Source organism: Vitis riparia, chromosome 8 (assembly GCF_004353265.1).
Source record: "Vitis riparia cultivar Riparia Gloire de Montpellier isolate 1030 chromosome 8, EGFV_Vit.rip_1.0, whole genome shotgun sequence".
Taxonomy (NCBI): domain Eukaryota; kingdom Viridiplantae; phylum Streptophyta; class Magnoliopsida; order Vitales; family Vitaceae; genus Vitis; species Vitis riparia.
In genome coordinates this window covers 13268729-13340817 of record NC_048438.1, presented here as the reverse complement: position 1 = coordinate 13340817, position 72089 = coordinate 13268729, and the positions used below count along the sequence as shown (strand labels likewise).

The window sequence follows — 72089 nt, the reverse complement described above, 5'->3', positions numbered from 1 at the left end:
TCATAAAACTCTATCAGGAGAGAAGTTTGTTCATGATGAGGCATCCTAACAACTCCAGAAACTATACATTCATATCATATCATGCTACAAAAATACTCCAGAAGAGTAGTTAGTATCTTACCTAACATTTAAAAATCAATAAGACCTGTTGTCAATAGGGTCCATTAATTATAGCATTTGGACTGGATAGATTATCCCAACATGTAACAAAGAATTCCCACCTACATCCTGAAAAATCACACGTGCTGAAGATAACAAACCTTCCATTTCACTCAAATAAACGTCAATACCTTGGTTTTGTTAATTATGATTGTTCCCTTACTCTAGTTGGTATCCAAGCACCATATGAGTAAGATTACATCCACCTAACACTTTCTGAACAGAATTTGTGGCACCAAATCCACATTTGATACTCATTAAAGCATCACCCAGCACACAATGCAATCACAACAATGTGACTAATACCATCATAGAGAGACCCAGTGTATTCAGCATAAGGCAGCCTCACAATGTTTACTCAGCTCCTCTACATAAACTCCCCAAAATGGCATGTGATAAGTAATAGCCACATGCTAGTCAGCACACCATCCTGCAATTCCATCCCCACAGCACAAGCTATAGAAGCAGTAGATGCATAATCACAACTCACTTCAGGACTCCTACTCACTGCAGCAGAAGTTGATAGAACTTCCAATAATACCAAGACATGGAGACCAAAAGTTGATTATAAAAATTTTTGAAATCCATGTCAACTCAAAGAATGGTCAACAGTCACACGTCATCTCAGCATTGCACGTTCTGGAAAAAAAGAATGCAACACAAAACTACAGTCAGTTCCTTCACATTAGTAGTGCTCCTAGACTGCCAGCAAAAGTACGAAACATCCCGCATCACTTATCAAAATCTCCAACATGAATTTCTAAGAAACATGACATCGTCAGAATAAACCACCCAGTTTTTCAACATGTCCACCATTCTCTGGAGTGGCATGTCCTGGTTGTAAAAAGAAAGTTCGAACTTAACAAGGTCTAAGATTATTCTGCAAAATTAACAACAGAATCCTCAGTACCCTATAGTTTGCTCTCCCAATAAAAAGGCCGACCTATAACACTTCGAAACAGAAGCCATCATGCTAATGAACCTTGAAGAGAACACCAGATTTCAGGATCAAAACCGTGCTTCGGTAGTCCAATTGACCAAAAGTGCCTGCAATACCATTCGTGATTCAGAAGTCGTAGAGAAGAAAGGCTAATTTTTTTTTTTTTTGGCTAGGCAGAACAAAGGCCAACTAAGCTGCCCATCAAACTCTATATCCTACATACATCTAGAGGCTGGGGAGTAACTGATTCTTGCCAAAAAGAATATAGAACTAAGCAGCAAAAAAATTAGAACCAATAATTACATTTTCCGTGTAGCCCGAAGCTATGGTAAGACATCCAATAAACTTATCAAAGAAACCTTAACCATTTATTAGATAATATAGACCTACTTATCCAACAGCTAAAAAGAAACAAGGTCACTAAATGTGTGGATCTCTATGGAAAACCCTGTTGAAAAAAAAAAAGAAAAGAACCACCATCAAAAAATAGCATGCACAAATTTGCATGTACATGTGTACTTCATATACACACATATAGACATCCACTAAGGGAGAGGAGAAAGCTGGGAGACTCTTATAATATTGAGACTACTCACCTGTACAGATTGATAGGGCCTCACTCCAAAGCGTGCACACTAGTTAATGTTCATTTCAAACTTGAGAGATGTGAACATGAATGGTCAGCTTCTGCCTCTCCAAAGCTGCATTATAGAAACTATCTAAACCTAGTTGCTAGTAAGCAGATCCAGAGTAAAACTAGCACCAGGCTATCTAGAAATAGCACCTCATCTAAAAGCAACAATCAGTGACATGAGAAACTACAATAAATGATTCATCTGTGAACTAGTATCTGTGCCAAAACAAATGTTTTAGTTGGTCCTTCCATAAATATATCTTTCACTTAACATAGCACTCAATTCTGGTTAGTAGTTCATCCAAATTCATAATGCATGTAAATATAAGAAATGCTAAGTCAAAGCGCTGCACACCAGTGCTAAAAAACAATAGTGTACTCAATAAAAACCATAATCATAAAAAATAAAAAAAAATCTTCAAATTGATAGAAATAAATGCAAATTGCAATATTTAATAAATCAAAGAGATGCATAGATAAGGTTGTACAAAAATTCGAGGGAATTCAGAACAAAGTGGAAGAGGATTCATATTTAATTACTGAAAGAAATTAGTAAAAAGCTTCGTCACAGGTATTTTACCTTACCAAATTCTGTGTGAGATAAACATGCGACACAAAGCAGGGAAGGGATCCTCAAAGTTTGGGCCTAGTAGATCAGTAAATAATGGAAGAATAGCAGTTAGAATCATACAAGATGACACAAAGTGTGGGCCTAGTTAAGTAAAGTATCATATAAAATGAAACACATTTCACATAAAACAATAGATCTCAAAATGATGTCACATTCTTTAAGAGCATCATAAAACATACAATGCTTCATGTACAATGCACTTTGTCAGAGTCTAATTTAATACACTTGTGATGTATCATTCTTTGAAAACATAAATTGTAGTGAAATATTGAAAAGCATAAAGGAGATTTTCTCTAAATAGTATTGAAAATAAGGGGCACAATGCACAATCAAGTAAACAAGAAGTATATAGAACACTCCCTCTTTAAAAAAATTTCCTGCGAGAGGAGGACAGAAAAGTTGCTTTGCCTGTTAAGATCTTGAAAAAACTCCCAGAAAAATGCTCTAAAATAGCTTCCTCCATTGAGCCCTTTTTTTTTTTTTTTTTTTCTTAGTAAAACTCATTTTCCCTTTCCTTTCCCTCATTCATTACAAAAACCAAGCAAAGATAAATGAACATTATTTAGCAAAGAAACGTAATATATTTCAAAGAATCTTTTGTACACTCCATCCAGACCAATACAAACAACACCGCTGACTACCTTCCTCATTCCCCACCACCGAAAAAACAAAAAACTAACTACTTGTGCTTTAATCAGATATTTTGCAAGGCATTGAACCCTTAACACTTACTATGATGATCAATTTTTCTTTTAAAAAATCATAATTAATGCTCATATACTAAATTATCAATTGAAAAATTAAATGAAGCTATTTGAGAAACAACAATATTTTTTGAAAGCCTTATTGTGCAACCCATAAAATACTGCCAAGAAGTTCCATAATCCCAGGATAAAATATGCAAATATACATATTCAATACAATTTAAATCTAAACTGAAAACTAAAAACTAAAAACTATTCCTTCAGTGAAGGAACATATAGATGATGAAAACTCACCAATACTACCAAGAAAAAAAAAAAAAAAAAATATATATATATATATATATATATTATATATAAATATAATATATAATATATATATAAATAGGTGATGAAAACAATTTCATCAAAGCAAAAATCAGCAATACTACCAAGCAATATATATATATATATATATATATATATGATTAATAAATCAATCATAAAGATCAGAAATTTTAGAAAGGTTCAAGCACAATATATAAAAATCCATTATCATAATCCACCAAATTCCCACACAATCTCAAACAAGGTACACGGAGGGCATATTCAAAATTAAAACCCAGATAATTAATTTAAAAAAAAAAATAAAAATAAAAATAAAACCCTCCTGCACGGACAGAGTAAAAATTAGCTACAAAATTCGCAGCACCAAGCACCAAACTCCAACGATACAAGCCATGCTTACAAGGTAAAACCATCCACAAAACACAACAATCACAAAATCAAGGTAAAAAAATTAAAAATAACAATCTATCAACAATTAAGCAAGTCCGCATCAGGAATTCGCATGATCGGATCACAAATTAGGCGTTTCCGATGGGAAAATCACGGATTACAATATCTGATGAAGTTATCCGGCGGTGATCGGAGGGAAAAGGCGAGAGATTTGCCGGGAAAACGCACCTGTGAAGCTTGATCGGTAGCTGGAGCCGGTGGGCGACGAATCGGATGGCGGAAGAACGAACAAGACGACGATCGATGAGATTACTTCTCAGAAATGGAGACAATGAAATGAAGCGGTTGTGGGTGATGTTCTTATGGGGAGGTGAAATTGGCTGGACCGCCCACCGTTACCGGGAACCGATACAACCTGTATCAATGGTACATTAATTTCATTGTTTTCCTTTTCTTTCTTTCTGATGTTTAGCCACATAGGCCCTAGCAAAGACTATACCCATTTTGAATTTCTATCTGTACAATCAATCAGATATTTCATTTTTATTAATTAATTTTAATTATTATAAAATCTGATATAATTTCAAAAGCAATTTGGGCTAATTATTTTTCATCAACGTTATCATGACAATAATAAAATGATAGTGGTCGAAAAAAATATATACGTCTTAGAAAAATGTAAAAGGAGCGGATAATATTCACTTTGGCGGATAATATTCACTTCGCTTTTTGTTGTAGGCGTAGACCATTCATAGTATGAATAAAAGACAAAAATAAAATAAAATAAAGTGAAGGAAACCGAATAAATAAAAAGATAAAAATAAACCCACCAAACACACATCTAGTCTAGTGAAGAAAAATGATAAACTACGCTTCCAAGACTGCGGCACCAGCCGCAACGCACCCACACCCCTGCAAGTCTTAGTGGGAGCCCTTCCAATTCCAAACAAAGGATACACAGCATCTTATTCCAATAATGTGTTCCCCTTCTATTGTTATTTTAATGGCCACCTAAACATATTCAGATAAAAGTGAAGAGTTATCCTGGCCATACACCTTTCAACTGGATAACAAAAGCGCCGTGTTGATTGCCAATTAGGGTGATGGAAAAGGTGAGTCGCGTTCAGGTGAGGATTTAATTTTGATGCCGAACTCACCCCAAATACATGGTCGAGATTTGAGAATGGAACCGGAGAAATAATGGAAGGTCCCTTTAGTGGGGTGGATATTCTGGTGGTAAAGTCAAAACATACAGAATCGAGTAATAGATTGTTTCGTGTTTGGTTTGGGGAAAGTTGGAAACGTGAAGCACCAGACAACCAATATGCTTTCTACCCCTAATGCCTGGCGCAGGTTCAAGGTTTGAAGGTGTCTCGCCCTGCTTGTGACGACTCCATGTGCCCATCTCATCATAATGCGGGCAACTGTTACGAAATTTTAAACTAATATAATGTTGGATTACATGTCATTCATTAAAATGGTCCATATGGCCCCGGCATGTTTGGACCTAATGAACCGTGACGAGGCCGCAACCAGCCAAACCATGTGCGAGCGGCTAGCCTACTTCGCCAAATAGGTCTTATAAAAATGATAAAACATGGAGGTCTCGCATTTATTTCCGGGCCTTGGATTTCTTGATTTAGAAAGAAAAAGAAAAATCATGGGATTTATGGAATGAGGGGTGATTTGTCTATTGTGAGTCCTGGAGAATGCATGCACCGGTTGATTCAAAGGCATAATAAAGGGGAGAGGATGGTGATGGAAGGATGGAAGGTTGGTTCGATGATGTTTTGGGTGAAGCATGACATTTTGTGGATGGGGACATGGGTTTTGCTTATTTTAACTCTGTTTGGTAGCTTAAAAATTAAGCATCCTTAATACTTTACATGGAATTGCGTCCAACATGACTCTCATGCACCCGTGTCACATATGGTCCGTGGGATCAGGGCCTGCCAACTAGCATGGGTTTACAATCGGTCAGCCTCAGAAGACCGCACATCTTCACTTTGCAAACTATTTTTAAAAATAATATTTTATTTTTTAAAAACATTAAACGGTTTCATAATTTTAAAACCACATTTCCTTGGTACAAAATAATTTGTAATGAAAATAGATTATTTTTTAAATCAAATTTTAGGTTTTTTTTAGTGTCTTATAAACAGGTTTTAAAGTTATAGAATTAATTAGGGTCAAAACATATATTATCTATACAGTTGAAAATAAAGTGAGGTTTCAATATATATTATCTATAAAAATCCGAGTCTTTATTTATTTGATATTGCAATCTTATAAGACATAAATAATACATAATCAATTATTTAAAGGAAAAAAGTTTCTTAACACGAATAGGTTCATATATATATATATGTTTTAAGGTCATAACAACACATTAGTTTAAAGTAAAAAAATATTTATATGATTTGAAATAAATCATTACAAAAAAATAATTAAAAAATATTTTTAGAAAAATATTACCAAACATAAAAATTTGAATATACTTAAAAAAATGAATTTTATCACAATTGAATTTAGTAATTTAATTTAATTCATTTTAATTTTTATTCACATTTTCTAGTTTTATATTTGTTCCTTTTTTATTTTTTTTATTATTATGGATAATCTAATTAATGAGAATCAAAATTCACAACAATGATGTTGTCAAATTCAACATCCTCTTCCAAAAATCAAGACTAAAATTATACTTGATGATTTGAAGATAACATTATTCTTATGAAGTAATGATTCGGACTAAACTTTCTTCCTACTTTTCCTCCATTTTTTTACTATACAAACAAGATCCAAATCTTGCAAAAGATTTTAGGGTTGACTTCTCCATAAGTATTTTATTTCACAAATCTATTTAATCTAGGGTTCAAAATTGTTTGGGGGGAGCCCCTCCTCCTTCATCACACTTTCCCTTGTTTTATCACTAGATAAATGAGGTGAAACATTAGAAATTTCATAAAATTTATTAAATTTTATAATATTTAACATTTAATAAATTTTATTTGAGTATAAAGTACTCCCCTAGTCAACATTAGAAATTTTCACACCTAAATTGGTAGAGGCATTGAGAAGTTCCATGTTCCACGTCCACAGATTGATTCCTTTTTTTTCATTAATGTTCCAAGTCAAAATTTCATCAAACTTATGGTTACGTTTATCTGTATAAGTCTAATATTTAATAAAATTTATTTAGGTTTAAAACACCCTTTCAACTAACACCACATAATTTTTTACTTAAACCATATTAAAAATTATTTGTTATATACCTAAAAATTGAATATTTATTTTCATTTTTTCCATAGGGATGGTAATGGGGCAGGTTGGGGGCAAACCACCTCATCCCAATCCCATTCATATAAGAATTGCTTGGAACTTATAAGAATTATTTAGCCTATAAAATGTCTTTTGAATCCATGATTTAGGAGTTTCTTTATTTTATAGTGCCACATACATGGGTGATGGGATTTATCATCAAGGTTTTAAGCTGAGTTTCCTTTTCATTTCCTTTCCCCTATCACCATAGCTTACATTTTGTCTCAAGTCCTAAGACCACCCTAAGACTATATCATGCATCGTACTTAGGGACATCTATAGGTAGCATTTGAGACAAATGGAAGATTAGAAAATCACCAAGCCTAGGGGGATTCTTTAAGGTTTTTAAGCTTGGTGGATAGATGAAGATGCAATCGCAGCTAATGATATGATAATTGGTTGACTTGGAGGGATTGATCCCTATACCACCCCTTATAGTTGGTGATTGGATGAGACTTCATATTTGGAATAACTACCTTGCATATTCATTATACATGTGTTATATTAAGCCCATGGCCACACTGTAGATTCATGGTTGGTATATTTACTAAGGCACGGTCACTTATGGAAAGTGTATTTGGGTGTGAAATACCTTTCTACTCAATTGAAAAAAAATAAAATCCACATCGAAATTGGTCATGACAAGTGCTTTTCAAGTATGATTGATTATTTTTTTCTAGTTTTATTTTAAGATAATAAATCCTAAAGCCCGAATTCATCGAGTGGATCAATAAGTTTGGTATTTAATCAAATTTAACCTTTTACTATGCTATGCCAAGGGAATACCGCAACTAAATACCGAGCAAAGGATGAGAAAACTCGAGGTTGGAAAGCATGTTAATCTAATATTATACGAATTAAGAGATTCTTTTTTGTATGATAAATAGTCATTGTATGGTTTGGCGATATATGAGAGAACTTTAAAATATAAGGTTTATTTGGTAAGTATTTTTTGAAACAGTTTTGAAAAATAGTTTTTGAAAACTGTTATTTGATATTTTGTAAAATAAAAGTCTATTTGAAATCTAAAATATTTTTTATGTCTATTGTTTTATTTTTAATCATTTTACATGTTTGTATAATTGTTTTTTAAAAAACCCTCAAAAAATAAGTTAAAACAATAAAAAAAAAACAATTAAAATATGTTTTATGAAAATACCATATTTTCTGTTATTTAAAATAGAAAATAGATAATAGTTTTTTTTTTTTTTTGTCAAACGTGTTTTCTTGATTTTTTTTTTCAGAGAACAAAAACTATTATAAAAAATAGTTGTTAAACAAGCCCATAATTGTTCATTATTTGTTCTTTTCACCATAAATGGATTATTGGGACTTTTTAAACAATTCAAATAGTCACTAATATTATAAATAACAAGACTAATTAATATAATTATTTATCTATTTTTAAAAGATCAAAATACATAAAAAGGTAAGTACAAATCTCTATAATATAAATAAGTATTTTATGTCATGATTTAAAAGCAAGGAGGCTTTTATTAAAACATATCGATAAAATTATTCGAGGAGCATTACCGCAAATGAACAAAATAGGAATTTCTAAAAAGGTACATCTCAAGTATTCACTAACATCACACCAGTGTTCAAAACACTTTCATGAGAGACAAACTTATAATTAAGAAGACATTAAGACAATTCTACAATTATATACTTAGGAATGACAATTTTACGGGTTATTCAGGTCACCCGCCTCACCCCTATTAGGACGGGTATGGGAATATCCTATTCAGGTATAGAACGGGTTTGGAGAATGTATAAAAACCCGAATCGGGTTCAAGGCGGGGATGGGTTTTGCAGTTTCCGTCCCCGCCCCATATGTGAATTACCAATTTACCCTTATGTCATAACAAAATACCCAAAAAGTCCTTTGTATATAATCATTTCTTTCTAAATTACTTCTTCCCATTTCATCCTAAAAGCACAGTTTTTGCTTTGAAGACCATAATACCAAATTCGTAAACAACAAATTATTAGGGTTTCTATGAATTTCTCATTTCTAGGTAAGAAAACCCTAAGTTTTGAGGCTTTACTAGAAATGTCTTGTTTTTCATATTTTCCGCTTTTACTTGATGGATTTGAGATTTTTTGGGTTGTTTATTTGTAAATATGTGTATTTTGTTCTTGTATGTGCAATTTGCAATTTTGTTGCACATGCTTGATTAAATGTGGATGAGGAGACAACACAACATGGGTGTTGTCGGAGTATAAATCATTTTGAAAGAGGTTCTTTGTAACTTAAATATGATAACCCAGATAGTGTTTATTGAAATTTCAGAGACTTATGTTCTATAAAAGCATAATTCTCGAAAACATATTTGAGATGGAATGAGATTATTAGCTCTTTTATAAATGGGCATGGGGGGACATCAACTTGCCCCACCTCGGGTTTGAAATGAGGATGAGAAATATATAATTGGGACGGAAATAGGGTAGGGGTCGCTCGTCCCATATCCGCCCCATTGCTATTCCTATATATACTAATACCAAACCATGAAACGAATATGACAAACTGTTTATACATACATAAAAAATAAAAAAATAAAAAAAAAGAAAAAAAAAAAAAAGAAAAAAAAAGGGTGTCGTAGGTTGGAGTATTATTGGACCTCAAATGAGCAATAAGTCCTTTTTGCGTAGTCAATGAACTCTTGCAAAACAAAAGATATCTGTGGGGTCTCGAGATTCCTCTTTGAAGATTAAGTTAGGCAATAACCATTTCAAGCAAGAAAATGGGGGTTAGAATCCTTACCTAGTTCCCTTCGAGTAGGTCCTTTGTGGCTTTTAACTTGCACACCCCTTGGCTAGTTTGATGATTTGTGGTTTTGTCGGGAACGAACTCGCAAACTAACATTTAAAATTTTGTAAATAAAAAGTACAAAGGTAAAAATGTAACTGACAACACCTAGCTGTCCACATTCTTCATAGAAAACCTAACCAAAAATCCGACAAGGGTATTTAAATCCTTTACCCTTCTGCTGCCTAAGTCCTTCCGCCGCACTGGCTTCCTATCCAACCAAGAGTATTATAAACCAGAACTTCCAATCTCAAACAAAGTCACAAATCTCATCTAAAGCTACAATAGTTAACAACGCTAATTTTGAGACTCTTACTCAGGATTCGCATTCATAGGGGATTTTAACTCAACAAAATGGCTAATCATAACACTAAGATTTCTAATGTGACCTACTAACGGTAGCATAAAATAATTATGTTGTTCTATTTCAAAATTTAAGAGACAAGAAAAACCTAAATTAAAAACTTTAAACCTATAAAAATTAATATGACTATCCGTGTTAACTGTTTTTTCACTCTTGAAAATATATATATATATATATATATATTTTTTTTTTTGTTTTTTTTTGCAAATTTTAAAATACTAAATTATTAATAAAAATAATTTTTTAAGAGCTTGTTTTCAAAATAAGCATTTTTTGAAACTATGAGTTTTATATCATTATGTGATTTAAAAATAGTTTTTTATTTTTAAAAATAAAAATCGTTTTTTAAAATTTTTAATATTATTTGAACATTATTTATTTAAAATAATTTTTAAAAATAAAGTGAAATACAGAACAATATTTAAAGAACAAATAGAAATTGTTTTCATCAATTTAAAAAAAAACATAAACCTGTGACTGTTTTTTAAAACTTGTTTTTAAAAACTATTCTTAAATTTAAAAATAAAATATAATTTTTAAAAATAGATTTTAAAAAAATATGGCTAAACACACCCTATGTTTTAATTTTTTTTCCATTATTTTTAGTTATCTTACCTGATTTATTTTTAGAAATAAATGTAATAAATGTAAAAAATAAAATGCTATGAATAAAGCAAAACTTAAATAAACTTTATTATTCAAACTTTTCAAAACTTATCGGGAGAGGCTTGTATCTCCGTTTACTCGAAGATGCATACAAATATTTTTTCCCACCTTTTGGATCTGGAAATTTCCCTTGTAAAGACAATTTTTTTTTTCTTACTTTAGATTTGAAAAAGAAAAAAAAAAAAAAAAAAAGGGGAAAAAAATAGGAGTAAGTGTGCCGAACGGAAAATAAAGAAGCGGAAAACACCTTTGCATACAGGCTGTATCTTCTATGTAATTTGAAACCGTTGTGCGTGTGCTGGCGGACGAACTCTAAAGCCTCTCTCCAGTAATTCTTTTCCTTTCCCCACGTTCTTAGAGCGGTTCGCAAGAAACAGAAGATGACCGTGATCGACATTCTCACCAGAGTCGACGCGATCTGCAAGAAATACGACAAGTACGACATCGACAAGCAGAAGGATCTCAATGTCTCCGGCGATGATGCCTTCGCTCGTCTTTACGCCGTCGTTGAAGCCGACATTGAGGCCGCTCTTCAGGTCCAATTCCTTCCTCTTTCCGCCCTCGGTTTGGTTTTCGAGAAAACCGAGGAGAAGTTATAAAATGACTTGAAATTCGCTTTATCTAGGCTAAATAGTCTTGATTACCTTCTAAACAACGGGAAGTTTGAGGTTTAGTGATTTAAATTAGTTGATTTTTTTTCTGGACTATTTCTTATTGGAAAACAAACGGAGGTTTAGGGTTTAATTTGTCCAATTTTGAGGGTTTTGATCTGCAGAAAGCGGATACTGCATCTAACGAGAAAAATAGAGCGTCTGCGGTTGCTTTGAACGCCGAGATTCGTCGGACCAAGGCTCGATTGCTGGAGGAGGTCCCTAAGTTGCAGAGACTGGCTATAAAGAAGGTTTGATTACTCAGAATTTCCTAAGTTTATGGTGAAAATTATAATTATAATTGTTTAATATTTACATTGGGGCTGATTTATTTGAATTGATTGTTGTAGCTTCAAAATTTCGATAAGATTATATATCACAAATGAATTGAATATATGGACTTAATTGCGAAATCATACTCTTAGAGGTTTTTTTTTTTTTTTTTCCGTCTCTTTTCTAGCATCTTGATCTGACATCTGCGTTATTTACTTAGACATAAGCTGTGGGATTTCGTCTGTTGGCAAAATATGTGCTCATTGACAATACAGAATTTGTCTTATTTCAGATTCACTTGTGTTGAAAAAGGGGCAATCTCCCATATGTTCCATTAAATTCTTCTGATTTACAATATACACACATACACACACACAAAAGAAGGGTTAACAAGATCCCTTAAATCAGGCAACTTGATTTCTTGGGTCCTATTATGGAATTTAGCCAAATTTCTTGGTACTGAAATGTGGGGTCAACCTTTACAAAAAAGATAAAATATATGGCAGGAAATATAATAGCAATAAATATAGACCTTCATACAATGTGTACTATTTTCGCCATTAGGCACTTCTAATGCAAGCCCTTAATTTACCTATAAAAAAAAATGGACCTTCATACAATAATCTACCCAAAATGATTTGCTATTTTTTTGGGCTAACCTTCTTACACTTCCCTTGAAGCTTGTGCAAAGATATTTTATATGCATTGCATAAAATGTGGAACTTGCCTTTGTTAATATGTTTACCAACTATTTAGAAGGAGTGGTATTCAGAGTGCAAATCAGCTTAGTGTCAAGCTTTTCTTTGATGAAATGTCAGTCCATCTTCATATGCTTCGTTCAACCGTGATGAACAGGGTTATGAATAGTGTTCATTTTTGTAGTGGGTGCAAAGGTTTCTTGGTAGTCAATATCATGTTTGGGTGAATCCCTTGGCTACCAACGTAGCCTCTGTACCTTTTTATTGTCCCATCAGCCTTGTATTTAAATTGTGAAAATCCACTTACAACCTACTGTTTTCTTTACTTTGGGAAGCTCAACTATATCCCATGTTTCATTTTTCTAAGGCTTGCATCTCCCCATTAACTGCTTTCCTCTAATTCTTATATTTTAGTACCTCTTAGACTGTGTTTGGAATTTCAATAGAAGACATTTGGGTAATAAAGGCTTGGTATGTGGAAGATAAACGATGTGATAAAGTAAAATTTGAAATAGGTTGCTGAGTGCATTTTCTAATGCCTTTCCTCAATGCATTAGGCCAATACAAATATTCATGGATGTTGGTATGAGTATTTTCATTATCTGATGCTAGGTTAGATTTTTTTTTTGATAAACAAAGAGAACCATTAGATTAAAAAATGCCAGAAAACAGGGGGCGCTCCCTAAGTACACAGGCTGTATACAAAGAAGGCCCAAAACAAGGATTAGCTAAACAACAACCTTATCACCCAACAAAATCCGAAAAGAGAGATAGTCCAAGTCCAAGTCCACAAATTGTTGAGACCATTCAAGCAGGGACCGAAGAAAAAGTTTCCTCAAGCTCGTATTTGTCATCTCTTCCTCTAGGAAGGTTCTTCGATTTCGCTCTCCCCAAATACACCAAAACAGACAAATAGGCGCCATTTTCCAAACTACACTCCTTTTCTTCCCCATGCCTTTCATTTTCCACTCAAGAAGCAAATTTCTCACCGAATCCGGGAGCACCCACACCACCCCAAACGAAGAAAACAATAAGTTCCAAAGATCCCTTGTCTTACCACAATGAATTAGGATGTGGTTCGCCGTTTTCTCATTTTCTTTGCACAGGTTGCATCTATTAGCCATAGACCAACCCCTCCTCATTAGCATATCTATAGTGGAAATTTTACCCCAAACTGCTTTCCAAGCAAAAAAACGAGTTCTTAAAGGGGCATACGAACCCCAAACCTCATTTTCTGGAAATAAAGGGCTATTGTCTTCCTTCAAAGACCTATAATAAGAATTTACCTTAAACGTTCCTTTTCTCTCAATTTTCCAAACCAGAAAATCCTCCCCTTCTTGCACCCTTACTGCAGAAATGTAACCCAAAAAGCGGTTCACCTCCTCTAACTCCCAATCTTGAAAGGGTCTTCTAAAGTGCACCTCCCAACCCCCACCTCCACCTTCTTGTCTTCCCCACAGATCAACCACTATTGCAGAATTATTAGCCGCAATTCTAAACAGCAAAGGGAAGAGATCCTTTAGCTTAGAATCTCCTACCCACATGTCCCACCAAAATCTGGTTCGTCTCCCATTTCCAATATGAATCCTAGTTCTGAGAAAGAATTCCTCCCAACCCTTCCTAATGTCTTTCCAAAGGCCCGTCCCATAAGACTCTCTCACCTCTCTAGTGGTCCACCCACCTTGTACCTTCCCAAATTTACCAACAATGACTCTTCTCCAAAAACTCTCCCTTTCTATAGGAAATCTCCATAGCCATTTTCCGAGCAAAGCATGATTGAAATCCTTCAAGGACCTTAACCCCAGCCCTCCATGCCTCTTATCTTTACAAATAACCTCCCATCTCACCAAATGGATCTTCCTTCTTTCCTCCATATCTCTCCACAAGAACTCCGTTTGAATTTTTTCCAATCTGAGTCTCACTTTCCTTGGGATAACAAAAAGAGACATGAAGTAGATAGGGAGATTTGAGAGTGTGCTCTTTATGAGGGTAAGACGACCTCCCTTAGAGAGATATTGTTTTTTCCACATAGCCAACTTTCTCTTGAATCTTTCTTCTACCCCATCCCAAACTCTACACGACTTGTGGGATGCTCCAAGAGGTAGGCCTAGATAATTCGTAGGGAGATTCCCCACTTTACACCCGAAAACTGCAGCAGCTCTATCCACCTCTTCCACTCCCCCAATTGGAATAATTTCGCTTTTTTGTAAATTAATTTTTAGACCTGAAACTACTTCAAAGCAAATAACAACCCACTTCCAAAAAATCAGCTGATCCCTATCATCCTCACAAAAAAGGAGAGTATCATCAACAAACAATAGGTGGGAGACTGACACCCCTTCTCCCCGTCTTCCCGATGCCTTGAAGCTCCTAATAAAACCATTCTCTTCAGCTCTTGAAATTAATCTACTGAGCGCTTCCATGATCAGCACAAACAAATAAGGTGAGAGTGGATCATCTTGCCTTAGGCCCCTAAACGTTGAGAAGAAATCTGTGGGAGTACCATTCACTAACACTGCCATTCTCACAGTCGATATGCAACAAAAAATCCATTTACGCCATTTTGGACCAAAACCCATCTTCTCCAAGACTGACATGAGGAACCTCCAGTTTACGTGGTCATAAGCCTTCTCAATGTCCAATTTGCACACTAAGCCTGTCCCAACACTTTTCTTCCTTGAGTCTATCGCCACATTAGCCACCAAAACAGCGTCCAAAATCTGCCTCCCTTCTACAAAAGCATTCTGACTATTCGAAACCAATTTTCCCATTACTCCTTTCAATCTATTTGCTAGAACTTTAGCAATAATTTTATAAAGACTCCCCACTAGACTGATTGGTCTATAATCCTGCACATCACTAGCCCCCTCTTTCTTCGGGATCAGCACTAAGAAGGTTGCATTATGGCTTCGAAAGATCACATTCTGCGAGTGGAACTCCTCAAAGGCCTGCATCACTTCCCCCCCAACAACAAGCCAGCAGGTCTTCCAGAAAGCCAACGTAAAGCCATCCGGCCCTGGCGCCTTGTCTCCCCCCAGATCAGAGAGAGCTCTGAGCACCTCCTCGATCGAGAATTGCCTCTCCAAAATATCATTATCCAAGGAATCAAGAGTATTAAATAGACCAGACTCCACTTCTGGTCTTCTTACTATGGGGTCCTCAAACATAGACTTAAAGTAAGACCCAATCCCTTCTTTAAACTCCTCCTCTTTACTCAGCCTAATACCCCTAACTGTTAGGCTACTGATAAAGTTTCCCCTTCTCTTAGCATTAGCCATCCGATGGAAAAACTTGGTGTTGCTATCTCCCTCCTTCAGCCAAAGGGCCCTTGACTTCTGCCTCCAAGAGATTTCTTCGAGGATGGCACAATGATTAAATTCGTCTCTGGCTGCCCCTTGACTCCTCCTATCTTCCTCAGAGAGAGAGCCAAGACTTTCTAAATTGTCCCAATATTTTAACTTCTCCCAGGCTGCATTCTTCTTAACTGAAACATCGCCAAGGGATTCTTTATTCCACAATTTCAGGTTGTGTTTCAAAGCCTGAAGCTTCTTCGCTATCACAAAGCTTGGACTCCCCCTAAAAATGTAAGACTGCCACCATTCTTTAACCTTCTCCATAAATCCTTCCACCCTTAGCCACATGTTCTCAAACCTAAACAGACTTTTACTTTTTCTCACCCCACCACAGTCCAACAGAATTGGACAATGGTCAGAAATAGGTCTAGTCAGAAGACATTGCATTGCCCCGGTCACTCGTTCCTCCCAGTCTCCTGAGAACAGAAAACGATCTAACCGAGCCTTAAGGGCCCCTCCTTCCCTTCCTATCCAAGTGAAAGCTCCACCCCCCAGAGTTGGGTCAACTAGTTCAAACTCTTCGATAAAGCTTGAAAACTCTCTCATCGCAGTTGACATCTGCCTTCCATTGCTCGTTTCAGTTGGGAACCGCACTACATTAAAATCCCCTGCTATGCACCAGGGATCATTCCACAGCCCCTTGATTGCGACTAACTCCTCCCATAACTCCCTCCTCTCCCTTCCTTTGCTCGGACCATATAACCCAGAGAAAACCCACACAAAGCCCTCTTCACAATTTCTAAAACGACAAGAGATAGAAAAAGACCCCACTTCGACCTCCAACCCTTCCAAAACTCTTTTATCCCACATTACAAGCACCCCACCTGCAGCACCCCTAGCATCTAAAGACACCCAACCTAAATTCCTCCCAATTCCCACACTCTTGACAACCCTATCAGACATTTCCTTCATCTTTGTCTCCTGAAGACAAACCAGATCTGGCTTGTGTTTTCTCACCATCGACTTGATGACCATCCTTTTATCTGGGTCATGCATGCCTCTAACATTCCAGGACAGTACTCTAAGCTTCATAAGGAACCACAGTCATTTGCCTTCCCAACTCCCCTTCCTCTGTCTCTCTTCCAGCCACTCCATCATAGTTAATGGTGCTGACGAGCTTCTTCAACTCTCTTTCCTTCCTTGAACCCGACAATGTGCCTCTTTTTTTCTCATTAGACTTCCTAATGAAGCATCTCCTATTCTCAATCTCCTTGAGAATTCTCAAAATATCCTCCTCAAAACCTTCAATCGAGACCCCCACCGACTTGAAAAAGCCTAGGAATTTCTTATTTATCCAAGGGGATTTGTCGTTTTCCTTTTCTCCTACTCCAATAATTTGAAGATGTGGCGTCTGGACCTCACCTTCTCGAGATTGAAGGGTAACCGCCCCTATCCCTCTCTCTTGGCAACTGGCCCCTTCATTACCTGGCAGAGAGAAGGACCGTCCATCCTTGAGAACCATGCAAAGCGGCAGTTCGGTCTCCAGGGGGGGTCTTCAATCGTCTCCTCAAGCTGCCTTGATTGTGAGATCCCCATGGAATCCCCCATCCCGGGAAGAGAAGGAGAAGAAGAAGAAGGGCCAGACGATTCCCCTGAGACCCCCCTAAGAATAGTCGAGATGGGGTACATACCTGATGTATAGCTCTTCCACGGCGGGGCGGTTCGATCTTGACCCAGCGCCGGCGCCTCCTGCATCGAGAAATCCCTGGTACACCTTGGCGTCGGGAGCTCCTCCTTGTTCTCCCCAGCAGTAGAGGAAGGGAGCCCTAGGACTGATACATGGGCTGACCCCTTTATAACTTCTTTTGATCTATTGGGCCTAGTTGACCCAGCCCATCTCCCCTCCTTTTTAAAGCAGCCCATACCCATTCTCTTAAAAAGACTTTTAGCCCTGTGGGTGCTGGGCTCCCAATAACTATTGGGCCTAAATGACCCAGCTCATCTCCTCTCCCTTTTTAGGCGGCCCAAAACCACTTTCTTAAAAAGACTTTTGGCCCTGTGGAAGCTGGGCATCCGAGAGCAGGCAGGCCCTCCCAGCTGGTTCTCCAATTCAGCCCGCTTGGAGCTTAGCCCAACCTTTCCAGCCTTTCCAGCCTCAATACTTCTACCTTTTTCAAGAAGCTTCATTTTGTCCTTCCTAATCACTTCAGCCGCCCCACCTTTTGCTGCGTCAGGCGTCTCCTTCCCCAATCTGGTCACTTTTTGCAGGGAAACAAGGCCTCCACCGTCTTTTTTCCCAGCTTTATCCTCGGGAATCCGGATCTCCCAGCCTGTCACTCTATCGCCACCACCTGCAGCGGGATTTCCTCCTCCATAGTGCATCTCTTTCACTCGCTTCTTAGAACGTGGGTCACACCCTTCTTCTCCCTGTTCGGATGAAGCGTTACTCGTCTTGCTCACTGGTTCATCTGCAACCTGGAGTGCCGAGAACCACACCGAGTCCTCCCACCACAACGGAATAGAGAATGAGGCGAATCCAGCTATCACCTCTAATCTTCCAGGCACCTCCTTCCCATTGTTTTTAACTAAAATTCTAGCTCCCCTTCTGAAGCGAGACTTTTTGGTCTCCTCATCCACATCAACAAAACCCCCACAGGCATCCCCCACTCTTGTGAAGAACTCCATGCACCAAAACTGAAGAGGCAGCCCTGGGATTCTCACCCAGGACACATCCCTCTGAAACTCCACTCTTGAACACCCCATAGTTGGAGCCCACCAGTCTAGGGATAAGCGAACCCCCTTGAGCAGGCGACTCCCCTCCTGTAGCACTCTTTGAGCATCACCCCTATTGGCAAATTCAAAAAGGAACAATGCACCTCTTAATGCAGCTACCCTCACTTTACCACAGAAGCTCCACTGGGTGTTAGCCCAAATCTCCACCATCCTTAAGTCGGGTCCCTTCTCATCCTCCGCATCCCATCTTCCCACCAAAAAACGGCTGAGATCTTTCAGCTTCGAGGTGTAGGCCTCATTTCCAACTTCAATCCACACTTCTTCACTCCTGTTTCTTTCTCCTGTTGCCATTCTCTTAGTTGCATTCACATAGCTTAAATCAGGTCTAACAAGAGAAAGTCCATGCCCTCCATGCCCTCCTCCCAAAGGCCGAGAGGCCTCTGTTCCACTCTTAGAGACCTCACCAATTTTAGCTAGCTCCTTCAACTTACATCTTATGAATTCCCAACCCAAAAGGTCAAAACCCTCTGGAATAAAAATGAAGTACCTCCTATCATCCTCTGAAAGGACAGAGAACATAAGGAAGCAACCAGCTTCATTTTGACGCATTACTATCTTGTATCTCCTCCCTCGGTCGATCGCATCTTCCTTGAACGGCTTCTTCCCCCTCCAATTGCAACATGCTTCCAACGCCTTCAGAATCCATGCCACTACCCCCCTCCTCGCTTTGATCCATCTCCGAAAGCCTTTGCCTTTCTCTACTATCTGAAACTCACCCCCCTCCTTTGTCCAATCTATCCTCAACTCAAAGGACTTGGAATCAATGCGGAAGAAGCATAAGCTGTCCCCATCTTTGTCCAGAATAGCTATTTTAGCTGTCAATTTTTGACCTTGGGATGCAATAGCGACCATTAGCACTCACCTGTAACATCCCCATGATTGATCCAAGATAATAGAACGGTCGCTTTTGGGTGTCTAGTTAATCATGCCAGGTTAGATGATGTGATATGAGAGGATGTTGTGGATTTTTCCTTCCTCGAATACACTTGTAGTTTAGAGGTGTTTCCCAGTGGCGCATGTTATATTTCTTTGAGCTGATTCTTAGATTCATTAGTTGGAATTTCAATGGGCAAATCTTCTAAAATATCCTCAAAGTTTGGTGTTGCTCCATTGGAAATCTGTTGGGATTTCTCATGTTCACTATCTGATTCATTAGAGGGATCCAAGGCTGGAACATTTGAAACAATATGGAATATTGGTCCAAAGTTTGAACATTTCGAACCTGAAAAATCTTGTAAAGTAGGTTAAATTGATGTGAGATATGAGGTATAGACATTTGGCACATCATCTGGTCATAGAAGGACACCCTCACCATTCTCACCATTTCTAGGAAAAACTTCTCACAACTTATCTTCAATTCCTCCAATCTCCCATGGAGATAAGTGTGCGTGAAATAGGGTTGACTTTCAAAGGTGCATCCATGCAGATATATGTTTTTATGGAAGGGTGGTAGCTCTTATATCTCTTTTGAATGGAGGAATATCCATGAGAAACATACCTAATAGCTCTTGGGTCAAGTTTCTCTAGATTGGTTGGGAATTTGAATAAAAAATTACACACCCAAATAATTTTGGAGAAAGAGCTCCAACATCTATTAGGGAAAGACTTTTGAGAGTACATCTAGAGGAGATTTGAAGCCAAGGGCTTGAAAAGACATTCAATTTATTAGGACTATAGCAATTAAAATGGCTTCCCCTAAATATGTTTAGGAACATTCATTTGAAAAAGTGAAGACTTGGTAACTTTCGAGAGATGCCCTTTTCTCTCTCTCTCTCTTTGTGGGGTATTTACAGATGAAGATTGATGTACAATACCTTCATTTTGGAGATAGGTGATAAGATCATGATTGAAGTATTCCCTCCCATTATTTGACCTTGAGTGTGGATTTTGGTACCAAATTGGGTACAAACCAATTTATGGAATATTGGGAAAATGGAATCAACTTCCAATTTGGATTTTTGGAGATAGACCTAAGTGGCACGAGTGTAGTCATCAATGAAAGTAACAAATCATTTAGAACCTGATATATTTTGATCTCTAGAGGGTACCCAAACATCTATATGTATTATACTAAAAGTAAATGTTTATTTTTTATTTCTTATTGGAAAAGGTACATGATAGTGTTCTGCAAACTCACAAACCTCACATGATCATCATGGGATTTAGGAACAATGTGGGAAACATTTTTTCCAAGAGAAAGAAAGGTGGGTGTCCCAATTATCTATGCCATAGCCATATTTGATCAACTTGTGAGGTGTTGTTGGTAAGGAGAGCTTATGGAATAGAATCACCAATTGTCCAATGTGTTTTGAGGTAGTTGAGTCCACCTTTCTTCTTTTCATGTCTTGTTATCCTCCTTGTTATCTAGTCTTGAAAAATGCAATGAGAAAAGGTGAATGTTATGAAACAATTCAAATCTTTTGTAATTTTTCTAATAGGTAAGAGGTAACAACACAAATTTGGAACTTGTAACACATTTTTCAAGGACAAAGGAGTGATAGGGGCTATGCATCGACCAATTATGGAAGAAAAAATGCCATCAACGACCTTTACTTTTGGCCTACTTTAAAGTATTGTATAAGTGGAAAGAAAATTAGAGGGACTTGTCATATGATTAGTAGCACCTGAATCTATGATCCAAGTGCTAGATAAGTAGTCCTTAGAGGCACTTAAAGATTCAATGTTACCTGTTTGGACAAAAGAATGTGAGACAGTATTTGCAGTTGGATCTTCCAAATATGTTTCAAGTTGGGTGAGAAGTGTTTTCAACTTTTCATAATGCTCCTTGCTGAGCAAAACAGTTTCTTGTTTAGCAAGAAGGATATTTTCATGAGAAACATCAAGAGTGGCAGCTTGATGTGCCTGCTCTGATCCTATGGCAGGTTTTCCTCCTCCATCACTCCCCCTTTTACTTCCTAATGGAGGCTTGCCATGGAGTTTCCATCAAGGTTCATGTGTGTATCTTGGTTTATGACAATAATCACACCAAAGTGAATCTTTATCATTTGGTTTCCTTTCTTTTTCTTTGGGGGCCATTGGCTTAAAATTTCCAGCAGTAGTTTGTGCTGAATTTTCTGCAGTAGGCCCTCCAAGCTTCACTACTTGACAACTTTCTTGTCCAATCACATAGGTATACACCTCCCTGATCTATGGAAGAGGTTCTTTCTCAAATATTTGTACTCTTACTTGATCTAATTCTGGATTAAGACCAGCCATGAATTGTCTTGTTCCATTATCTTCTTCATTTTAGGTTTTGCATAAAGCACAAGTGAGTACGGCTGCCCTGTGGTTGATTTCGCATTTGGGAATTATATTCTAGAAATGTTTTTATAAAAAATAAGGATAATTGTGACATTTAAAAAAATTTTATTAAACAAAAATCTACTTCTTGGATTGTGTTTGAGCAAAATCAGGAGTCTTGTTGAGAAGTATGGGACCAACATTTGGGAGCTCCCTCCAACATCCTTAAAAGTTGTGTTGGAAGGTCAAAAGCTACTTTTAGCATTTCAAAGGCTCTCTCAAAAAAGGCTTTAGCTTGATGCATGTTCAAACTTCAATTCTTCGGTTCACTCCCATAAGTAACTCTTGTTAGGTTTGTAACCAACATATATGCTAGTTCTTTGATTCACGGCATATATCCGTTCTTTTTTGTGTCATTGTGATCTTTCTTCCTCCCATTCAATTTCTGTACATTCTTTCTGGTTCGTTTTATTTTCTCTCTTTTTTCCATCTATCTATGAAAATACATGAATCTGACTCATTTGGGCTGGCTTTGCATAAAAAATACAATATACTCACAGGTTAAAGGGCTTTCAACAGAAGAACTTGCTGCTCGTAATGATTTGGTCCTTGCATTGCCGGATAGGATCCAAGCAATACCAGATGGGGCTGCAACTGCACCCAAACAAACTGGAGGTTGGGCAGCTTCAGCTTCTCGTACAGAAATCAAATTTGATTCAGGTGACTGTTCATGAAGAGATTGTATCTATGTATTGGATTTTGAGTCTTATGGTAACGTGGTTTCATTATTTTTCTAAATGAGTGGAATGCTTTCAATTAATGCTTGCAGTTCACTTATATGTTTCACATGAATGATAGATGGACGATTTGACAGTGAATACTTCCAACAAACTGAAGAGTCTAGTCAGTTCAGGCAAGAGTATGAAATGCGGAAAATGAACCAAGTAAGTCTATGTGGATTGTATTACTTAATTAGAAGAAAAGAGGCACTATTTTCTATTATCAGAGCTGCATCTTTTGGCTATGTTTCCTGTATCACATTATAATCTTCTTTAACATTTGTGCAGGACCAAGGTTTGGATGTGATAGCAGAAGGTTTGGACACATTGAAAAACATGGCCCATGATATGAATGAGGTTTGCTATCATTTTCTTTATTTTCTTATGTTTTTTTCTGTATTCAAGGGCCTTAATTCATTACATTATGAAATTTGTGCAGGAATTGGATCGGCAAGTTCCTTTGATGGATGAGATTGACACCAAGGTGATAAATTTTGTCAAATTCAAAATTTTTAATGCCGAACGGTTGGAATCTTATTATTTATCAATTATCAAAATATTTTTCATGCGTTTACAGGTGGACAAAGCAACAGCTGACCTCAAGAATACTAATGTTAGACTTAAGGACACTGTTAACCAGGTAATTTGACTATTTTAAGCTTAGATTTCTATTTATCCTCTCCTGTGCTTATCTGTAGATTACTAGATCTAACAAAGGGTTTTGGTATTGCTTCAGCTGAGGTCCAGTCGAAATTTCTGCATTGATATTATTTTGTTGTGTGTAATTCTGGGAATTGCTGCCTATCTATATAAGTAAGCTGCTTTCTCTCTTTTTACCGTAAGACCATGTTTTGTGTTTATTTAAAGTATAGCCATAATTTTCTAGTTGACATATATATGGGTTTCCAAATTTTTTTTGAACTTTGAATTTGTTTATGAATTCATGGTATGTTACCTTGTAATTATATCCTGTTGCCTGCATCATGGTTAAATTATGTCACAATAAAAATCCTTTTGAACCATCTTTATTTTCCTATTTATACTATTTTCTGTGTGCTTATAAAAAGAAAAAAAATGTCACAATAAAAAGAATAGTATGATATTCTCCTATGCACAGTAATACTTAAGCATGTGTTTAGATCTAGGGAATAATGGGGCAAGTATGGTATCTCAACTCTCACCGGGCCTCATGTTTTTGGCATCCTTAGACCTTCTTTTCTACTTGTCTGGCTGAACTTTTATTGATTTGTCAGTGTGTTTTGTCTTATTTCTTTCAGTTTACAATTATGAAGTAATTCTAATTGACTGTGCTCCAATTGCAGTGTATTGAAGAAGTGAACTGATGCAAAGGCCTACTTATATCAGTTCATATGGTGTTTCGTTTGTGTGTTTAGCTTTGTTTGAGGACTTGGTACGCTGCTTGATTCTGGATTAGATTTTTTTCTTTTTTTTTTCCTTGTCATGTTTGAAGGTTTTTTGTTTACACTCGGAAATTGTACTTCTCTCGGATGCAAATTTGGGTACATTAAATATTTCTCTATCAATATTGTTGTTTTTTGTTGCAATTCCTATTTCATCTGCCTTCTCTAAGATGATATTGTATGCAGGTTATAGATATTTGGAATACCGTAAACTACAATTCATATATGCAGTTAAACACCATTGATAGTATCTAAGCCATGTATTCAGGATAGAGCAAACGTTTGATGTTTCTTACTCAGTTGAAATCAATATGTTTGGTAGATAAATAGGTTATATGAGTCTAATGGTGGGGCTTGAGGCTGACCAATAACGAGACAAAGACTGATGACAATGATCTAATGGTGCAACTTGGGGCCAATCAATGACTAAACAAAGATTGATGACGATGATATAATGGTGCGACTCGAGATCAATTGATGAGTAGGCGAAGATGATCTTAGGGTGCAGCTCAAGGTGGAATGATCATTAGACAGACATGATAATGATTTTAATGGTGCAGCTCAGGGTTGATTGATTGCATGTATAAGGCTTAATGAGCTAATGGGCTAGCAAGTGATCACATGATATGAGGTGGTATGTAAAATGACTTCACGACATAAAGGCCACCCATTCTTTCACCATGGTCTCAAACGTAATAACTATTCAACTAATCCACATTGGTAGGCTTTGAACATTTGGTTATGTCTAGATCTATTAACCAACCAGCCCCTTCTGATGTCAATTCTTTGATAATGTATGATCGTCTCTAATTAGGTTTAAACTTGCCCTTGGGGTTACCTACTAATCCTTTAATAATCTCAAATACTTTTAACCATCTAGGCTTTTGCCCATTTGTTAAAGGCACGTGCTATCTACTTTTGATAGGCTTGAACATGGTTAACAACTATCAATTTCCTCTCATTAAATATGTTCAACTCATCAAATCTAGCTTAAACCTATTCCCTGCCTCTGAAATTTGATGCTTTAGTGTAACTTTGATTGAACACAACTCGATCTTTATTGGCAAAACTACCTCCATCCCATAAACCAAGGAGTATGTTGTAACATCATTGAATGTCTTGAAAGATGTTGTATGATACACCCATAATGCATAAGGGAACTTTTATGACCAATCTCTAGATGACTCAACATATTCCTCTAAATTTTCTTTATGTTCTTATTGGTTTCCTCATGGGGGTCTATATGCTGATGATTTGTGGTGTTGGATGCCATAAGTATCAACCTCTACTCTAAAATGTGTACTTGTCTCAGATATCACATGATGGGGGACCTTGAAATTGCATATGATGCATGATTTAATGAAACTAGCCACTCATAGATGACAATCTAGCATAGTATTCTGCCTCCACCCACTTAATAAAATAATCAATAGCAATCAAGATGTACTCTTGACTATAAGACACCCTTGGTGTGATCTTCTCGATGATGTCAATAACCCACATTGAAAATGGCTAAGATGAAGTCAATGCTTATAACTCTTTAGGGTGGAACATGAATAAGATCTCCATGCATTCGACACTCTTGACATCTCTAAACAAACCAGTTGCAGTCTATCTTCATAGTCATCTAAAAGTACCCTATTGGCATAATATTTCATGCCAACAAATCTCCTCCCATGTGGGGCCTATAAACTTTGGAATGAACATCATGCATAACTCACTTTGTAATAGATCCATCTAGATAACAATATGCCATTGACTGATCTCTTGCATAGTACACCACCGTAGATCACAAATCTAACTACTAACTATCTCAAAGCTTTCCTATCCTTAGCTATAGTGGTTGTTTGGTATGTGCCATGCCTCAAAAATCGATAACTGTCATAATTCAACTCCTTTGAAACCTCATTTGTCTCACCAATTGAGCAATAACATGAAGGGGTTGTCATTGTCTCAATTAACAAAAGATGCATTACAATAGCAATCAGGATCTCCACCATAGAAGGTAACATGGTTAGCACATCAACAAATTGATTCTACACTCGAGGTAGATGTTGTATGTTATATCATCAAAACTCATTAACTCCAAATATGCGTGGTTACCCTCAACTTGACATCTCTATTCTTCTTATCACCTTGGATTTGCCTTAACACAAGGTTGAAGTCACCAAACTCTTTCAACTCTCTTAACTTCCAATTTTAATGTTGTCTGTAGCCCATCGATGCGAACTTCGTACTCTACTATGTTATTGTTGGTAGCATAACCCTTTGAAAATGACAACCTCGATGATCTAGGAATGTGGTCCCCTTAGGGAGAAATCAATGAGACACCAACTTTATGACTTGAGCTATTAGAAACTCCATCAAAGTACATCCTCCATCCTTTCATCCTATCATTATAGTTATGTTCTCATTAGGAAAATCATCATCAATTGCTTTATCATCTTTTTGTAACAGTGCTTCCCTTAATGGACTTTTGTGTCACATGTTAGACATTAAACTTAGATAACAATACTAGCCACCTCATCAACCTCCCTATTAAAGTGGGTTTATCTGGTACAGTGGAAGGTTTGTTTCAAAACGAAACAAAAAAAACACTCAAGGACAAACACAAATATCAAAATAGGATTTGAAAATTAGGGATCAATTTTAAAAAATTATATTGAACTCCTCTCTAACAATTACAATAAGCCTTTAAATAATGTTTGTAATGCAAAAATAAAAGAAATGATTGAAATAGGAAACCAAGGTAATTGAAAACTAGGAAAACTAGGAAAGAAATAGGAAACTAATGATGAACCTAAAATAGTAACTAATAATGTAGAAAATAGAAACCAATCTAAAATAGAAACTAATAATGTAGGAAATAGAAACTAATGGAAATATAAACTAATCTAAAATGGAAACTAATGATGTAGGAAACAAAAAATAGAAACTTATGATGATCGTGTGCTGCATCATTCCCCTCCACTTGAAGAAAACTCGTCCTCGAGTTTTGTGGTTGCAAAGAAAACTCATTCGGAGGACGTGCGTGTGACTCCTTAATTTGCTTAAAGAAATCCGAGTTCGTTATGTTGGTGAATAACGACTTATCTTTCTTAGTAACTGAATTCTTTTCTGACGATTGAGATTGTGGCATCAAAACAATCTTCTTGTCAAACCACCAAAAAACAAAAGTATTATCTCGACCCTTATAAGTGGCATCAACATCATAGTGCCACGACCTCCCCAATAAAATATGACAAACATTCGTATCTACCACGTCACATACGATCTCATCTTTGTAATACTTTTTGATCGACAAAGGAACTTTGCAAACTTCTAGTACTTGAACTTCTTGACCCTTCTTAATCCATGCAATCTTGTATGAAGAAGGGTGTTTCTCAGTCTTCAAATTTAGTGTTTTCACCAAAGCCTTGGAAACAACATTCTCGCTACTGTCATAGTCAATGATCACGTTGCACACTTTATTACGAATAGTACATCGAGTCCAGAATATTTTATGTCGTTGAGAGTTGTTGGGCTTCTTTGGGGCAAGCAAAAGTCGTTAGACCATGCACGCTACTTCTTGTCCGACATCTCTTTCTGCAAACTCAGCACCCTCATAGATATCTTCTTCAAGAACCTGTTCCTCTTCACCACCACTTTCTTCTAAAAAGTTAACAAATTGTCTGTTTGGGCAATTATTTGAAAGATGGCCTAACTAGTTGCACCGGGAACACTTCCCTAGATTTGGACGCATACAAAGGACATTATTGATTCGTTGTTGCTGCTAGTTTCGGCCTTGAGAATTAGATCAATTAGGGGTTGAAGTTCCACTTTGATTGTGTCGAATTTTGAGTTGAAGGGGCATCTTTATTGCTATTATCGTTGTTGCTTGAAGTTGTTGACCCCTTTGGAGCAGAAGAAGCTTATTGGCTTGGTCGCTGAAAGTTACTCTAAGTGTGCACCGTGGATCTATTGATTTGATTTTCCACTTTCATCACTAAATTAACTGCATCGGTCATGGTTCAAACCCCTTGAAGAGCTAGTTGATCTTGAATGACTAGCTTTAGGCCCCCAATATAACAAACAATTAATTGATCCTCCATTTCAGACAAATTAACTTGAGCATGTAATCGATAAAATTTCTTCGTGTATTCATTTATAGTCTGGTTGGCTTGCTGACAATTTTGATATTGTTGGTATAAAAATTGTTCATAATTCAGAGGAGAAATCGTCCTTGTAATAACCGTTTCATCTTGGGTCAAGTACGGACACGTTGTTTTCCTTGTTGTTGATGATTATATTGAAGTTATTCCCACCATGTAGAAGCTGCACTTTTCAACTTATATGCCACGAACTTTACTTGATTTTCTTCTAAAATATTCAAATAGTCGAAAAAGTTTTCGAAAGTATGAACCTAATCGAGAAAATATTTAATGTGTAGTCGATCGTCGAAACTTGGTAAATCCATCTTCATCTTAAATTCTTGGTTATTTTGACCTTAATTATTAGCTCGATAATTGAAACGAAAATCATCTTCTTCTCTAGATGAATAATCCAACCCTCGTTGTTGCCTTTGTTGAATATTCATCAGTTGTGGAAGTCGAAAATCATCACCGTCTCGAAAAGGTGGACAAAACTCATCTTGTTCATAAAAAACCCCTCGTTGGAGGTTGTCGTCATCACGGCGCCTAGGAGCTCCTTGATTCTGATGCTCATACACTCATAATGGATAGGGCTCACGATTTACGATTGGACCTACACGAATTGCTCTTCCACCATTGATTTCCAACCCGATTTGTGGCCGACGTCGGTTATCGTAGCCGTCCTCTTGCTAGTTGCTACATTGGTTTGGTTGTCACTCCATGGGTTCATGTTTTCCTTCAATAGTCAACGCAACCACCATCTGCTTGAGGTTGCGAAGAGTCTCGTCAATCCCTTTGAGTTGTTGCTTGATTTTTTTGAACCGTTGTTCGTTATCGATAATTCGTTTTCCACTAGAAACGTCATTAGGCATCAGATTGAGGTAAAAATCCTTGTTGTGATACCAATTTTGGTGCAGCGGAAGGTTTGTTTCAAAACGAAACAAAAAAAACACTTTAAGGACAAACACAAAATTCACAATAGGATCTAAAAATTGGAGAATAATTCTGAAAAATTATATTGAACTTCTTACAATTACAATAAGCCTTTAAATAAAGTTTGTAATGCAAAAATAAAGGAAATAATTGAAATAGGAAACCAAGGTAATTGGAAACTAGGAAAACTAGGAAAAGAATAGAAAACTAATGATAAACCTAAAATAGAAACTAATAATGTAGAAAATAGAAACCAATCTAAAATAAAAACTAATAATGTAGGAAAGAGAAACTAATGATGTAGGAAACTAAAAGTAAAAAACTAATGAAAATAGAAACTAATCTAAATAGAAACTAATGATGTAGGAAACGAAAAATAGAAACTAATGATGATCATGTGCTGCATCATTATCAAACAAGATATCTCAAAGGATCAAGCCGGGAAATAAGGCACATTCAATGCTTGGCTAAATAATGTCTTAATCTCTTGGTAGCCCTAACCAATGTCAAACATATTTTCTCTATCATCACATATCTTTGCTCGTAATCTAGCATTTTCTTACTCAAGTAATAGATGGCTCTCTCTTTCGTTGTGTTGTCATGTTGAGCAAGCATATATACCAAGGCAACATGAGTAATAAATAAATATAACAATAATGGGTCTACAAGAAGAGGGATGACAACTGGTGGTGATAATAAATATGTATAGATCCTCTCAAATGCTCTTTAACAAGCATCATCCCTAATAGTTAACTGACTTCTCTTCAATAATCTGAAAAATTGGCTCACATATTTTAGAGGGAAGTATGGGGAAGATAGAGGGGGTTGGTGCTCTCAGGATGTGAGAGAGGCTCATGGTATGGGGCTGTGGAAAGGAATAAGGATGGATTGGGAGTTGGTGGGCGATATGATGGTTTTGATTGTTAGTAATGGGCGGAGGGTGAGTTTTTGGAGGAATAGATGGTGTGGGGATTCCCCTTTGTGTGTGTCTTTCCCTTCCTTATTTGCTTTGACTATTGATAAGGAAGCATGAGTGGCAGATATTTGGGACCCTTTGGCTGAGGGGGGTTAGAACCCATGTTTTTCAAGAGCCTTCAATGATTGGGAGGTAGAGGAGGCGGAAAGATTTTTGGAGCAGCTACATGGTAAGAGAGTACTTGAAGATGTGGATGATATGGTGTCATGGACTGAAACAAAGAGTGGAAAATTCTCGGTCAAGTCTCTCTACTTTGCCCTTAGAAGCGGGCTGTCCATCTTTGTTTCCTTCTAGCTGCATTTGGAATGTGAATGTGCAGTCCAAGATTAGTTTCTTTGCATGGGAGGCTACGTGGGGCAAAGCCTTAACCTTGGATATGGTCCAGAAAAGAGGACGAGCTTTGGAAAATAGATGCTTTATGTGTCTTGAGAAAGAGGAGACCATAGACCATCTTCTCCTACATTGTTCAAAAACAAGGGTTTTATGGGATTTACTCTTTACTTTATTTAAGGTGTCTTGAGTGTTGCCTTCTTCAGTTAGAGAGACTTTTCTAAGTTGACATGGTTCTTTTGTGGGCAAAAAGTGCAAGAAGGTGTGGAGAGCTGTTCCTTTTCATATTTTTTGGACGGTTTGGAAGGCGAGAAATAGATTGGCTTTCAAGGATGATATATTGTCGATACAGAGACTGAAATACTCTTTTATTCTATCTTTTTGGTCTGAGGCTAAGTTGTTTATAGTTGAATGCCTTCTAACTATATCTAATTTTATTGATTGGTTGGGTTCTAATTAAGGTTGTTTTTTGGGCCATCTAGGTTATTTCTGGCCTTATTGGAGGTGGGTGTATAGGTATTGTATACCTTGAGTCGCCTTTTTGGCGTCTCTATTTATATATGAATTTTTTTTTACCTATCAAAAAAAAAATATTTTAGTTAACTAAGCTATGGATTTGTTGATATACTATAATCTTCCCAAAAATCCCTTTATCTCCTTCTTTGTCTTTGGCACAAGCATGTCAAGGATGACTTTGATCCTATCTGAATTTGCCTCAGTGCCTCTGTCATCGATATGTACCCCTAGTAGTTGCCTAGAAGCCACACCAAATGTGCAGTTAGGATTCAACCTCAATTAGAAAATCTAGGTCCTCTAAAAGAATCTCTCTAATGTTGCTAAATGGCCTCCTTTATCCTTAGACTTCATTGTCATGTCATCAACATACACCTCTATATCTCGATGCATCATATCATGAAACATTATACACACAACTCTTTGATAGTACATTCTTCAACCCAATTGGCATGAGCTTGTAAAAGTATGTGCTCCACTTAGTGATGAAAGGATGTTTTCTCCATGTCCTTTGAAGCCATTATAATATGATTATGACTTGAGTATCCACTATCATGCAGTGTTGTCCACTATCATGCCAATATGAGGAATAGGGAATCATCTTTAGTGCTAGCCCTTTTCAGATCTTTGAAGTCTACACAAACCTTGACTCGACCATCTTTTTTAGGTACAGGAACTGCATTGACCAACCACTTGGAATACTCCAATATTGTGAAAAATCCAACATTGAACTACTTCATAATCTCTTTTTTTCACTGGTAAGCTCCACTTAGAGTTCATTCTCCACAATTTCTACTCGATTGGCTTAGCATGAGGGAAAATGGGTAAATGATGTTGAGCAATGGTGGAGTCAAGGCCAGACATGTTCTCATAAGACCATGCAAATATGTCAAAGTAGGATCTCAAAAGGTGAATAAGGTCTGTGCTCTCATCTTATGACATTGAAGTCCCAATCTAGAGCTCTCTAAGTTGGTCCTCTAATCCTAAGCCAATGGTCTTTGTATCTTTCATGGTGGGTGCAGTTTTAAAAGTTAGTGTGACCCTTGACAAAGTTAAGGGACTCATCATTTGAGGTGCGAGACCCAAACTTGTCCTTTAATTCATTATGTTAGTGCTAGATGATTACTACCTCATATATGAAGTGGTGCACATGCCATCACAAGACAAACAAATACTCAAATGAACTTGTATCATATATGAAAGAAAGGGGGTACATCATCAACTTGAGACACCAAACAATACTCAACATTTTTTTTTTTTGATCAATAAGTAATATGTGTATTGCAAAAGAGGCGCTAAAGAAGCGACTCAAATAGATACAGTGTAGAACAACTCACCCCCTTACAAAAGAACCCAAGCCACTAAGAAAGCACAAAAAACCCTCTCCCTTAACGCATAGACTCGTAAAAACTCAGTATAGACTCATTAACAGACTCTAACCAGACAAGCTCTGCAGTTGGCTGTGATGTCTCTGTATCTGTCATGGTCATCATCATCAAGTTAAGGATATTGGTTGATCTAGTCATGTTTGGTTTCTCCAAGACTCTCACCTATTCCATGCCTATAATATTTTAACTCATCATGGTTCTCATCTCTGGCAACATCCTTATCTATCTAAATGACTGACTTAAGTAGGTCCTTATACGCATTGATATCAATTGGAAAGTAAAGGAAAATCATGCGATCACAACATGGGAATGTAAGAATACCACTTTGTTTCGATGAAACTCTTAGACCATCATCCACTTGCACTTGTTGGAACATCTCCTCTATCTCTGACCCATCTCTAGCAACTAAACTATCAACATGGCCCACTATAGGCCACCTGAATGCTATGCTTCCCACTTTAACAAAATAATTTACCCATTTGCTCCCATAAGCTTGATAGGGTGGTCAAATGACTCATCTCAATGTTGTGCTAATGCCCTAGCTTGGGATTTGTGATACTTGAATGAGATCTCACTCTGGAGGTGTATATTTGATGCGAAATGGTACATCCTAGTTGACTACCTTAATAAACTTTGCAATACGTTGCTGTCAACGACCCAATCCTAAACCAGGCAAATAGATCATATCCCTCAACATTTCAGCCACTACTCGACTACCATGATCATGAAAAGAAAATGGTAAATCACAATAAGGCTCCATTAACTCCAACATCTAGATCTTATCAAATGTAAATGTAGTAAGAAACAAGTTATCATGTATGGTTAATCTTTAACATTGGTTTTGAGGACAATGAAGCATCTCCACTTGCATGTATAGTAATGACTCAGCCTCCTTGTATGAACTTCACCTTCTGATGAAGGGAAGATGGAATTGAATGAGCCTCATGTATCTAAGGTTATCTAAGTAGTAGGTTGAAGGATCTGGGCACCTTCAACACCTAGAATAAGGTGGGGAATGTTACTAGACTAGCCCGTATCCCTAACATCAACGTACCACTCACCTCCCGAATGGTGTTTTCATAGGTTCACACAAGATGGATTGATGAACTGAAGTCTGTAAGTTTGAATCCCAAAACAATAGTGACAGATAATGGGCAAACATCTAGGGTTGGCTTGTTGTCTAACCACATCAATAGGACCCTTTGCTTTGAATAACCACTATAATATAAAGAAGATGGGTGTGATCAAATCTATTTTTAGGCAAATCGTTATCTGAGAATGCTATTCAGGTAGCTCGATCTATAGTAACCATGTGAACTAGCTCACTGGGAGAAGTGGAGGAAGCAATCTGTATTGGATTAGATTTCTCACTAATACCCCCTTGTGAGTTTTTCTAAAATCAAAAGAGCGATTGGATTGAAAAAATAAAGTATTTTTAACCATCTTATGCAAGAAGGCCCAAATGTAGAGGTTGGCCTAGGTCCTCTTAAGTTACCATATGATCTCATCATCCTTTTACCTGATTTGTGCTCTCATTATCTCTTCAACAAGTGGTTTATACTATGTGGGTTGTTGTTGAGCTACTCAATTGTTACGCGTCAGAAGCTATATGTTTGTACCATCATTGTAAGGGTTTGGAGCCGACATGAATAGGGTAATTGATCTATAGCAGGGAGTCGAAACAGGGTCACTTAAGTTTGCAGAGTCTGAAGTCTAAACAAATAGTGGCCTCTCAATTGGTTGAACAACATGAATACCGGTAGTAACAAAATTGTAACCACCGACATAATCATCATCTAATTTGATGAGGTTAGGATTTGATAGTTTCAATGACATCATAAAAAAAGGCCTGATTGGTTTGCCTCAATAGATGCACAAAGTAGATTGCAGTTTGGTTGACCTTCTCTTGTACAAAGTCATTAACATTACCAAAGTCCATCTAATGAAGGCTAGTAGGGGAGTTATCATTACATGATTAGTATGAGTAGGCAAGGGTTTGGTGTCATACTAAGGGTTCATAAGTTGATCACCTCTGCATCAATTAGGTCTTTGATTTTATTGTGGAGCACAATGTAATAATTTGTATCATGACCTTGTGTTTAATGATAAGCATAGTACATATTTAGACGGAAATGTAGTGGTAGTGGCTGAGGCAATATATAGTGCTAAAGAAGTCAAAAGTTTGGCTTTCTAGCACTTTTGGAAAGCTTGGGTCAAGGACATGCCAAGTGGAGTGTACCGCCTCCTAGGTCTCCGAGCATATGCCTTAGGTAGTTGGGTCTCAAATATGATAGTTAGGATTGAATGCTAGTCCGAGCAATCATGGGTTGGTGAACAAAAGGTTGCTAATACTCATACTATGGGTGAGGAAAGTGGGCTTAAATTTGTTTGTGGCCTAGCATAAGAATAATGAGTAGGCCTCTATCTCTAAAAACTAATAGCACTACCATCTCTTGATCTCACTGAAGACCTAGGAACTTTCTTCCCCTTAGGATCTAATGGGGAAAAAATAGTATCCGTTCATAATCCTTTAGCTACACCCTCCTTAATAAAGAAGCTTGAACCATACTCTTGAAGCCTAGGAACGGAATGCCTAGAGTTGCCTAGTGTACTTGGGTTGAGGGTTTTGAAGAACCACCTGGATTTGGACTTGCTCCTTAGGTTTGTTTATCATTCTTGCTACTTTCCCTCATCATATACTGATAAACGAAGACATGGTCTCCTTAGGTTCATAATCCTTTGGCTTCTAATGAAATCTTCCAATTGTCTAGTGAAAGTATCTTATAGCCTAAATCATAACCAAGATTTCAAGACACATTCACTTTCTCTTCCAATTGTCTAGTGGAAGTAGCTTGTAGTTCCAACTTCCAACAATAGTGATTTAGTTGGCTTCAACTTTCTGAGTTTGCTCCTTAGCTTCCCTTCATAACTTTTCATTCTCTTAGATTATTAAGACATTCTTCTATAGTTGATCAACAAAGCTCTTTTTCAGTTTTTCTACTAGTTTTTCAAGCATTTTAACTTACGCTTGTAACAGTGAGGCACACTTGGTTTCTTCATTCCTTGTCCTAAAAGCATTAGCAAGTTTGTGATCTTTTTGCAGCAACAAGATCTTCATTTGGGGACGCTCACAGTCATGTTCCTTCAGCTTGACAATTAAAGTCTCAAATATGGCAAACACCTATATAGGAAAAAAATAAATTAAAATAGAAGAATAGAAGACAGATTTAAAAGAAGGTAAGAAGAACTGTTGCAGATTTCACTGTGTTAAACCCTTGGATTAATTAGCAGCTGGAAGCTTGTTGTAGGGGATCACGATCTTCAGCAAGCGTGTTGTTAGGTATAGTGGAAAACACTTGGGGGAATACAATTAATGCAAAGATGATTCCTGACACAAAACCCAGTGTGTGCGAGGGAATACCAAGAAAAGGCCTTTGAGTTAGTGAGCTTTTATTTCCACCTTAGCAAGCATTTTATTGTAACTATGTTAAGGCAATGAAAGAAATCTGCTTTTCCATAGCATTTTCTGTTTACTCCATTTGTTCGTTTTTGTTGAAGATCACAAATTCATTACCAAGGATTTTGGTTCTATCAAGTTGTCTTACAATCTAAATGGGAATTAAATAGGATTATTCATTGATTTGTTGATGGCCTCTTTCTCTAATAGAATTAGTCAATTTATTTCCATAAATTGACTTGATTTCCTTTTGTTATATATCATGTAATATTCCCAGATTTATTTTTGTACTTTTATAGTCTATTCTGTACAGTTGTACTTTTATTGTCTATTCTATATAGGATTATTCATCAATGGACAATCCTCCCTCTTACACGATATCTCACTGTCAATAGCACCCAGTCCCATCTCATGTCGTACCCTGCTGTATATTATTTCTAAATACAAGCAGACAAGTCTTTGTTCATCTCTATTGATTTTTCACTGGGAAGGGTTACCATGATTACCCTCTCCATGTTTGTTGAAAAATCTGGTTTGGGAGCAATTGCCTCTCACCTAGTGATTTTCCTGTCCTCCAGAATATGATGGAATACCATTTTCCATTCTTAGAACAAACGGAATACCAAAAAATCTTCCTCGGAGTTATGATAAAACCTTATTTTCTCCCTGAATTCTCCATTAAGGGGTTTCTTGTTTGCTCCAAATTTTCTGCATGCCAATCCTAGCCTCACTTCCCTACCTTCATCCATTCAGACAGTCCCTTCTCTCTCTTGATGCTCCAGCCTGTCAAAATGACCCTTTGCCTCAAAGATGTTCAACTGGGAAGTCGTAAGAGTCCAGCTGCGCCATCGCAGGTGAAACCTTCCTTATTGATTATTTTTCATTATTATGCTTTTTTTTTCTTTCTTTCGTTCTTGGATAAACAAGAGTGCAGGTTAAACCTCAGTCAAGCCTCTAGCAGTGATACCCCATCAACAGTCCCATGAAAAATGAACCAATTATTACCACCCAGTAGAAGATGCCCAATGAAGTAGCAACTTTCTGGATATGAATATCTATAGAATCCCTTTTTTAACAAAAGATAAATTTTGAAATATAGGAGTAAAATTCAGGGAAAGGAAACCAATTTTTGTTTATGACAACAAAAAAAGGGTCATGTCTAGGTACTATTGCTGAAAGAAGTGCCTAGTTGTGAAGATTGGGTATACAAGCATTGAAAATAATTAGGAGGATGCTTAACATTTCAAATTCGCAAATAAACTTATTGTCTTTATATATGTGGGTAAATTACAGGGATGTTCCATCTAGTTTGTCATACATTCGTCTGTTTTCAATTTTTAAGATATAATAGTCCTAAAAATTGGTTGTCAATTATAATTAAAAGCATGAGAACATATGAACTAACATTATACATTGTTGGTCCTTGACCTAACATATTCTGCTTTTGGTTTAATTTGGTAACTTAATATAGTAGTAGTGCTTTAGTGAACTAGATGTCTCAAGTTCGAGTGTCTCAATCTGTTTATTCCACCCTCTTTTTTTTTCTGTGATCCATGATTTGTGATTTACCACTCCAAGTATGGGTATGGATCTGTATGTGAAAGAGGGCTTTGTATGGTCTACATTTTTAACTCTTTACCCAACAACTTAAGCTTTTTTATCAAATTGGTCATCTAACATTGTATCAGATGTCAAATTAGTTTTTAACATGGTACCAAAGCTTTAGTTCACTCAAGGTCTTGTGTTCAGATTTTTCTGTTTGTTTATCCCCACTTCTGTTTCTTTGTTATCTGTGATGTATGGTTTGCCTCCACATGTATGAGTATGGGCCCACATATGAGGGAGGATGCTGGTTTATTACAAAACAGTTTAAGCTTTTGGGTCAAATTAGTAACTTAATAAACCTAATTATAGGAAGCACTTTAATGTCTACACTGCAGCAAATATGTTCTCTAAAGATTCACAAACCTTGAAAGTACAATGATATTTATGCATATCAATATTCACAAATATATGATGTAGTTGCCCTAGTCTCACAAGTACTCTATTATTTACATAGTATAATAATAATGAAATAATATCAACATATGCTTGGGCTGTAATGTATAAACATCCCTCCACTATTTTGTCTTTGAAATCCCTGATGCTATGCGCATCTGTCCTCCATTATTAACTCTCTGTGAAGGCCAAGTGATTAAGCTCTTGATATTGGGTGATGGAATCCCATTGATCAGCAGTGAAATTGTTGTCTTCAGACTCTTCTGTTCTACAGCAATTCATTTCTGTACTATCAACAGATAGTAGGAATTTGTCCTTATCATCCCCATTGTTTAGCTTCTTGCTAGGTGGAAGGAAACCCTCATACTGATTTCCTTCAATAGGCTTTCTCTTTTGAGGGTTGAACAAGCTGTTGGAAGACGAAACTGAAACTAGCAAATTCTTTTGATCTGAATTGTTCTCGCTGCAGACTGAAGAGTAAAATTTTCCCTTATTTCTACCTTCAAAGCTTATGGCTGAAAAATCTTGAGAGGCAAAGATGTAAGGTAGCAGTGGGCAATCATTGTAGAGATAACTTTTTACCATTTCGACATTAGAATTTGTAGTCATATTGCATGCTTTGTCCACTGCTGGGGAGTAGCTAGCCGGTTCACTGCTAGGACCATTTCGATCTTCCCAGATGTTCCTTGGGATGCTGCTCTTCTGCCGAACCCGACACAGTACCCAATCATCCAACTGCATCATAGAGAAGTATCCCATCAATCTTAAGCTGCATATCTCAATAATTGATATGTGCATACATACACATGCTACTATTACTATTAGTAGGTATAAATTGGCAAAGGCCCAAAATGGAAAACTACCCATCCAACCTTTCTTATGGTCTATAACTTGTTCCAGGTGTAGCATTAAATTCAGTGTTACATTATTTCAAATTCCTCACGGATTACCAAATGCGGGAACATGGAGTAGCGGCTTGAAAGGTTAGGTCCCCCATTTTTTGGAATCATTGTCAAAATTTTTAGTTGAATAAAATGAAGCCTTATTTTCTTATGTCATGGTAAAGAAGAACAAAAAGCATATTCAGTCAGATATCATTTGGAACTACTTACTCTCATGGACCCTTTATGTTTCAAAGTCCGAAACATTGAATCGAGTAGTCTATACTCATGCATGATCCAGTCCGTCTTAACTCCCTTTGGAGGGCGCCCTCTGTAGAACACCAGAGCTTTCTTGACCCCAATGCTCCTTGTTCCGCAGGAAGTGAGAATTGGTTTATCGGTCCCAGTAGCCTTCCAGTAACCTGAAGCTGCTGCTCTATTAGGCCTCACTCCATTTGGATACTTCCTATCTCTTGGTGTAAAGAAATACCATTCATCCTGTCCAAACAAAGCTTTGGCTGTTTACCAAAAAAAAAAAAAAGGAAAAAGGGTGACATTTGCTAAGTGAACATAAAACACAAAACAAAGGGAAGTAAAGAAAAAAGAAAAAAAAAAAAAAAGTTGGTGTGATACAGACTTGGTAGCTCCCATGGGTTGTACTTATAAAGATCTACTTCAGCAATAATCGATGCTGGAATTGGACTTGAAGTTGCTTTGTTCCTCAAATAGTGGATAATGAGCTCTTCATCTGATGGGTGGAATCTGAAACCAGGGGGAAGTTGAAGTTGAATATTTGAGCTGAGTTGTGTGTCCATGGAGGGAGGGTTTGTTGTTGGTGATGGAGGAACCTAGGGAATCAATGAGCCTCCGATATCATCGACCCAAATGGTTGTAAGTCTAGGAGCACTGTGCAAAGGTAATATATGGTGTTAATCTCATGCTGGCGTGGGCCCTGATATACCAATAAAATAAGATCAAATCTTGTGATTACATCAAGAAATCTAATGAAATTGAATAGAAAGCAACTGGTTTGTCTTGAGTCATAACCTACATTGACGAACCCGAACCCATATTACGCCGTACATTCAGCAGTTGAAGTTTGAAATTAAGGAATATATGGTAGGTGGTGGATGATGTGAATGGTGTTGAGCATCCAGCGGCCTGGATCATCTCAAGATAACCATGGGAGATGTTACTCATTGATAATTAAGAAAGAATAAGGAAAAGGTTCTCACGAATCACGAATCACGATTCACGTGCATATCGTTCCTTCCGGCGACAAGAATGAACCCGACCAATTATGCATTCATTCTTAATATAAGAATTGTTTGGATTATTTATGTTATTAATTAAGCTAATAATGCATCTTTGCACTTGACTTTCGTGTGTGATCTTCCATTTTATTTTTATTTTTATTTTTTTATATGTTTAATTACGTGTCACTCAACAAATAAGACGCCTGCTGTCACGCCTCTTAGCTCCCTAAATTATTTGCTGATGATCTCCGCACATTTTATATTATTAGATTAGATTTACGCGTGTAACATTTGAGCCTAAATAGAAATGGAATCCATTACAAATTACACCCCAGTCATGATGTTTGGACTCCATCCAGCATCCACTGAGGCCGCTCTTAATGGCTGTAATCTCATTTATGTTTTACATTTGTATGGATTTTGAAGAAGAACAAGTGTTACGAGTCCCTTGTGGTTAAAAGCCAAACCACCGGAGATTACCCCTCGCAGTTGATCCAGAAATCGAAGGCAAAAAAATCGGTAGAGATGCTGCTGTTGGCTGTATTCACACCCATGCAAAACGCCAAGGAAAAAGACATGCTAAAATAATTGTGTGGGGGGACATAATGAGGCCAACTGGACACCCCAGATTCTGCCCCATGTTTTTTTCTCCTTGGAATCTCTCCCTCTTACCCCCTTTTTTCTCTTTCCATTTCAAATCTCTTCCCACACATTATGACTCCATGCTCATCCTTCTTATCATCTCACAGACAGCACATGACTTTTTTATTTTTTTATTTTTTTTATTTTTTTTATTTTTTTTGTGAGTTTCGGAGCCAAAACAATTCTCGCAATAACCCTGTAATTAGTTAGCACGCAATGCATGACGCACAACAGAAGGAACAAAAACAAAAGCACAGCTTATGATGGTAGTATTATCCTCCGAGGGTGGAAATAAAGTGGGGTGAAACATCTTTCGAAGAATACAAAGGATTGATTCTTTTGTTTGATGGTATATATGGACTCTGTCGATATCTAAATACGTGTGTGTGTAATTAATTATACGTGCAAAGACAAAACTATATATTGGATTGGCCTTGTTCTTGCCGAAGTTTCTGTGTCAACCTTTCTGTTAAAAAAAAAGGACCTGGCATCCTAGGAGCTTGAGGTTTTGTTTGATGTTCAGGGGAGATTTGGTTGATTTATGAGGTTCAATTATTGACAATCTTTTCATGGACCACAAAGATGGTTGAATGGGGTTAGCTGAAATCGTTGAAAAGAGCCAGACGATTGGTTCATTTGTATCATTTGGGTTTGATTTAAATGAACAATTTTGTCGGTTCGAATGTTTTAAGATGTGTATAAAGGGCTTATTTTCCTGTCCGGCACTCGTAAATTAAAAATCTATTCTTTAGAGTGTAAAAAAGGGATTTGAGCCGACCATTCAAATGATTTTAGTTTTTTTGACTTGGCTGAAGATTAGGGAAAGATCAAGGTACGATCATTTGTTTAAGTTCAACTTAACTTATTTTAGATGAGTTTGAGACTTAGAATGTGTTTGATAAATCGATTTAATAACTTAACAATTTATTAATAAATTTATGACTTATTTTTTATAATAAATATTTTATGTTTATCTTAAATACAAAGGCTGTATAAATAAATTTATTACTTAGAATTAATGAAAATGAATATGAGTTATGATTAATAAGAATAAATATTAGTTAAAATTAATTAGAGTAAATATGTTAATTTGATGGTGTAAAATAAAAAGTTTAAGTTAATTTTATAAAACAACCTTAATACTTAAATTAATAAATAAATAATAAATTTTAAGTTAAAAATTTAAGAATAATTTAAATTAAAGTTAATTTAAGTTATTAAGTAATAAATATAAAGTTTATTAAATTAAGAACTTAATAACCTAATTTAAATTATTAAATAGATTAAACATATGTTTGATAGTGTTTTTAGTTAAAGAATGTTTTAAAAGTCATTTATCAAATGTTTTTCCATAAAACATTATAAGTGAATAGTATTAGTAATTTTTCAAAAATTTAAAAGTATTTCTTTAATTTTATCATCTTAAAGTATGTTTGATAGTGATTTTATAAAACATCTATAACATTTTTAATATTTGAAAGATAAAAATTTATAAATGTTAAAAAGATTAGAAATACTTTCTACACTAACAAACACATTCTATTTTTCTTTAAAAATACTTTACAGGCTAAAAGTAATTTTTTAAAAACATTGTTAAACGAACTCTAAACATGTTTAGTAAAATAACTTAATATTAAAATTTAAACTAATTTTTAACTTTAAGTATTTTAAGTATTAAGTAAAAATAGTTAATTCATTTTTTTTTTGTCTCATTTGACCATTCTAGTGAATTTATATTTTACAATTATGATTTTATATCCATGATTCATTTTTTATAATAAAATTTTTTATGCTTATCTTATACATTTGCATTACTTTAAATATAAATATTTTGAAAATAAATTTATTACTTGCAATTAATGAAAATAATTATAAGTTAAAATTAACGAGGTAAATATGTTAATTTGATAATTTTAAATAAAATTTAAATTAATTTTATCAAATAATCCTAATTCTTAAAGCAAAAAATAAGCAAATAAATAATAAATTTTAAGTTAATAACTTAAATTTGACAGTTATGAATTTGAGCTAGTGCTCACACTCAACTTATATTTTAAATAAGCTTAATTTAATGTTAAAATTTAAGCCTATAAATTTGGTGAGTTGAGTTCCAACTATCTAAAGACGAGTCAATTTCAAGCCAAAGCAGAATGTGTTTCGAGTACATTTACAGCCCTACCACGTGGTGCTAATTATTAAGTGCGAAATTTGATGCATTTGGATGTATTATTGGGAAAATAAGGGTTGCCTTCACTGCCAAGGTTTCAATATCGCATCTCACATAGTGTTCATTTTTCAATACCACTTCGTGACAAAAGTAGGAATTTTAGTTAGTGAAATCTCCACGCATGTTAGTTTGAATATAGAAACAATTCAATTTGTTGCTTTTGGAAATAAATAAATAACAAAAATATCATTTATAATGACTCGCACCCAACGTGTAAATATTGTATAGTCCGAGTTCAAAGAGGTTTTGACAACTTAAAAAAAAAACATCTATATGATTAAAAAAACTTATATTTATATAGCGTTGAAAATTTTCTTTATTGTCTAATGTGGGATATATACCACTAGAAACAATTAATTTCTTTAATTTCTCATATCTAATTTCCCATGTCTTTCGAATTCTTCGTACTACAAGGAAAAAAGATATATGATGACATTTATAATGAGTCACTATAAACATAGGGTATCATTACAACATAGTGTCACTTTATTCACTGACACCAAGAGAGTACCAATTGGTGACGCATTTGGAAGCAACATCAAAATAGATAAATAGTGACACATTCAAAAGCGATACCATATATTTTTAGTGATGCTTAATTTCATATAGAGTTGGTGAGATATATAAAATGTCATATTAAATGCATCACCTTTGATTTATGGTGTCATGTTAAATGCATCATCTTTGAGTTATGGTGTTACATTATTATAAATGATTATAGAAGATATGGTTGTTTTTGGTTGATTAGCCTGTAGATTTTTTTAATGCATATTAATAAAACCTGTGTAAATTTTGTCCATAAATATAATAATCATATTACATTTAACTTATATTTTCATAATGCTTATGGATTAACTTGTAATATATTATATCATCTAGTAATATTTGTGTATATAAGACAAAAAACCTAATTCATTATTAAAAAAAATTGTTAAGAGAAAAATTAATATAAGAAAGAATTAAAGAACCTTTCATAAAAATGATTGATTTTTCAATCATAACTTCAATTGATATTTCTTTTTTCTAAGTAAAATAATTAATAAAAAATTTGGATATGAAAAATATGTTCAAATAAAAATAATAAAAAAATAAAAACATCAAAGGAAAAAATATTCAATGTTTTAATTTTTTTACTTTTAATATTCTTTAAATTAATAAATTATCAAACATCTTTTTCAGAAAAAAGAAAAATGAAGAAAATGAAGAGTTTTAAGGAAGGAATTGAAAAAAAAAAAATTGTAATAAAAGGATTTTACAGAAATTTCCTAACCTTGAAAGGAAAATTTCATTCTCAAATTCCTCCAAAGTTTAGTCAATACATCTAAATATAATAAGAAAATAAGGCAAGAATAAAACATATTTTTATTCTCAAAAATTATTTTTCAAATATCACCAACCAATATCTTCACCACAACATACTATAATAAACAATCAGTCCAATAAAATAAAATTTCATAGAAAATCAAAAGAAAATTATCAAACATCTTCTTCTAAAAAAAAGGAAAAATGAAGAGTTTTATGGAAGGAATTGAAAAAATTATGTAATAAAAAGATTTTATAGAAATTTTATAATCTTGAAAGGGAAATTTCATCATCAATCTCAAATTACTTTAAATTTTGGTCAAGATATATAAAAACAATAAGAAAAAAAAAAAAAAAAGGTAAAAGCAAAAAACAAAAAGCATATTTTAAGAATAGAAAAAAATATGAATAGAAGAAGATGAGAATTATATTAACCATAGTACCATGTAAAGGAATAGAAAAAATTCAAAATATAAGAGTTGATCATTTTTATAATTATAAAATTTTTCATTCCTATTTAAATAAAATAAAAAAACAACTCATTTACATTAATAAATAAAAAAATAAAATTAATTTCTCATTGTTAATTCCAACATTCAAAACCGACTCCAACATGATATGAAAACTATTTCATTTTTCCTTTTGTGGGAAATGACAATATTGAGAATAATTTTCTAAAAAATTATTTTTCAAATATCACCGATTAATATCCTCATCACAATATAATATAATATTCCTAGAAATCACAATATACTATAATATTGCTAGAAAACAAACAAAAAGTCCTAGGAAATTTCCTACAAGATACAAAGAAAATTTCATATTGTAAATTATTTATCTCTCATTTTGAGTATGAAACATATTAAAAAATCATTCATTTTCTTATTTTAATTCATTTTGGGGTTTATGGGTTTAACAATGAAACAAAAGATATGGTGGAATGTTAAACATAGTTTTTATTTTCCTACAAGTTAATAAAAAAAATACTATTTACACAATCCACATTACAGATATACCAAGTCAATGAATATAAATCAATTGTGCTAATAAAGATTTTGACATTAATAAAAAAATGATAGATCTAAGAGATTTTGGGTTACCCGATAATCTACGAAGTAGAGAAGAACAATTGTGTGTTAACTATGGGTACAAGAAGAGGTATAAGAAAATTTTGGTTAAGGTTATGGAATGAGATTTTTTTTGGATTATGAGTAAGTGGAAACAATGAACTTTTTATATATTATCATTATTCTCAAAGTGGATCCATTAAGTTATAATATTTAAAAAAAATTATTTTATATGATGTCATTTTTTGAAAACTGATACTATAAACCTAAAATTAATATCATCGATCATAATTGAAAACTTTTATATGGATTTTAAACTATATAGTGTCATTATTTTAAAAATGACATCATAAATAGTGATACCATAAATTATTTTTGTAGTAGTGCTGATCGTTTCAAACAATAAAAAAAAAGGGGAAATCAATCTCGTAATATCTCCATAGCAGTTTATGTTAATTACGGTTCTCTGGACCCCCCATACCTTCCGAGAAATGTACAATTCTGAATCCTCATATTTTCTACTCGTTCTTTAAAGCAAAAAATCATAGAGTACACCCATTCCACTAGAAGAGAGAATGCACTGTATCATTTTAAAATTCATGTTGCAGAAAAAATCATAGTTTGAATATAGAAACAATTCAATTTGTTGCTTTTGGAAATAAATAAATAAATAAATAAATTAAATTAAAAAAATATCATTTATAATGACTCGCACCCAATGTGTAAATATTATAAGGTCCGAGTTGAAAGAGGTTTTCACAACTTAAAAAAAAATGTCTATATAATTAAAAAAAACTTATATTTATATAGCATTGAGAATTTTCTCTATTGTCTAATGTGGGATATATACCACTAAAAACAATTAATATCTTTAATTTCCCATATCTAATTTCCCATGTCTTTCGAATTCTTCGTACTACAAGGAAAAAAGATATATGGTGACATGTATAATGAGTCACTATAAACATAGGGTATCACTATAACATAGTGTCACCTTATCCACTAACACCATAGAGAGTACCAATTGGTGACGTATTTGGAAGCAACACCAAAGCAGATAAATGGTAACACATTCAAAAGCGACACCATATATTTTTAGTGATGCTTAATTTGACATAGAGTTGTGTGAGATATATAAGGTGTTATATTAAATGCATCACATTTGAGTTATGATGTCACGTTAAATGCATCACCTTTGAGTTATGGTGTTACATTATTATAAATGATTATGAAAGATATGGTTGTTTTTGGTTGATTAACCTGTAGATTTTTGTAATGCTTATTAGTAAATAAGATCAACCTGTATAAATTTTGTCCATAAATATAATAATCATATTACATTTAACTTATATTTTCATAATGCTTATGGATTAACCTATAATACATTACATCATCTAGTAATATTTGTATATCAAATGTTCACAAAATGATAGTACATCAAACACATCAAACCCACCAAAACTAAAAATGAAAAGTGAATACACATTATAACATGATTTAGAAGTGTTAAGCATCCCAACATTCAGCATTTCATATGCATAAAACTGGCTAATCATAAAATGACATAAGAGTTGCATTCAAAAACTCAAAATTCTCAATTCTAAATAAAGTAATGTTTATGTCCTATAATGTATGACATAAGAGTTACATCTAAAAACCCAAATCTTGTTGCCTCTTTCTCATTTCTTTTTATTCTTCATATTGTCCTCCCAATAGTGTATACCTACATTTCATAGTTTAATGAGTTTTAGGGTTCTTATCGAAATTAAAAATGTGATATTATAAAAAATAAACAAATCTAAGTACTAATGTTTTCCTTTTTCTTTTTTCTTTTTCTCATTTTGATATAAAAATAGTTCATAAAGAATAACTAATGCTATACAATACCAATGGAAAATTCATATAACAACTAAGAAACTCACCATGCATGATCATGATACATCAACATGATTCATGATTAGTTATAACACAAAAGTAATCCATTCTCCTCCAATTTCATCAGATTCTACTTGAGAATATGTTTTTTTTTGTCATCAAACTGAAATCAAATGAGAATAACATTAATATCACAATAATTGAAAGTATGAAACTATGTACAATTCATTAAATGAGTAAAACCTTTAATGCAGTAACTATAAAATCAACAATTATTTCTTTAATGAATCTCATAACAAAGTAGTCACATCTGAAATTAAATAAAAACAATTCAAGAAAATAAAAAATAAATCAAAATATAAATCTAAAATTTTAGAAAATACTAATCTTCCACTTAAAATCTTCACTTTTTAAATTTATTTTTTATAATTCATTATTCTTTTAAAAATCATTTTTAACATCTAATTCTTTTTATATATATTTTATTTATTGGAAGGATTTTTTTAATTTCAAATTTTTTAAATGTTCATTTTGTGAAATAACAATGTCCATTAAATTTCATCTCAATTATATAAAATAAAATTTTAGTAACAAAATATAAAAATGTTTTCAACCACTAATATGATTGGACATGATATTATAAGAAGCAGAAAAATTGTGCATATAAGACAAAAAACTTAATTCATTATTAAAAAAAATGTTGAGAGAAAAATTAGTATGAGAAATAATTAAAGAACCTTTCATAAAAATTATTGATTTTTCAATCATAACTTCAATTGATATTTCTTTTTTCTATGTAAAATAATTAATAAAAAATTTGGATATAAAAAATATGTTCAAATAAAAATAATAAAAACATCAAAGGAAAAAATATTCAATGTTTAAAATTTTTTACTTTTAATATTATTTAAATTAATAAATTATCAAACATCTTTTTCAGAAAAAAAAAAAAAATTGTAATAAAAGGATTTTACAAAAATTTCCTAACCTTGAAAGGAAAATTTCATCATCAATCTCAAATTACTCCAAAGTTTGGTCAATGCATATAAAAACAATAAGAAAATAAGGCAAGAATAAAATATATTTTTATTCTCAAAAATTATTTTCCAACTATCACCAACCAATATCCTCACCGCAACATACTATAATATTCTTAGAGAATAAACAAATAGTCCAATAAAAGAAAATTTCATAAAAAATCAAAAGAAAATTATCAAACATCTTCTTCTAAAAAAAGGAAAAAGGAAGAGTTTTACGGAAGAAATTGAAAAAATTATGTAATCAAAAGATTTTATAGAAATTTTCTAACCTTGAAAGGAAAATTTCATCATCAATATCAAATTACTTTAAATTTTGGTCAAGGCATATAAAAACAATAAGAAAAGAAGGTAAAACCAAAAAACAAAAAACATATTTTAAGAATAAAAAAAATATGAATAGAAAAAGATGAGATATTAACCATAATACCATGTAAAAGAATAGAAAAAAAATTCAAAATATAAGATTTGATCATTTTTATAATTATAAAAAATTTCATTCCTATTTAAATTAAAAAAAAAACAATTTATTTACATTAATAAATAAAAAATAATTTCTCATTGTTAATTCCAACGTTTCAAACCAACTCTAACATGATATGAAAACTATTTCATTTTTCCTTTTGTGGGAGATGACAATATTGAGAAAAATTTTCTAAAAAATTATTTTTCAAATATCACCAATCGATATCCTCATCATAATATACTATAATATTCCTAGAAAACAAATAGAAAGAAAATTTCAAGTTGTAAAATATTTATCTATCATTTTGAGTATCAAATATATTAAAAAATCATTCATCTTCTTATTTTAATTCATTTTAGGGTTTATGGGTATAACAATGAAATAAAAGATATGGTGAAATGTTAAACTTAGTTTTTACTTTCCTACAACTTAATAAAAAAAAAATATTATTTACACATTCTATATTACAGATATACCAAATCAATGAATATAAATCAATTGTGTTAATAAAGATTTTGACATTAATAAAAAAAAAATATAAATCTAAGAGATTTTGAGTTACCCGAAAGTCTACGAAGCAGAGAAGAATAATTATGTGTTAACTATGGGTATGAGAAGAGGTATAAGAAAATTTTGGTTAAGGTTATGGAATGAGATTTTTTTTGGATTATGGGTAAGTGAAAACAATGAACTTTTTATATACTATTATTATTTTTAAAGTGGAGTTATAATATTTTAAAAAAATTATTTTATATAGTGTTACTTTTCGAAATATGACACTAAAAACCTAAAATTAATATCATCAATCCTAATTGAAAACTTTTATATGATGTATCATTTTTGTGGATTTTAAGCCATATGATGTCATTATTTTAAAAGTGACACCATAAATTATTTTTGTAGTTTCAAACAATTTAAAAAAAAAAAAGGGAAATCAATCTCGTAATATCTCCATAACAGTTAGCCGATTATGTTAATTGCGGTTCTCTGACCCCCCATTTCTTCCGAGAAATGTACAATTCTGAATCCTCATATTTTCTACTCGTTCTAAGCAAAAAATCATAGAGTACACCCATTCCACCAGAAGAGAGAACGCACTGTATCATTTTAAAATTCACGTTGCAGAAAAATTCTCGTGTCTTGCTCATGGAATTATACACCTTTCCTTAGAAAAATAAATTAAAAAAAAAATCATATTCCTAAGTAACATTATTTTATATATGGACAGCACCAAGCCAAGTTAGAGACGGCCACGTTGTTTCATTAGGAAGCATATATTAGTAGTAATATCAAAGCTCTAGATGGTTGTAGCGTTACTATTATATTTTTACCCATAAAAAACCAACTTAGTATTTGGTGAAAATAAATAAATAAATAATGGGGTAGGTTAATTTAACGCGTAATGGAACAGCTAGGGCACACACGTGAGGGACAAGTGGGTCCGATGTTTGAAAGCTGGGAGGCGCATTGGAAACCTTTAGGCCAAATTGCTTGGATGCATGTTGGATCACGAGTATGATTCATCAACTAGGGCTTCACCTCACTGATTTGCTTTTGACAGCAAAAGGAACATGTCAAAAGAAAAAGGCTAAAAGGATAAAAACAGTTTTAATTTCAAAATCCAAAATGATGCGTTCCTTTCAATTGGGATAGCTTATCATGTATATTCCTATTTCTGTGACTAGGATCAAATAATTCAAATAATCACTATACATTTAGTTAGGTCTTGTTTGGATATGTTTTTTCTTTATTTTGAAAATTTGAAAATAATTTTAACTTGTATATGAAATAGTCGGAACTCGAGTACTCTTAGTTACAAATTAGAATACTTTAAAGAGAAAATATATAAAGCCAAAAGTGAAGATGAGATACTCTCACTGTCTTACCGTACTTGAAGAAAGATATTTCAGGATGGGCAGCTAAATGGTGGGGGGTTTGAGCTGAAAGAGGAGTGGTCAGTACATCCCCCATTCAAAGGGCTCATTTTAGCAACATAGAAATCGAGGGGACAATCTCTGGAAGCATTGATTTTAGATGTATAAGTGTACCTTGTAAGGAAGTTGTCCTTTTGAATTCAAATAGGAACCATAATTTTCAGGGAAAATAATTGAAAGAGAGAATTTTCAGGGTAGAGTGATTGGAAACCAAATGACATTCATTTGAAAGTAAAAGTGGTGTGCAAAGAAAGAACTGATAGTAAGGTGGGTGAGGGAGGTGGGGGGGAGAGTGTGGGGGAGAGGGGTCTTATCCGTGGGCATGAAAATGCAGGTGTACATGTGGTTATCATTCCATGGGGTCCCATGCTGTCCACAGACCTCATCTTCATGCTTTTTGAATTTTTGCATGGTGAACCACCCCGTGAGTAATAATTAACTTTCATGTCTTTCTGGTTTAGCCTACCCTCGTTCTGCTTCTCTCTCTGTGCCTCCCTCCCTCCCCACCATTTTCATTTCTTCCCATCTCAACTGATGCTCATCATCAGGCCCCGGCCTCCCCTTCCATTTTTCAAATTTTCAATTTTGATAGTGGTTGCAGTCAGGGCCCTTCTCATTCAGTCTTAATCATTCGCATCCTATGCTCTTCAAGGACTCCCTACATTTTTTGTGTTGCTTCTATCATTTTGCAAGTAACGTCCTATCATGTTTTTTTTTTTTTTTTTCCAATAGTGTTTGTATATAAATATCTACGACATGATAATGCTTGCCATTTTTTTTTTTTTTGGATTATTGTGTTAAATACAAAAGCAAAATATGAACTTTGAAAATAAGAAATTATGTTGTCTCATGGCAATTAAATGAACTTCTTCTCCTCGTGACCTTCATTGGATTGTGTTGTCCACGCCCTAGAGACTCAGGTGGTCGGAGGGGCATTGTCTCGCAGACAGACCCATGTGGGTTTCTACAAATCAAAGAATTGTTTGCCATGGGCAAACGTGCAACTACTGCCATTTTTTTTATACAATAATTAATTAGTAGAAATGTTGACGAATTTATTATTTACTTCTATGCATTATTAAGTATGTTTGCAATACAGAATGAAAAAAAGAAAAAGGGTAAAGATATCATATATATACCTAAGTACCCTTTGAGAAAACCAACCCATTTATCCATGTGCACAATCAAGATAATTGTACACCGAGTCCTATCTAAAAGTCAATTCTGATGGGAAAATTGTCTTTCAAGCCCTTTTCATTGTGTCCCATTAATACCAGTATCTTCAAGCCCAATAATGGCTGCAATATCCAATTGATTGATGATCAACAGGCATGGTGTGAATAGGAGGATACCAAAACTTAGTTTTTAAGTTTGGTGGGTCCAAGTCCAACAATGCATGGCAGTTTGGCACACCCCTCCACAAGTAATTCTTTTCTTAAGGGTTTTAGGGTACTACCCACATAGGCTCTTTGAAATTCTAACACAAAAACGCGTCTTATGGACTAGTTTTCTAATTCCTAAAACAAACCCTACAATTCATTGGCTTATATTATGAAAAGTAAGACCAAGCAGGAGAGTTTTAAGATAATAAACAAAGAAAATAATGGGTCTCTCTAACGTGGATTGAGGGGGCATGCAGACAAGGAATCTATGGCACTGATGGGTGTGAGGGATGTCGTATGTGGTCGGACCGCATATTAATATATAAACTCATTCTCTTCTCTATATATATCTCTGGGAATTAGGGTTTATTTTGATATACATATATAGGGTTTTGTGTGTCCATACGTGTGTGCATGAGAGAGAACTTTGGGAATGGAGTGGGGGATGGGAAGAGAAGAATCAGTCATTTGGTAGGATGGTCCGAATACAAACATCCAAAAGCAGTTGAATTATATATTATACACTCGTAAAAATAAACTTGTTTTCTTATTTTATTTACTTGAAAATCCGAGGGTCCACTCAATGGTCACCTATGCTATATATCTAGGAAAATGACCCTTTCCTAAGCCCTTGTCACACGCTTCCTCTCTTGTATTCAATTTTGAGATTAATTTGAAAAAGCAGCACCAATGACCTGCCCAGTCGCTACCCAACTCCTATTTTAGGTTGTGTTGGACGCTGGTGTAATTAAAGCTTGACTAGAGAAAATCTAATCATCTTTTTACTTGCAATTAATGGATGATCTCATTGATGGGAATGTTCTCAAGTTTTCTTGTCTAGATCCCAATTTTGAATGAACGTATATAAGAAAAATTCGAGTTGATTGGGAGATTAGTCTTCACTGTATGTTAGTTTAGTTATTCAACAAATTTTGACCTATATCAAGGTAGATTTGGGTGCATGTTTTTGAACTAAAATTAATGTGACCTTGTCCAAGTAAAAGCAGGTGGTGGAGAGTGGGATAGATTTCCATGATCACCCCCAGTCAGGGCGAGAGACCCAGGTGTACATGCCTGAGCATGTTTATTTGTCCTCTTGTTTTCTTTTTATGAATTGTTTCCTCCTCAACTGATCATTCCTCTATATAGATGGGCACAGGGATAAAACTGAAAAAGGAGGTCATGAATCAAGTGAATTATCATCAGTCTTGTAGAGATCATGAATTAATTAGGATATATGGAAATTAATCAGTCATCCATACCCATTTCCTTGTTCCCAAATCAAACCCGACAACCTCACAATCAGGTTGGGACATGGCTTAGCTAAGTTTAGTGAAGTTGGGCATGGAAACATGATGTAACCATCACCCATTTTCATGGCAAATTAATGTCTTCCCATATCATTAATTAACTGAAAAATGTTTGGATTAATTGGAGTGCACCTAACCTTTTTTTTTTTTGGCTTCTTCTCCGTTTGACAGGAATAATGAGATTTTCAAAACAAATTAAAAGACCTTGTTTCCCAAGAAAATGAAAGAAAATTTGAAAAACTTTCATACAAGGGTAAATGGAGTAAGCAAAGTGGGTGGGATCCGTCCATGTATAAGATACGAAATGCACATGCTAAATAAGAGTTAATTAAGAAAAGGCTGCACGTAGAAATGATATTCCAGTAATATTCAACCCTAGGAATCACATGGAGATGGTGGTCTAACAGTACTACTACTGACCAGATAATACATCGAGGGATTAGTTTACTGATTAGAATAATAATAAGGAACAAACCTACTGTTTGAACTTATCTCCAAACAGTGCTTTAAGTATTGGTGCATGAGAATGCACAATTTCTCAACACGTGATCCTTGTACAAATGTTTGGCAGCCATCGACAACCTTTTAATGGTTCATGAAACTCAGTTTGACATATCACTTCAAGAAACAGACCCCAAACCAAATCAGAAAAATTAACATAGAAACTCAAAATCAAAGTGGTGAAAATGAAGAAAGATTTTGAGGAGTACGAACGATAATGCAGAGTGGGGCGTGTACGGATGCCATGGACATGTGTTGATGATGAAGATGATGATGAAAAACGTCAGTAAAGATGACTAGTATGGCTGCCACTGCACTCATACAATATACTTTATAAAAAGGAGGACTGCAGACATTCAGACTGACAGTCCAAATAAAATTAATGGGTCCCCCACAACCTCTCACACACACTCCCAAGATTCATACTCAAACTCATCTGCATGGTCACAGCCTCACAGGTATCACGGACGAAGGCCTTGGGAAACCCAACACACAGACTCACTCTTCTCTCTCTCTCTCTTCTGCTATATGCTAAATTGGGTCCAACTTTAATTATGGTTTAATCATTTTATACCTGATCAAGGGCTGTAAAGGCAACTCACTTTTTGACCCCCACCATCACCTCTTCCTAGATTCAATCCCAGCCATCATTAACCTTTTTACACACGTCTCCCCACTTTTCCCCTCTTTTACTATTGATTAGTTTTGAATTTTCAGTATTCAAATTCATTACTTTGAGGGTCCCAATATGCGTATTTTAAGAATGCTAGACTCCTAATGCTTTAATTAGCATGTAATTGCTAAATAAGTCAAGAAGAAAGAGGTGAAGCTGGAAATAAAGTATGGTCTTTTTTTGAAATTTATAGTAAAAATTGTATGTTTATATTATTGAATCAAAGGGTTTTCTCTGAATGTGGTTTTTTTCAAAATAGAGATTCTGATTTTACATCATAGATGCCATTGACCGTATAGAAAAAGGTAATTTCATCCAAAAAGTATTTGAGAGAAAAATAATAATATTTTATTATTATTTTGTATTGAACCTTTTCATATTCTTTAAAATAATGAGTGTTTGGCTGAAAAAGCTAATAAAGGACACACAAGTCCACACATTCTGTCTATGAAGCATGCAGGTTGAGAGAGAGAGAGGTGGCCCAGCTAAAATCTAAGGCTGACCGACTTTGATAATCAGGGTAAGATAAAGGAAAGAGGACGTGTAAGAGTAAGACTGCAAGAGAGAGAAAGGGAGAGAGAGATGAAATATTCTCTTTAGCTTTCATGGCTTTTGGTGTCTTCTTTTGAAATCAAACAAGGGTGAACCAGATCTATGTAAGAAGAGTCCGAAGTTTTGAGAGTATTTTTTCCCTTTTTTATTGTGTTTAGATTCAAGTTTTGAGTTGGAGTTTTCTTGTTTTTTGGCAGAATCGGAGAGTCAAGGTTTCTATACTACTAAGATTTATCTGTTTGTGTTTGGAGAAACTCTTGTTCTCTTTTGTTTGTACTGTTTTAAGCTTCTAGTTGTTCTGGCGTAACTAATCTGCTACCAAACAGGTTTTCTTGAATTCAGATGCAAATGATGTCTGGCGATATGTTCTCCATCCCCTCTTCCATCAGAACCTTTGCTCAAGACCCAGATGCAAACCCTAATAATCTTAAACCTCCGCCCAAGAAGAAGAGAAATCTACCTGGAACCCCAGGCAAGCGTGCTTCCTCTTCTTTTAACTCCTCACCCTTTTCTTTGCCATTAATCTGTGATTAATTTTCAGTTTGACTGATTCTTAGCAGATCCAGATGCGGAGGTTATTGCTCTTTCACCAAAGACTCTCATGGCCACCAATCGATTCATATGTGAAATCTGCAATAAAGGGTTTCAGAGAGACCAGAACCTGCAACTGCACCGAAGAGGACACAATCTTCCATGGAAGCTCAAGCAAAGGTCGAACAAAGAGGTTCGAAAGAAGGTTTACATCTGCCCCGAGAAGACCTGCGTTCACCACGACCCCTCCAGAGCCCTCGGCGACCTTACTGGGATAAAAAAACATTTCAGTAGAAAACATGGCGAGAAGAAGTGGAAGTGCGAGAAGTGTTCTAAGAAATACGCAGTTCAATCTGACTGGAAAGCTCACTCGAAAACTTGCGGAACCAGGGAGTACAAATGTGACTGTGGAACACTCTTTTCCAGGTAAAACAATATCAGATCTTTTTTTTTTTTTTTCCCCTTTTCTTCTCTTCTTTCGAGTTTGAATCTTTGTTACGTCGCATAAGAAATAAATGCCCACGTAGAAGCTTTCATGGATTTTCTTTCAAACTTAATGCCATGGAATGATTAGGTAACAGAAGATTTGGATTATATTCTGAAATGGGGATTTCTTTTAATTTAAACAGGAAAGATAGCTTCATTACGCATAGGGCTTTCTGTGATGCCTTGGCTGAAGAGCGTGCTAGAATCACTTCTGTTGCAGCCACCAATCTAAATTTCAGAAACGATTCCATGAATGAGACGGTGATTAATCCTCAACCCGGTTTGTTGAATGGATTTTCCGGACGGGGAGGTCCAGATGCGGCCGGAATTTCTCAATTTTGCCCAGGTTTTGGACCAGATTTAACAGGTATAGACGACTGCTAAATTCCCCCCCAATCAGTGCAAATTTGAAGAATTAAACACAGATAAATGAACCAAATCATAATCTTAATTTGCCCTCGGCTTCTCCAGGTTTGCCTGAGATGGTGCAAGTGGCGGCATCAAATCTGTTTGGCTCCTCTTCTGTAGGTAATTTCGGAAGCTGCAACGAGTCCCCTTGGCTGGACAAGAGTTCTGCAACGTCAAATGGTGCAAATCTCTCATTGGCATCTCTCCCACATGCTTTAAAGGAAGAAGAAGGGAACAAAGGAAGCATGGTGGAAACCCTAACTTCTCTCTATTCCGGTAACCACAGCCAGCAGTCAAGTCCCGCAGCTCCCATGTCAGCCACTGCTCTCTTGCAGAAAGCTGCTCAGATGGGTTCCACAAGAAGCAACCCATCCTTCTTCGGTAACAGCTTTGGAGTGATGAACTCATCTGGTTCCCATTCAACCACCCTCAATACTCTCACTCACAATAGAAACGAGCTGCACCAAGTTTTCGGGACGGGGAAACAACATGAGAATTTAATGGCGACGGCCTCATTGAGTGAAGGCGTACTGGCGGGTTCAAGCTTGAGCTCATTGACAAGTACCTCAAACAATCTTGCTCAGATGATGATGCAGACAAGTGGAAAACAAACCGAACCAGTTCCATTGAAGCTTCATCTAGGCTCAAACAGTGTGGAAAACAGCCTCACCAGGGATTTCCTGGGGATGGGAGGAGGTGAATCAGGTCGTCCATTCTTGCCCCAAGAGCTAGCCAAATTTGCTTCAATGGGCTCAGCCATGGGGTTGAGCCATTTCACCAGCAACCATTGAAATTCTTGTTCTACACCATGTCCCAATTTGTAAAAAATATCACAAACATGGGTCCAAACTAAACCACAGAATATCCAGTTTGGACCGAGTTGGACTCGGTGGAAAACAAGGTTTCCGTTTCAACTCAGGAAGAAGCTCAGAGAGATAGACAGAAAAGGGCCTTGAGAGAAGCCGAAGCTGGTGGGGGGTCCAGTCCACTGCATGTCGGAAGTGACATAACAAAAAAGTGAGCCTGGACTCATGCATGTCCTCGTTGTTGTTGATGTTTTTTCTCTTCTCATTTTCTCTTGTATTTTCTTCTCTTTCTTTTTCCACTAAAAAAAAGTCTTTGTTTCCATGGAGTCTTTTCCTTTTTCTCATGGAATTGAAGAGCACGGAAATCAACGAGATTCGTTGACCAACCCAGCCAACTCTTCAACGTTGGTGGGTCTATAATAGATTAGTCTACAAAGTGAAAGGCAAACGTGGTCCGCTGGTTATGGATTCGCCAATTTGGTTGGGCCTTCCGCTAGCAAGAATCTAGCTACCTATAAGTCCTGCTCTTCATATTCATCACCATGTGGCCATGGCTCTAGCCCATCTGTTGGATGAGCTCAGGGTTCATTTTTCGACTCATACGATTGTGGTTTAGTTAAATATGTCTCGTCACGATCCCAGCTCAATAAATATATAGGACTAGGATTGGACATGGAGTGGGTTTTAATTTAACATTATTGGAGTTGCAGTCCCAATCTTTGAGACAATGATAGCTAATACGAAACGAAATAAAACAACACGGACTCAATGTTGTAACGTGATAGGGGCGGCTATTTGATTTTTTCGACTAAACTCGTTACCAAATTTAGTTGAGAAGTCTTATTCTGAATGATGATTATATTTTTTTTAGTGATCGATAAACTTTTAGAGAAGAAAATATTCCAAAACTTAAAAAATCATTAGAACCAGGGTTAAACTTAAAGCCATGTCCCAAGTTCCAATACTGAAAACCAGGGTTAGATCCCGTTGGCCTAGCTAGTGTCGGCTGCACCCCAATGTAGGCGTGGGCAGTTTTGAAAGTTTCAAATGACGTGGTCGTTTTCTCTTGTCAACGTATCCCAGACGGCAAATATGATGTATCCAATTTGGAGTCCACTTTTTTCATAATTGGCTGCCTAATTTTTAGTCACCTAAAATCATCCCTAAGACTAAAGATCAGTGCTAGCCATGGAAATACGCCCTCTAGTCTTTGACCTTTTTCGTTTAGTTAAAAACATACTGTTATCTGATGTGAAAGAGCTGATACGGCAACTGCTTGGAACTAAGGGAATGTTTGTGTCTCCAATAAGGATTCTCGGAAACTACATTTATACACATATACACCCTTTATGCTTCAAACTTTCCACTGCAGTTTTCTCCTCTTTTCTTTTCTTCTTCTGTCATGGAAAATAGGAAGATTTTGCTTTTGCCTCTGATCATGGCCGCTCTTATTTTTGGAAAAGTGGTAACCCAACCTAGTCTAAGGACACTGTTGTCCCATAAAACCGTTTTGGGTCTCTTCGTATAGGACAGTATTGACTTTCCCCTACACTTTTTAGGGAGATGGAGCCCTATGCAGGGAGAGATGATGAAGTATTGTGGAAAGTGGGAACTTTACAGAACCAATGACCATGCAGAACTTTGAGGGGCAGTCCCTTGGATGCACAGCAGAGTCCATGAAAGTGATGCACAAAAAGAGAAACAATACTAGGACTGAGAAGCCTTTAAAGGACCACTTCAACTTTTCTTTGTGTTGTCGATCACCAGCAGGTTTTTGGACCCGATCAAAAGACTCCCATAATTTATTTACATGTCTTATAAATTATCCTTTCTAAAGTACGCAACTTGGACGGATTGATTAGGTTGAAAGCTATTAATTAAATATAACCTATCTAAGAATGAATTTAATAAAATAATACATTCAAAAATATAACTTAAGACATGTCATTAATATAACAACTTGGTTGCTAAGCATATGAAAATATGGCCATCAAATATAACCGACCCAAGACTGGCCTCCGCTCTGATGTTGTCCATTCCCCTTCCATGGTTGGCCATCAAATCATTAAAATTTTAGTCTTGAATCATCATCTTGCATTTCGTTGACTTGAAAGAAAAGTAGCGCATCCTTTCAACACTCAATCTCACTTAATGCAAATCAAGTTTTCAAAAACCCAATCTCATCAATCCAAATACAAGTTGTATTTAGTATGGATTTGTACTTAGCCTTCCTCAAACTCAATTTATTCCAATTCAATCCGTGGAAAAAATTCTTCACTTTGTGTTGGGTGGTCAACTCCGATCTCAAGAATGAAATATTTTGGCACAGATTATAATATTTATTTATGTAAATTATAATTTGTAACTAATTAAGGGCATATTTACTTGCATATTTATTTTTATTTTTATTTATTTTGACATTTATTTTTAACTACTTGTTCTTGATTTTTATTTTTAATTTTTTTAGAAATTTAAAAATAATAATTGAATTAAAAATTAAGACCTACTCAATCACATTTATTCTTCTTTATCAAACCAAGGTGGGAAACTATTGAAATTATCAAAAATCATAAAAAAAAACATTTTTCTCTTTTATTATCATATAATTACCAAACATGTTTTTTTGGGGTTTCAAAAATACAAAATGAAAAAATATAAAAAAAAATGTTTAATATTTTAAAAATTAAAACATAATTGAAAATTTATTTATATTTTTTATTTCAAAAAATTGAAGTGCATCTAAACCCCACGTAAGTAAATTAGTTGAAAATATTATTTAAATAAATAATTAGATAATTATTATTATAAAAACAGTTAATGTGAATTTAATACCTCCAATATTGAATTTGGGCTGCATTAGAGCATATCCAACCCAATGCCGTCTTCAGCCAGCTTAATAGTAAAACCCTTAGTTGGGCTGGTACAACCTGGGCTTGGCCCACACTAGGGTGGGATTCCATAACTTATTTTGAAATATTACTATACAACATGTAGAATACAAAGATGAGGAATGTATAAGTATATAAAATATACGCTGTAATTACATATAGTATCCATATGATTTATCCATTTTTAATAATAAATAATTATTTGTAATACCATATCAGATAATCGTACTAATTATGTATTATGTTAAAAAAATATTAAAAATTTCATATAATAATAATATTGCCTAAATGATTAGGTTGAAAAAATGTAATTGTAAAAAAAAAAAAAAGAGACAAAAAAAGAAAATAATTGTATGTTTGATAATTGTTTTTATAAATAGTTTCATAAAATAGTTTTTGAAAACTATTTTTTAAAGGTTTTGTAAAACAAAAGTTGTTCGTTTGAAACTTTAATATGTTTTTAATAGTTTTAAATATATTTTTAAAATAATTTTTATGTTTAATGGTTTATATTTAATCATTCTATATACTTATATAATTATTTTTTAAATTTAATTATTAAAAAATAAGTAAAAACAAAAAATAATTTAAAAATATTATTAAAAAATATCTTATTTTTGGTTTTTAAAATAAAAATTAAAAAATAATTTTTAATTATAAAATATATTTTATAATTTTTTGTTCTCAATAATGAAATACTATTGTCGAAAATAATTGGCCGACTCTATCAAAAGACAGAAAGGTGTCCTTTTATGCTTTTACAATCATCGACTTCCTTATCCTTCGGTCTCAGGATAATTTCCCCCACTTTTTCAGTCAAAGTTCTCCATTTTATCAAGGAATTATGGAATCCTTTTAATCAAAATTTGGTGCAGCGTGTACACATGGTAAAAGCGTGAAACGGCAGCCACGTAGGATTAGGTTGAAAGTACACGTGGAAGGAAGCTATAGGCTAAAGCAACGTGGAATGACATGAGAATCCTTGACACGGACTCTCCCGTCAACCAGTTCTTGCCATCAGAAATAAATCGGTGTTGAAGGAGGAAGAACAGACACTTCTCTAGCTCTCTTTCTCTCTACCCCGGGAGTCGATGATAAATCTAGAAGCAGGCATGGATTGCGTAGCATGGAGGGGCTTCGTGTACACCATATTCATCCTCAATTTCGTCTTCGCTTGCCAACTCCTCCTCCTCCCTCCCCTCGTCTCTGCCGTTGGTACTTTTCTCACTCTTTTCCTGTCGTTCTCTATTTCAATTTTTCTTCATTTCCAAATCAAATGCTTCGATCTGCTTTGCTTTTGGGGAATTTATGTTTCTTAGTTTTTTACGACTTATTAATTTTTAATTAAGGTTATTGTTTCAAATAGGGTTACTTTTTTCTTCCGCCCAAATGTTGTAGTACATGTGTTTTCTCTCCATATTCCTGAAAAACAAAGGTGTTTAGGGTTTCTATTGATGACCCCATTTATATGGCTCTGCCTCCCTGCTTTGCCACTGGTAAATTCAGAATTTAGGCCGATTCTATTTCGTTACGGATGTTCATTGCCCTTGGGCGGCATTGTAATTGAATTCTCGGTCTGCAGTTTTCATTATGAAAGGGTCAAGGGCAAAGAGTGTAAAATGTTGGAGGACCACTATTAATAGCTTTTATTCATTCATTTTGACATTTCAGTAGCGAACAGAGATAATAAAGCACGAGGAAACTTGTAACCTTCATTTCTATAATTTAAAGCTCATTGCTTTGAATAAACTGGTAGTTATTAGGATTTTTATTTTATTTTATTGTATTTATTTATTTAAATGTAGTAGTTATTATGGGTTGATGATTATATCTTCTAGCACTTAATAACATCTTCTGCACGTTTAGGTGACAAACCTGGCAATTCTGCAGAGTTGTTTGAGAGAGTTTCACAAAGTGTAAAGGTGAAACGGTATAGTGAGGCACTTGATGATCTTAATGCTGCTATAGAGGCTGACCCAACCCTTTCAGAAGCATATTGGCATCGAGCATCCATTCTACGCCAGATCTGCAGGTTCTTCTATCTTCGAGATTTTTTGTTTTTCCTTTCTTGTGTTATTCAAGCAACATTTTGGTTTCAATGAAACCCTTCAACCAACTCTGGATTTATGAAGTTTTTAAGAGTTATCAGCAATGTTATGTTAGTAAATTGGAGTCTATCAAGCTTAGGGATTTTTTATATAGTTATTTTTTAGATATTGGCTCTTATCAAGTTTCTAAATTGAAGGATGGTAGAGGCTTATAAGTGTACAAGTAAAAATCTACTGACACTCCATTTTGACCTTTGTAACTGGATATCCTAAACTGTCTGGCACTCCACTTGCACCCTGGGCTGGTAGGCCGTGCACTGGTTTGGTGGACCTCTGTTTTTATTGCAGTTCTAGATTTCGAGGGGTGAATGTTGTGGACTATGTTCAGAAAATAAATTGGGGATGCTAGGTTTCTGTAGAAACTATGCCATTTGGTGGCCTTTGTATACTTCATGTGTACTTTAGTGCACCCCTTTTTTCTAGGTGCTATTAATATAGTGTTTGCTTGCCATAGAAACTAACTACAAAAAAGTTGGTAACAAATTAGATTTTTGAAGGCTAGTTGTGAACTAGTTAGAAATGCAATCAATCTCTCAAGGCTGGTATTATCGCTTAAGGCCATGTTTCCCACAAGGATTTAAAGTTTATAAACTCATGACATTGTGGTGTAATCAGCTTGTGCACTGGTACCAGGCTTTGGCTTTGTCCCTTGATTTTCTGTGTGTCTACCCAATAGCATTTTGCCCTTGGTGCTATTAGTTTACTAATTGATGGAATAGTACTGAACTCATCAATAATTGGTGGAGTATTTGCAATGATTATGATAAAAAAAGGGGCTTCTGATGGTATTGGAGTGTGATTTTGAAACATTGGAGTTAGGCCTGTCTGAGTGTGTGGGCCTATTATGTTGTACCTTTTAGGACTTGAACTTCAAACCTCCCACATCCTCACCCTAACCCCTTACAGCTTGAGCTAAGCTTCATGGGCATGAGGCTATGTTTGTATACTTTTGGAAGCCAACTTTGAAAACAAGGGCACCATTTTTTTTTTCCTTTTAAAATAAAGAGTGAATAGGGCAGTTTCAAAACATGGTTTGTCAACACCTTCGAAACTACACTTTATTTGAGTATGCTTCCCATCCCACCAAGTGATTTAATGTGATTACTCATTTGTTTCTGACCAGTGATTCTCGAGTTGCTTACTTCTGTTTAAGTGTAGGCAAATCATTGATGATTGGGTCAAGCTGTTGATTGTGATGCTTTCTCCAAGCCATCAGTAGTTAGGCACCATTATATTTTCATCCTTTTTCTCCTTCAAATTATTGTTGTTGAGTTTGAAATTTTGGAAAGGAATGCATTGATGAATATGTCTAGAACCACTAGATTTCAGGATGTTAAAAAAGTGAGTAGTTTACTTCTCTCTTGTTTAGAATTAAAGATATATGATTCATTCGCTTTTTGACCTGTGTAGATATGAGGAATCTGAGAAGACCTACAAGAAGTTTCTGGAGCTAAATCCTGGAAATTCAGCAGCAGAAAAGGAACTTTCTCAGTTGTCTCAATCCCAGAGTGCTTTGGATACAGCTTCAAATCTTTTTGAGACAGGAGGCTTTACAAAAGCATTGGATTATATTGACAAGGTTGTACTTGTTTTTTCTCCGGCATGTGCAAAGGTAACAAACATCTGTTGATTCTTTTTTGGCTTTTCATTCATATCATTTCCAGTTAGTTGATAACTTGAATTTGTTACCATGCTAGGGAAATTTGCAAACTTAATTCCATATACATTGTCTGTTGCAGGCAAAACTGCTGAAGGTGAAGTTATTGTTAGCTGCTAAAGACTACTCGAGTGCCATCTCTGAGACTGGATATATGCTCAAAGAAGATGAGAATAATCTAGAAGCACTATTGCTCCGAGGCCGTGCCTATTATTATTTAGCGGATCATGATGTTGCAATAAGGTTTATTTAACAACTTATCTTGTTGAAATCTCATGATTCTCATTGTAATAATTGGTCCCTACTACTATTGCTCACATAGACTTTTCAATTTAGGCATTATCAAAAAGGTCTCCGTCTAGACCCAGAACATGGTGAACTGAAGAAAGCGTATTTTGGTTTGAAAAATTTACTGAAGAAAACTAAAAGTGTAAGCTCAATAAACATTTTCTTACACATTGTGTTGCTGTCACCATTATCATGCAGTAATATAATGTGGTGCAACCTTCGTCAAGTATTTAACTTGATCTGTTTTATACAGGCAGAAGATAATGTGAATAAGGGTAAGCTGCGTCTTGCAGTGGAGGACTTTAAAGGAGCCCTTTCCCTGGACCCTAATCATCTTGCACATAATGTGCATCTTCATCTTGGTTTATGTAAGGTTTTGGTCCAGCTTGGTAGGGGAAAGGATGCTTTAATTAGTTGCACAGAAGCACTTAACATCGATGAGGATCTCATTGATGCTCTAGTTCAGGTTTGTTTTGTTTCTTCTTGCTTCTGTGTTTATTGAATGTCTGCAAGCATCAAATTTTGGGCATGAATGCATCATTTAATACTGGTTTCTATAGGATAGTGGGAGATCATGTAATAAAGTATTTTTTTATAAAACTATGCCCTATCTGTTTGTACTTCTCATGTATTTGATTGGGAACTATGTTTCCAGAGGGGGGAAGCCAAGATTTTGACAGAAGATTGGGAGGGTGCTGTAGAAGATCTGAAATCAGCAGCTCAAAGATCACCTCAGGTTTGTTATATACTTGATTATCTGATATTTATCCAAAATTTTTAATTATCTCCCATAACACTTTTGTACTGTGCCATATTCCCCTGTTTGAGTAATTTATCCTTGGTATTTAATATACACCCAATGTTAGCTCCACTTTTTCCGTGGGATAATGAACCTGTCTGTTGCCATATTTTTATTTCTGTCACCTGAAAATGATATCGAATTAATTTTATTATGATGCTTGATTGTTGGTATAGGTTGGTGTGCTTAAACTCTGGATTTGGGGTACATAAAACTAAGTAGAGTGAATATTCTTTTGATTTAGATTGGATTGCCCTATTTTCACAGTTAATAATACAAATTGAGAATCAATGCTTCTGATAAACCTTTTTTCTTGGTTAAAATATTGCCTAATCATAAAACCAGGGAGCTGTAAATATTGTTTAAAACTTACAATCACATGCACTCTGTTTAGAACTTTTTCTAGTCTTATGACAGTGTCAAGTATTACAATTCTAATTTCTTTCCCTCCCTGGCATCTGTGAAAGTTTAAGTGATTTATTTTTTCCCATGTTGCAGGATATGAACATTCGAGAAGCACTTATGAGGGCTGAAAAATCTTTGAAGTTGAGCAAACGGAAGGACTGGTACAAGATTTTGGGAGTTTCTAAAACTGCATCTGTATCAGAGATAAAACGTGCTTACAAGAAGCTCGCTTTGCAGTGGCACCCAGATAAGAATGTAGATAATAGAGAAGAAGCAGAGGCACAATTCCGGGAAATAGCTGCTGCATATGAGGTATGACTCAGTAAATTTAGACTGTTTCTTTCTGCAGAGGCCCAATAACAGGAAAACCTACTAATCTATAAGAATATTGATAACAGACCTATGAAAAATTTATACTTATAGATATATAGATATAGATATAGATAAGAATGTTGATGACAGAGAAGAAACAAAGGTTATCCTTTGCTTTTAAAACCTCATTATATTTTATTTCATTTTATATATATATATCTATATATATATATATATATATTTCTGTTATTTTGTTGATAATCTTGTATGTTTATGTGGATAATCTTGTATGCTATTTTTGGTTGCTCTATTAAACCACATGCTTCAGAAATCAGCTCATCTCAGCTACCAACTATTTGGGCTTCAACTACATCAATTTTCAATCGACAGTTCTGCTCCATCTGGGGCCATATATTCTCCCCATTTATTTGGTTGCTAATGTCTTCTGGTTCTATCTCAACTTTTTATTATGGCTGTTTTAGCCTTTCTTTAAATTCACTAATATTTTTAGAAATTTTGAAGCCAAGCATGGCCATATATCAGTTTTAACACTCCTGCAGAAGTTTCACTTACCCACCTACTAAATTAAAAATCTAATCTGGTGGATAAATTGACAATCATCTTTACAGATTTAAATCATTATGACTGTTGGCTTGAGAGGTGGTGTTTACACTTCACAGATTTACTACAGTATTTGACAATCATCCAGTCTTAGGTTACTGCATGGAGAATCTGATAGGGAGTCTGTTTGATGAATCAATACCACTTTTGTGTAGGTTTTTACAATGTCCTGGAGGTAATAATATTTGGACATGGGTTATTGAGTATTTGTATCAAATTATCTAAACTATATGCGGCCATTTATTGTTTGCATGGTAGTGTTTTGCTGTTTTGCTTGAACTTCCTGATTTTGAAGTTCATGAAATGGAACTGACTTTATGGCACAGCAACTGTTATTGACATTAAGATATGCCTAAAATGTGCAATTTTATATTGAAATTTACAGGTTCTTGGGGATGAAGAAAAACGTACAAGATATGACAGAGGGGAAGACATTGAAGACATGGGTATGGGTGGTGGTGGTGGCGGCTTCAATCCATTTGGTGGTGGTGGACAGCAATTCACATTTCACTTTGAAGGGGGCTTTCCTGGCGGATTCAATTTTTGATTACGGTGAAGTATGGCTATATGTCACCTGATCTGTCCAGAAAGAAGAGTAGTCTCTTGTAGTTGTTTACTCGAAGTTTCCCCCATTGCCTATTGACCAACTGCTGACAGGTACATGGAGGCCAATATGATATGCTATACATGCAAGGCTTGTTACATGAAAATTGTGTTCCCTTGTGAAAGTTTTGATTGGCGGAATACTAATTTAGGATGTTGTATGAGTTGATCAAAAGAAATATACGAGTCCTTGTTTAGTCATATCATTTGTTAAATGGATACTTCCAGAATGATTTATTTTGGACCTGCCACACAATTGATTTGTATGATGCTAGATATTTGTTCCATTTTATTCAACAAAGCAAAAGAAGACATGGAAAATGCTGAGCTCAACAGTAGTTCTCTCTCTCTCTCTCTCTCTTGTTGTCTGCAGTTTAGAAATTACCTGTTAGATGGCAACTCAACCCAACTAACCAATGAAAGAGAATAATTCCTTCTTGCTTTGGTGTGTGACTTGGGCTGCCAAATGCCATTGTCAAATTAGTGTTATTGGATGAATATGATTTATGGACATTCCGTGGTCTCTCATTCTCTTGCTTTTCACAGACATTTGATCAATTTTAGGATCTGCAAATAATTCCAGAATTATCCAGCTTAAGCATTTCAATAAAAATAACATGAAATGAAATATTGCTACCTGGGTACGTTAGGATTCATCTATGCCCATTGAAAAAGGTAGGTGTAAACCAACCAGCTGTTGGAGCCTTTTAACGAGTCAACTGCACCTCTAGGATTGAACTGTCCATTCCTCTATTTTTTAGCTTACGGTGGTCTTCTGTTCAAGAACAACCCCTTGGGCCAGGGAGGAATTCAAAGGGTTATCTGTGTTCTTACAGCAAAAGTATCTGTTTTTGATTTATTAGATGCTGCTCTAGATAGCAACTGTTGACACAGTTTAAATTTCAGATGGTTTAGTTTGGAAGAAAACCAAACCATCCCTAGACTTCATCTTAGAAGTTTTATTTTTTTGGTTTTTGGTTCCATGAGTCAGGCTCCATTGCTTCTGTAAAACGTAGACCTAAGTTTCTCAGTAACTATTCTTGTGCTGCCCTCGTACCCGTCATATAGGTAGGTGCATACATTTGCCAACATTAATTTCTCATGAACAAAAAAACAGTATGCCATTTTCCCTTATTTGAGTTACAAACTGAAGATAATGATTCGATGAAATGAAAATCATGACAGCACGAGCCCACAACATCGGTACCTCATCCCCAAAAAACGTCGTAAGTTTATAGCCATAAGTGCAATATTACGATTACAGCCACTCCAAAAGACACCAGCTTTTGTGCATAGTGGGGCCGATCCTTTGCATCAGAAGAATCATCAGAAGCGCCATTCGATCCTGAAGGAGCATCCGAAGGATCGGAAGTCTTAGGAGGAGGAGCTGGTGCTGGAGTCCTGAAGAGACCTTCTGCAAGGAGAACCTGGTCGATTTCATAGACAGCCAGCTGACCGTCAGTGTATAATGTGTTGGTCAATGATGTATTGACACTCCCAGTTGTCATGTTCACCTGATTTCCTGACATTGTGATATTCAGTGGGAATTGGGCAGTGCCACCACCTGCCTGTGTGCGCAGCGGGTTGCTCACAGTTTGGAACTGTGGGATAGAAAGGAAAGAAGGTACAACATGGAATTGCACCAGCTGAAACTTCTGCTGATCTGTGAGTGAGTTGAGCATACCTGGTTTGAGGTTTGAAAAGGCACTATCTGTTGGTGCAAATACAGTGAGACCCTGGTTTAAATCATTGAGTTGTGAGTTGATTTGGTCATCAATCTGGGTGCTCTTTAGCAGCCGGATGAAGGTAGTATATTTACCACTCTTTTTGAGAACTGAGACGATGTTGATGGGACCTCAGGGTGCTGGAGCTGGTGCTGAAGACTGACCAGAAGCTGGGGTGCAGTGGAGGAAGAAGATCAGAAGGAGGGTAGAAAGAGGTTGCTTCAACATTTGTTCTAGGTGGCCAAACCTAATGCTGAGGAAAAGCAGAGGTGAGGAGTTGTTCTGGAGGTGTTTGGAGGGGAATGGGGGCTTTTATTAATGGGTTAAAAATTATAATATGGGAAGTGAGCATGAAGTTTGGTGCAAGGCTGCATTTGAAGTTGGCAAGAGAACCTCAGTATTCCATCTCTCTTGGTAAGGTAAGGGAAGACAGTGATGGGGATGCTATTAAAATATATACCAGTTTGCTTAGCAAGGCAGGAAAACCAGCAGAATGTGTGATTCAAGTATGCGGATGATCTAGATCCTATTTTTGTTTTTGGCTTGTTCCCAAAAGCATCCATGGAAGGCGTAGCATTGAGGGGTTTGGTCTTTCACCATTTTCATCTTCCATTTCGTTTTCGTCTGCCAACCCCTCTTCCCTACCTTGTCCCCATTCTTGTATCCCTTTCCCTGTAACTCTCATTTTGCTTCAATTTATACACTGTTGCTTGTTTTCAGAACAGTTTGGAGGAATTTCTGGTTTTTTGTTTTGCAAATAAGGCAGTTTTAGGTGACACCACTTTTTATTAAGATCGTGATAGGGTTAGGTTACTTCGTCTATGCAAATATTCCCACGAAATAATATTGTGCATGTGTGTTTTTGTAAAATAACTAAAATGATCCCTTTGGAAATTGGCCGTATGTTCAAATTTTTTTTTTTCCTCAAAATCTCTTGAGGGTTTTTTATTTATTTTATTTTTTATATATTTAAAAGTAGATTTAATATACTTTTTCTTTCAACTTTTGACACATTTTATAATTCACCTCGTCACATTTAAAACCTAAAGCTTTACTCTTCAAATTTGTTAAAAAGTAATAGTACTTTATCTTGATTACAAACAAACTTTTTATAAATTTATTAAAGAAATAGCTCATTTTTGTATTATGGTTGGAACATTGATTCAATCATAAATGTAAATAATTTTGAATTGATAGTTTTGAAATGAAATTCCTTGAACACCTTTGAAATATAATAACTATTATCTTTTAGTTTTGATTTTAGAGAGATATTTATATAATTATTTGTGATTTTCGCACGTAACTACAAAATAATACAACTTCAAATTTGGATAATAAATATTTTTCTTTACTTCTCCACTTAACTAATGTGAAGTGTTAAGTTTTGGATGTAAGGAGATAAAATTTAAAATGTATTAAAAATAAAGGGATAAAATGTATTTAACCCTTCAAAATAGTTATAAAAAATAGTTATAAATTTATTTAAATTCATAAATGTATTTATTAGAAATGATAAAAATGCTATTTTGAAAAAAAAACAATTTCAATATAAATTCATAAATTATGCTTGTACAAAAATCTTATTTTGAAAATATAATTTTATATGATGTCAAAATTATCTTTTGAAAATATGATTTAAATACAAATTTATAAATAATGCTTATACTAAATTTCCATTTAAAAAAAATAATTTTATGAAAGAATATTTAAAGTTGAAAGACATGATATTTATTAATAGGAAAGTTTAGTTTAAAAGGACCATCTCTAAAAGGTAAAATCGTTTTAAAAAAATATGATTTCTAAATGTAAATTTTTTTAGAAAAGACAATTTTAAGAATACTGTATTTTTATAAATATTTTTACAAAATACTATTTTTTTTAAATGTCTAAAACTATATTAATTAAATAAAAAATTCGTTTGAGTTGCTCATGAAAAGGTACCATATTAGGGCTCTTATAAGATTCCCCAGTGTCCATTATTTCCAGCGGAAAAATTTAAGCATTTTTGTAGCCTTTTCGAAGGCATTCTTTAGATTAAGGTCTTCGAGATTATGAAGAATGCTAAATATAATCAATGTTTTCAATATAAGATTGGTTATTGAATCGAAAAAGTTATTGATTTATAATTCAATGATCAAATTGATAGTTGAACTGTGGTTGTAATAAATATATAATTTATATTTTATTAAAATTAAAATCAATTTAAAAAAATAAAAAATATATATAATTAAATTTTTTTAATAATATTTTATATTTTAAATTTGATATGCCAAATTAAATTATAAAAATAAAAATAAAAATATTAATATATTATATAAAATATGTAAATATTTGAATATGAAGATATATTTAAGATGTATGAAAAAAATTATAACATTTAAGTTTATCTATGTATTTTATTATTTTAAAATTTTAAAATTATTATATTATTTAATTGTAGGATTTTCATATTTATTATTAATAATTATTATAAGAATAAACTTGAATATAAATAGCTAAATATTTATATTTGTTTAAATATTTTAAATGATAAAATTTTGAAATGAGCATTAATATATAAACATTACTATGTTATTTATCAAAATGGTTGTACACTACAATGTAAGAGATGTTTGTTTATTTGACCCTAAGTTATGTTTGGTCCCAAAAAGTACTAAGAAAATAAACAATTTGATTTTTTTTTTTTCTATTTGGTTGTTTTATGAAAAATATCAAAGAAGTTTATTTTCAAAATACCAATGTTTTCTCTAAGAAATGTTTGTCTATTTTGCTATAACTAAGTTATATTTGGTTTTGAAAAGTATTAAAAAAAGAAAAAAAATTGAGTTTTTTTTTTTTTTATATTTAGTTGTCTTACTGAAAATATTAAAGTAAATCAAATATAATTAAAACTAGTAAGAAACTTATATATTTATTTAATCTTTATATCAACAAGTTAAAATAAATTAAATGAGTTTGAAGTAGTAAATAATAATAATTTATTGATTTTAAATTTATTATTTATTTCATTTTACTTTTTTTTCTTTATTATTTTTCCTTCGAATTCTCCTTCAATTTTTTTTGGAATCAAACATAGCATGGTGGGACAAAACAAGGACTTTGGATGCATGAGAGATGATCATGATATCGCAATTATGATATTTCATATCGGATAAGGGAGAGAGACACAATGAGGATGTTGTGTTGTGATATCCCATATTGAATCAGGGAAAAAGTTCTTAATATTATACATGTCTTGAGTTTTATCCTTCTAGTTGTTGATATGATTATCTTCATTATAAACTCACAATTTGACTTTCGTATGTCAATTAGAAGCTAGTTAATCATAATGTTTATGTTATTTATTCATGACATTTAGAATATGAGTTAAGGAGTATACCATAACGAGATGTCTATCTATTTGGCCCTATAATTCCTTGGAATATAATAAGGATGTTGTATACATGAGAGGTAATTGTGATATTTTACATTAGATGTCTTACCGTTTGACTTTCGTATGTCCGACAGGAAGCTAGTTAATTATGATATTTAGAATAT

The 72089-nt window shown here is 34.7% G+C and overlaps 5 protein-coding genes and 1 pseudogene across 13 annotated transcripts in view; 3 read left to right on the top strand and 3 right to left on the bottom strand.

The window, feature by feature from the left end:
• LOC117920770 (probable E3 ubiquitin-protein ligase HIP1) overlaps window positions 1-4141 on the bottom strand; it is a 12994-nt gene extending 8853 nt beyond the window's left edge. For 2 of the 6 annotated variants that reach the window (XM_034838391.1, XM_034838390.1), the window contains exons 1-2: window positions 4011-4141; window positions 2314-2379 (exon numbers count right to left, since the gene is read on the bottom strand). The gene's annotated coding sequence lies outside the window, so the exon portion shown is untranslated. Of the gene's footprint in view, window positions 1-121; window positions 799-1069; window positions 1207-2313; window positions 2380-4010 lie in introns of all 6 variants that reach the window. The other 4 variants (XM_034838387.1, XM_034838388.1, XM_034838389.1 and 1 more) reach the window with 4 other exon arrangements.
• A 7049-nt stretch (window positions 4142-11190) lies between these two features.
• On the top strand, window positions 11191-24230 carry LOC117920911 (syntaxin-71). Its single transcript, XM_034838608.1, has 9 exons — window positions 11191-11475; window positions 11715-11840; window positions 22447-22606; window positions 22745-22830; window positions 22954-23022; window positions 23105-23149; window positions 23243-23305; window positions 23402-23478; window positions 23988-24230. Exons 1-9 carry the CDS (start codon window positions 11320-11322, stop codon window positions 24001-24003), a joined length of 798 nt encoding a protein of 265 aa, XP_034694499.1. The 5' UTR covers window positions 11191-11319; the 3' UTR covers window positions 24004-24230.
• A 13518-nt stretch (window positions 24231-37748) lies between these two features.
• Window positions 37749-39562, bottom strand: LOC117920030 (NAC domain-containing protein 67-like). The gene is made up of 3 exons (XM_034837376.1): window positions 39330-39562; window positions 38924-39210; window positions 37749-38546 (listed from the first exon to the last, which is right to left on the bottom strand). Exons 1-3 carry the CDS (start codon window positions 39505-39507, stop codon window positions 37983-37985), a joined length of 1029 nt encoding a protein of 342 aa, XP_034693267.1. The 5' UTR covers window positions 39508-39562; the 3' UTR covers window positions 37749-37982.
• A 15269-nt stretch (window positions 39563-54831) lies between these two features.
• Window positions 54832-57768, top strand: LOC117920916 (zinc finger protein JACKDAW). Of its 4 annotated transcripts, XM_034838614.1 has the most exons (6): window positions 54832-55020; window positions 55114-55128; window positions 55243-55388; window positions 55477-55873; window positions 56077-56300; window positions 56405-57768. In XM_034838614.1, the coding sequence occupies exons 3-6, from the start codon at window positions 55259-55261 to the stop codon at window positions 57130-57132; spliced, it is 1479 nt and encodes a 492-aa protein (XP_034694505.1). In that variant the 5' UTR covers window positions 54832-55020; window positions 55114-55128; window positions 55243-55258; the 3' UTR covers window positions 57133-57768. The 4 variants fall into 4 exon arrangements, with proteins under 4 accessions (XP_034694505.1, XP_034694504.1, XP_034694506.1 ...); XM_034838613.1 differs by lacking the exon at window positions 55114-55128; XM_034838615.1 differs by lacking the exon at window positions 54832-55020 and having other exon boundaries at window positions 55028-55128.
• Window positions 57769-61054: 3286 nt separating this feature from the next.
• Window positions 61055-67161, top strand: LOC117920999 (dnaJ protein P58IPK homolog). Its single transcript, XM_034838735.1, has 9 exons — window positions 61055-61250; window positions 61902-62067; window positions 63554-63755; window positions 63883-64043; window positions 64137-64230; window positions 64342-64554; window positions 64744-64824; window positions 65386-65604; window positions 66611-67161. The coding sequence occupies exons 1-9, from the start codon at window positions 61127-61129 to the stop codon at window positions 66770-66772; spliced, it is 1422 nt and encodes a 473-aa protein (XP_034694626.1). The 5' UTR covers window positions 61055-61126; the 3' UTR covers window positions 66773-67161.
• Window positions 67162-67930: 769 nt separating this feature from the next.
• Window positions 67931-68805, bottom strand: LOC117921000 (annotated as a pseudogene).
• Window positions 68806-72089: the final 3284 nt, after the last annotated feature.

Excerpts from the sequence above, each read along its gene's own strand:
- LOC117920999 (XM_034838735.1), top strand. The coding sequence starts at position 61,127 with ATGATAAATCTAGAAGCAGGCATGGATTGCGTAGCATGGAGGGGCTTC. Across the intron at positions 61,251-61,901 it reads TCCCCTCGTCTCTGCCGTTG|GTGACAAACCTGGCAATTCT; the intron begins GTACTTTTCTCA and ends CTGCACGTTTAG. Across the intron at positions 64,555-64,743 it reads TCATTGATGCTCTAGTTCAG|AGGGGGGAAGCCAAGATTTT; the intron begins GTTTGTTTTGTT and ends CTATGTTTCCAG.
- LOC117920916 (XM_034838613.1), top strand. The coding sequence starts at position 55,259 with ATGCAAATGATGTCTGGCGATATGTTCTCCATCCCCTCTTCCATCAGA. Across the intron at positions 55,389-55,476 it reads AAATCTACCTGGAACCCCAG|ATCCAGATGCGGAGGTTATT; the intron begins GCAAGCGTGCTT and ends GATTCTTAGCAG. Across the intron at positions 55,874-56,076 it reads TGTGGAACACTCTTTTCCAG|GAAAGATAGCTTCATTACGC; the intron begins GTAAAACAATAT and ends TAATTTAAACAG.
- LOC117920030 (XM_034837376.1), bottom strand. The coding sequence starts at position 39,507 with ATGGACACACAACTCAGCTCAAATATTCAACTTCAACTTCCCCCTGGT. Across the intron at positions 39,211-39,329 it reads CAACCCATGGGAGCTACCAA|CCAAAGCTTTGTTTGGACAG; the intron begins GTCTGTATCACA and ends TTTGGTAAACAG. Across the intron at positions 38,547-38,923 it reads AACATAAAGGGTCCATGAGA|TTGGATGATTGGGTACTGTG; the intron begins GTAAGTAGTTCC and ends TCTATGATGCAG.
- LOC117920911 (XM_034838608.1), top strand. The coding sequence starts at position 11,320 with ATGACCGTGATCGACATTCTCACCAGAGTCGACGCGATCTGCAAGAAA. Across the intron at positions 11,476-11,714 it reads ACATTGAGGCCGCTCTTCAG|AAAGCGGATACTGCATCTAA; the intron begins GTCCAATTCCTT and ends TTTGATCTGCAG. Across the intron at positions 23,150-23,242 it reads TGGATGAGATTGACACCAAG|GTGGACAAAGCAACAGCTGA; the intron begins GTGATAAATTTT and ends ATGCGTTTACAG.